At 37.4% G+C, this 69,548-nt stretch overlaps 1 protein-coding gene across 8 annotated transcripts; it reads left to right on the top strand.

Annotated features, from left to right (window-relative positions):
* The first annotated feature begins 13,433 nt into the window (after positions 1-13,433).
* On the top strand, positions 13,434-51,915 carry PPP6R3 (protein phosphatase 6 regulatory subunit 3). Of its 8 annotated transcripts, none has more exons than XM_031055828.1 (24): positions 13,434-13,624; positions 21,301-21,533; positions 22,537-22,723; positions 23,537-23,674; positions 24,205-24,270; positions 25,138-25,250; positions 25,718-25,831; positions 26,489-26,618; positions 27,685-27,837; positions 29,713-29,862; positions 30,362-30,426; positions 32,864-32,979; positions 33,363-33,448; positions 34,642-34,728; positions 36,314-36,411; positions 38,346-38,400; positions 39,076-39,206; positions 39,839-39,957; positions 41,281-41,434; positions 42,491-42,597; positions 43,513-43,663; positions 46,552-46,569; positions 46,894-47,016; positions 48,993-51,915. In XM_031055828.1, the coding sequence occupies exons 2-24, from the start codon at positions 21,307-21,309 to the stop codon at positions 49,042-49,044; spliced, it is 2,640 nt and encodes an 879-aa protein (XP_030911688.1). In that variant the 5' UTR covers positions 13,434-13,624; positions 21,301-21,306; the 3' UTR covers positions 49,045-51,915. The 8 variants fall into 8 exon arrangements, with proteins under 8 accessions (XP_030911688.1, XP_005419553.1, XP_030911689.1 ...); XM_031055829.1 differs by lacking the exon at positions 13,434-13,624 and adding an exon at positions 19,143-19,307 and having other exon boundaries at positions 36,332-36,411; XM_005419494.3 differs by lacking the exon at positions 13,434-13,624 and adding an exon at positions 19,144-19,307.
* The last annotated feature ends 17,633 nt before the right edge of the window (positions 51,916-69,548 follow it).

The raw sequence follows: 69,548 nt of genomic DNA, 5'->3' as shown, positions 1-69,548 counted from the left end.
TGCCCCGGGCTGCCGCGCGGGGCTCTCGCTGGGACCGTGGGGCTGCTCAGCAAGGCGGCTTCTTGGAAGTGTAATGGGTTAGGAGCGTAGCAATGTTTGGGTGAGCTTTAACTGCTGTTAAATGTGTTTGGCAAAATCTCGCTTAGAACCTGCCAGTTTTTCTGGTTTTGTTATTTGTTGGTTGCTAAGAACTTTCCAAAGTGTAAGAGGGAGTTAGTGTTTTAGTCTACTTAATGTCGTACGAGACTATCTTGTATGACATAAGTGCAATTGAGGCTAAAGATGATTTCTGTCAACATAAATTGTTGTTTAAGTCAGAACAGTGGGATACTTGGAATGGGTGTGTTGCTACTTTAAAAAAGTGTTCTGAGTGGAGAGAACTTAGGAGTAGGTGGATAGCTTTTGAAAGGAATCCTTTGAGATGTTGACAACTTAAAAATGAAAGATTGTGTCACTTACTGGTGGTGCTATTACTTAGGTTTTGAATGTCCTTCAGTGGAATGAGTCTTAAGTGTACTCTTAATAGTGCAGTGTGTTTTTGGATTGCACAAATACCTGTTTGGTTTTTTTCTGGGATGCTGAAAGATGGGAAGTGTCTCTGTTTCAGTGTTCCAGAAAGATCGCTGAAGTTATCTATGAACTGAACGGTCTATTTCCAGTGCAACAGACATTCAAATAAGACTCTGATTACTTAGCTCTGTGTTATTTATGTTTTCTGTAGCAAGACATGGACTAATTGAAGCTTGCAAGAGTTTAGTATACAAGTAGAAAATAACACTACAGAATTACCTTTCAGTATGTAAGTTGTTAATGAGACACCATACAAAAGTGATATCCAGTTTACATGTTTTTCTTGACAGTTTGCATTTTGAAGTATGTGTTTAGGTTCACTTGAATTACTTGTTTTGTCCATCTATGATATTATTTGAACATTAGGGATTCTTCTTATTTGCTTTCTGTTTGAAAAGCAGAATGTATAGGCATTGAATCCTGCACTGTCTGGAGCTACTGAAGGAATTTATTTTCTAAAACTACTTGGAAATACTGTTTTGGCCAGAAGAACTGTTGATGAGGTCTGTTTACAATGACCAAGGAAAACATTGAGTGGAGTGAAAGGTGTAGTTTAGAAATTCCAGAAAAGCAACCTGTTTAATAGGAATAACTTTAAATAGGGTAGTGCGTTACAGCTTCTTTACAAGCCAGTTAGATTTTTATGTAAACTGCTGTAAGCATCGCAGCTTTGGATTTTTCGAAAATACAATTCAAGTAGCTGCTATTCCCTCATGGAATTAAAGATACTGAGTAGTTCATGTGTCTCTTCACAATACTGCCTGCAAACTGCTCACTTCTGCTGAGTTGCTGAAGTGAGTAAAAGTGACTTTTTCCTTTGGAATGCTTCTGTCTTGCACTTAAGGGAGGTGATGCTATAGCCGGTGTACCGCTCAGAGAACCAGATCGTGTTCCAAGAGTGGAGTTCAAGTGAATTAGTAGATGGAACCTGAATTTAGCAGTATTAGAGCAGAAATTTGTCTGTAGCTTTAGTATTGACAGATGTTTAGAGAGTGAACTCTTGTTGTTATGGCTCAACATCTTTGCTTATTTATTCAGCTTAAGCTTGACGTGCATGTACTGTGAAATGCTGAAGAGCTGGCTCAAAACCAACCAGTCAGGAGGTTGGGACAGTCAGAAGGGAGAAATGTGTTGAAGAAGTGTCTGGTCCCATCTCCTTTCTGTCCATTAATGTCTTGTTTTGTCCAAGTGCTTAAAAAACCTTGAAGCATGTACTTAACTCCACAGTTAAAGATGGAAGCTAAAAAGTGGGTTATTGCAATATGGTTGCAAAGAGCAGTGTTTCAGCATAGTACACAACATCTTTGTAGGTGGGAGACTTTTGTATTCACTTTTCTTGGGTAACTGAGGCAATTTATGGCCTGTGGAACTATGGTGGAAACCATGGCTTTTGTGCTTGGCCAGAAGAGGTGCTGGTACAAGCACAGGGATCTCTTTCTGTGGTAAGGCAGGATGGCTTCAGCACCTTGTGTGCCCTCTAGATTGGTCTTTTGTAGTAACACCTTCACCTGTGGTCCCTAAACTTGCTGTGTACTCCACTATGTCACATGCCAGGTTTGGGAATACTGTGTTAGCTCAGGTTAGTATCTCACACCCAGATTCTAGAAGACCACGTCTGTTGGGTTGTCCGAAGAGCAAGATGTAGAGCCATTGTTTTTGGCAAAACTTTTCACAGTAATAAAACAAGTATGGGTAAATGAGAAATAATATCTTGCTTGTGTCTTATTTTGGTAAGTTGGAGGAAGAGAGTAAAGAACTTGAGAAACTAGTGATCCTGATATTTTTGGGGTGGGAAGCTAGTCTGAAAGATCAAGGAAAAGACACGCAGAGAACATAAACATCATGTTGAAAGCTCTGCATAGCATGTTTAATTGTTTCTGTAGCATGTCGGGGTGCCAGCATCTGTTTTAGAAACCATATGCTACTAAGCAACTGAAGTAAAGTATTTTTCTACTCTTGGATATTATATGTAGCTGTATAGCTTGTTTGGGACACTTCTCAGGAAGTGGAATAGACTGGCTTGAAAAGGTTGGGAGTACATGTGGTTTAATCTTGCCTGTTTATGAGAATAGCTCTTCACATAATATTGGCAAAAATTTTTTTTATATGAAATACAAGACTTTTCGTGACCCTTGATTATTCAGGAGCTTACGTAACATGCCAAGAAGCATGTTTGAAATGGTGTATGTGATTTGGAATAGGTGAAAAAGTTCCTGCCTCACCCTTTGACTTTTTTTTTCCTTCTTGTTGTTCATACAGTCATCCCTTAATTCTGTTAAATGGAGGTATCTTTTCCTCTTAAACTTGAAATGCTCAGTGTCAAATCTGTGGGATGTGTTGCATGCCAGCTGTGGAAAAGAACAGCCAAAGCACTTTAGCATACAACCTTATGGACCAGTGAAGCTGCAGCACTCCACTGGAGGGGAGATTTATGTTGTTAGGCCTGGAGGCAGAATGGCAGAGAAGAGTGCCTGGGAAATGCAAAGTGGGGATTTGATTAATGAAGGGAAGGAGAGTAAAAAAGGAGAATAAAAAAATATGTGTGCACAAGCAGAAACTTCCCAGTGGTGAGATTTGAGGATGGATTAGTTTCCTTGAAAGATTTTTAAAACTTTATCTGACTTCATTTTGAATGAGATGGTTCCAAACATTTGTACAGTTTAAGTTTTGTGTCTGTGAGGAGGTGGAGTACATGGCCTGGTGGTCTCTCCCCTGTGCCCACAGGCCCTTCTTGAAAATGAGCACATAGGCCATCTCTTGTCACTTGTTCCAAAAGATGCTTTTAAACGTGGAGAAATCTCTAAAGCCCTTTTGGGATGCTCAGGCCTGTCCTAGGTGAGGCTTAAGAGATGGCCATGTGATTTCCAGTTTGGTAGTAAAGCACAGTTAGGATGGAGGATGAAAACTCCAAATTTTTCAGTAAAAAGTAGTTTCTGAGTTAGCATTCTGATTAATTACAGAAGTGAATCGCAGGCTTCCCACCCCTGTTACACAGTGGGAGTTCCCTTCTTGAGTGACTATTGGCAGGATTTCTAACTGGATACCAGTATATAAAATAAGATTTTGTTGTACAGATTTAACTTCTGCTGTGGGTTTTTGAAGGGAATCCCATTATTTCCTAAACTATTCTGTAAATGTACATGATGCTCCTTTAGAAGGGCAAAGCCCAAGACTAATCCTCAGTTGTGTTGCACATTTCTCTCTTGTGGGAGTAGCCTAATTGATAGATTAAAAGCTTCAAGTAGTGCTTTATGCAGTGGCTGTAGGCAGTGCTAGTGCAGGTGTGACTGCATTTTCCATTGTATTGTTTGAGCCTTTGTTAGAGCAGAAAACAAGGGAGTAGTAGATACTCTCAAGGCTTGCCTTGCTACAAGTCGATATTATTTGAGTTCTGTTTGCATTGTGAAAGGTGTGTAAGCCACTGCCTCCGCAGGGTGGATTTCTGCATCTTTGTAGCATAGTGCTTATACAACTAGTGATTCTCATAAAAATGATGAAAATAAAATGCTATTTGCTTTTTTTATAAGTGTAGTGGAAACCAAGTCTAGTGTTTCCAATATTCTTAGTGTAGTATAGGGGGGGAAAAAAGGGGTTTTTTGTGGGGGTTTTGGGGGTTTTTTTGGGTGTGTGGTTTTTGGTGGTGTGGTGGTTTTTTGTTTGTTCTTTTTTTGGGGGGTTTTTTTGTTTGTTTTTTTTTTTCCAATTACTCTTAAGTTTCATTAAGGCAAAAATCATAGGTTAGGTATTGGTAAAAAAACTCATTCTTTCTGTGATTTGCAGAGGTAGGGCTCTCCATATTCTGTTCTTGCTTACCATGTACCTACTGCTCGGACCAGTTACCAGTGTTAAGAGTTCAGTTTTGAATTCAGCTTATTTCTTCTACTGCCGTCTTGACAGACTTGCTGGATGTCCATGTAACTGAAAAGCTAAGTCTTCTAGAAAATAATAAGTAGTAGGTTACATTTGACAACTTCAGCTGTTGTCACCAAACTTCTTGGGAAAGGATGGAAAGTTTAGAGACAGCTAAAACAAAGCTGTGGTGGTGGCAGGAACAGACCTGCTTTTTTAGTAAGGGGCTTCCTACCAGGAATTTAAGGTCCATGTCATGTCAGTGTTGGCCAGTCTAGATGGAAGTGCACATAGAAGTTGCAGCTGCTCAGGGTTTTTGTTCCCATCAGCCATGTTTGTCTTTCTCTGTTCTTTCTGGCTCTTACAAAGGAGGAGTTTGTCACTGCTCATGGCAGCTCCGTGGGGTGATGACATGTAGGAGTCTTTTCCTGTCTGTGAGGGACAGCTGTAGAAGGTACAGTGAGCTGGCTGTGAAGTATCAGTTCTTCCTTTTGGCTGTGACAAGCAAACATCCATCAAAGGATCCTTCTCTGTGTGTACTTGGTGCTGATGGTGGGCTCTTTGTTACAGCTTTAATCCAAATCCAAATAGCAGAAAATTGTTCACTGAACTCTGTTTAGTGAAATCTGTTTGATAAAAGAGATGGTAAAGGTAACATTAATGAGAGATCTGCGTTTCTTAATGATCAACATAAAAAACTAAACGTGTCTTTTCAGCCTGCTTGCCTGTACTCTAAGGGCTAATGCTCTCTTCTAGAGTCACAATATGAAAGTTTATACATTTTTCTGATACGAGTAATATGTGATTGAAGACTGAACTTCTCAACCCATTAATGCTTGATTGCTTTAGTTACTCAGTAGTTGTGCCAGGTGCAGTTGTCTTCGTATGACTTCAGTCATAGATTGGCACATACTTTTTTCCCCTGTGTCTGCCTCATCCAGTATGCCCTCCTACTGTACTTAAATATAACTTCTTTTGAGAACAAAAACCAAAGAACTTTAACATAGCTGAACTGACTATACTTGGCTTTGATGCTCTGCTTCAAAAATGCAAATTTATAATTTGCAAAAATGCAAGTTATAGGTATAAATTAATCCCTAATGCCTTGGTTACTGACTAGTGAATTTAATTTCCCAGATTGGAATTGGAGACATACCATATTGAAGGCAAGAATAATTCAGACAAGAATAATTCAGAATCTTTTATGTATGAGAGTGTCTGTGGAAAAAAGATTCAAAGTCTGAAAAACCCTTGGGATTTATGTATTTACTTATTTATATCTTTTTTTTTTTAATAGGAAACACCTGCAGATGTTTTTCACTATGGGAAGCTGGATGCCTTTTAGGGCATAACAGAAAGCAATGATGTTAATACTTGTACAAGATTTTTTTTTCTTTGAAATGCACTGGTCCAGTCTTCCCCTCTTCTGGAATTTGGGAATTCAGAAGTTTAACTTGTACTTCTAGCTGTAAGGCTGGAGATTAGAATGCAGTGGGGTTGGGTTTTTTTCCCTCCCTTATTGAAGTTGTAGCCCCATGCAGCCAGGAATGAAATTATTTACAGAGACAATAAAAATTTGTAATGTGATGCTGATCTCATCCTCATTAGAAGAAGGCTTTATAGGTTATCCAAATGTGTAATTTAGAAAAAAAAAATTATTGTAGGTAGTGAACATTGGGTGAAGCCACCTAAGAAGTCTTGTTATAGACTTCAAGGCATTTCAAACTAAGTTAATTTCTGTGCCACTTGGCGCAGAAGTCAGTAACTTTACTTTTTGGAATGATAATAAGACTCTCTTGACAAAAGTCGATGTGGAACCCTAAATGTTGTTGAAAAGAATAGAAGACTTAAATTCAGGTCTTAAGTAAATTGATTTCTAAGTCTTTGGCTCAGCAGGGCATTTTTCTTTAGGGCTTTATCATGTAATGCTGTAATAAATACCATTTTAAATTCTGAGCTTGCATTTTAAATAGCTTGGTTTCTTTGAAACTTTATGCTTTAAATCCCTTGAGTAGGCGTAGGCCAGAGAAGTATCACTGTAGTTTCATGTAACTATAACCTATCAGTGCGGTTTTCAGTCTTGCTTTGGGATTAGTTTTAACAGTGTGTGTTCAGTAATTCTTAGTAAAGTAACACTTGGTGAGAGTTGAGGCTCTTGCAGCAGGAGAAAGAAAACTGTTGGCAGATAGATTGGTAGTTAAGAGAAAAAACTTGTAGGAAGGAATGGATGCTGCAAATACCGTGGTGAGTTACTGTGTGGTAGCCCTCTCTTAAAAGGGCACAAAGAAAATGAAAGAGAAAGCAGCAGTTGAAGGAAGGGTCATTTCAGAAGGACACCATGTCCCTTAACTGTGGCATATTGCTTGAATGGGTTTTTTAAACTCTGTTTGCAAGTACATGCTAGTGCCCTTATGGCATTGCTCAGCTGATGATCACTTCAGTGTAAAAATTTAGACTAGTCACCCTTTGGAAACAGTATTATTGAGAACTGCTTCTAAATATTTGAGACAGACTTGCCCCATAGTTGCCACTTGCAACTGCAATAGAATTCTGAAAGGCACTCAAATCTGCTCCTCTCATGTGTTTGAGTCTTAATTCAAGAAGCATTGAAGTAGAATTTAAAAAATACTATTTTGAAGATCACAGAGAAAATACTAGGTTTGCCTCTTTTTTTTATGGAACTTGAGCTTTTTTTTCATTAAACTAGGGTGAGTGTTGCACGTGGAAGAAGGTGTCTTATTCTGTTAGGCAGTCTTGATTTTTGTACTGTTGTCCAACAAAATAGAAGAGTTCTATGGGGAAGGTATTACTTCTGTTCAGTTGAGACACCAGAGGCACCTGTGCCTAAAAAAATGTGTGACTGCTCTATGTGTGTGGTTTGTAAAAGAACAGCATGGCAAAACTCATCTGCTGCAGTCTCCAAAATATAAATTGCCTGTGGGAGTGGGGAATGGGAAAGAAAGATGGCATTAGCTTAGTAGCCACTTCAAGCTCACTGGGAAGGCTTTTTGCACTGAGGTTTCATGATTTTGCTGAGTTTCTAATTTCTTTTATGAAACATATTTTTGCATGTACCTAAGTAAAAATGACAGTAATTCATTAAATTTATGTAGGTGAGAATTGGTGAAATCGTCCCATTCAAAGCATTATTTTCTTAGTTTTCTAAGATGAGTCTCAGAAAAGTCAAGCTGGTGATGCTTTTTTAAAGCTTGTTTAAGTGACAACAGTTACTGGACAGTTGTCTTTGTAGCACTCTGTATTACAGAAGGAGGATATTGAGTCGCTGTTCAGCTGTCTTAGTCTCTGAGTGATAAGTTAATCTGACTGTTCAGCATCAAGTACTTAATTGACATTTCATATGTATGGGAATATTTTTCTTTTCTAAGTACTCACCTTCATCCTCAGGATATCTGCAGAGGTCTTGCGTAGACTGCTTTCCCTGAATATATAGAGGATGTTCTGTGAAGGAAAGTAGTGTTCTTGTTTGGTTAAAGGTAAAATAAAGCTGTAAGATTGGCACCAGGCTGTGGAAGATTCCAGGTGGCACTAAAGCATTTTAGTGAATGCAGATACCAAAATCTAGAGAAGTGAATATGCTAAAGTAGCATCACTCCCCTTGTATTTAGATGCTGCTTCTCTGTTTTATTTCTCTTGCTTGGCATTGGAAGAGCTTTTCTACTAGAAAAGTTTCTTCACTGGAAGAACTTTCTACTAGAAAAGTTCTGCTTGGAAGAACTTTCTACTAGAAAAGTTCTGCTTGGAAGAACTTTTCTACAATCTTAGGGATTGTATTGTTAAACTTGAAAATGCTGCTATTGTAGAAAAAAGCATAGATGGGGCTTAAGCTCTTTGAGAAAGAAAATGCTGCTATTGTAGAAAAAAGCATAGATGAGGCTTAAGCTCTTTGAGAAATCAAGTCAATGTAGTAGTCTTTGCCCATGAGCAAATAAAAATAAAAGATGTTTTAACTTGCTTAAATTAAAGATTAAAAGAAGAAACATCTTCAACTTTTCTGTTCATGATGTTGGATTTGAACTTGAAGAGTGTTAGGGATTCTAACTTTCATTCTGAAAAGCAAAACATGCTTATGATACTGTCATTAAGGGAATATTTAGCTTCTCTGTGTATTTAGGGTGGGTTGAATGGTTCTGTCAATGTTTTCAGGATACGGTAGCATTTCTTGATATCCTAATTAAAAGAACTTGCAGCTGTCAAAACTTACTTTAATGGCTTTGTAAAGCTTAGTATGATGAAAACCAGGGAGATACTTTTGCCCACAGCCTTTAACTAGTGCAGTTCATGTAACTTACAATGAAAATTCAGGTTACCTGAACAGCAGGTCCCAGAAATCTTGAATGAAAGTGAAGAATTAAGCAAGAAGTTACAAATTGCTTTGGACTTAATTTTGAAGTTACTGTCTTCATGCGGGAGTCCACTGCAGTTGTGGCAGCAGCTGTGGCTGACTGGAGCTTCAGGGGACAAAACATTGATGTGCTCCTAGAAGCTGCTAACTTCCATTTCTGGACTGCAGATGGTCTTTAAGTATTCTTTTTAACAGGACTGGGATTTTGCATTAAAAAATAAAGCAAATAATAAACATGAATGCACTGTTTATGCAGAAAGAACACTGGCGTCCTGGTTAGAAGTTGCTGAAGTGGCTTTCTTTTACCTCCATGTATTTTTCATGTGCCTCAGAATCTGATTTATGTCCAACTTTCAAGGCCTAATCCACAAGGGGAATAGGAGGATGAACTTGAAAAAAAAATCCAAACTCATGCTGTCTTTGAACTAATATAGTGAATAAAGTAAAACACATGCTTGTAAAAGAAACCTCTGGTAAAATTCATGCCTTTCAACTTAATGCTGTGTCTTTAAGTTACAGTAGTTGTTTCTAAAATGTTCAAACAAAAAAGTTAAGTTTACTGTTAAAGCAGTGAGTCAGTGTTTTTTGGGGTTTTTTGTATTTCCAGAGTAGCAGTACAGGAATTCAGGACTCATTTACACTTGCACATTATCAGCTGGTTGAGACAACAGTAGAACTGATGCTGAATTGTCCAAATTCAACATCACCCATCTTATTGGATTCAGGAGAGCTTTTACTCTGTCATCCTGAGCAGACTTGAGGTGATATAATTTAGGTCAAAGATGGAAGAGTCAGATCCTGATTGCACTGTCCCTAATGGTGTGTTCCCTCTTCCTTGGCTGTACTGCCCCGGGTGATTGGTAGACACTTCGAGTTGTTCCATCCCATGGACATGGCAGAAAAACTCTTCTCCCTTCTTCTTCTGGCATTTGCCGCTTTTGGAGTAGGTTTTTTCATTTGGAAATGTCTTGGCAGAGGTTTCATCACTGTTGGGGAGCTAACAGAGGGTGACTGCACAGCAAGGGGTAGAACAAAGCTGCTTTGCATAAGCTCTTTTAGCATCCTAAAGCACTCCTGTGAGAGACCATGAGGAATTTCAGTCCTTATCCTCATTCTGAGTGTGGATGGTGACATTTCAGCGTACAAATGTATCCTCCAAGCAAGGTGTTGGGAACTGATAGCCAAAGCATTCAAAGTTTAAGCCCTGACCTAAGTGAAATGCTTCTGTTTAAAAATTATCTTAGTTGTCATGAAGATTTTTCTATAAACTTAATTAGTTCATAGATGAGAGTAGTTCAGATGCACCTATGTCTTGGCCCTTCAGCTCTCACCACTACCAAATTGATAGTTGTGGACAACGCTTTCGGGTCAAGTTTCTTTGAGAACCATCTGTCCAAGGAGTTACTTAAAAGTTTTTGGGAAGAGATGTTCCTGATTGTGTGGTAACACAGGAGTGTTCTAAGGAGGAGTACACATTACTTTGATTTTTCTCACCTGACATCTGGAGAGGTGTGGTAGGGAGCAATGCTGAGTCTTAAATGACAATTTCACAGCACTCTGCTGAAATGTTACATTAAACACTTTTGTGTTGCTAGCCTGTAATTTCACTGGGGGATCTTTGTGGGTCAGTGAGCCAGTGGAAGAAGGGAAAAGATTCTACTGTGTTGTGCTTCAGCTGCTTTTCACATGTATTGCATAAAAGTTCTTGGACATTCTTTGGACTAGAGAGGTGATAGAACTAAACCATCCCATGTTCTGTGCTTCCCTTTATTAATTGTAGTCCAGGCCCTTACATTTGAGAAGAGGTGCTGGTGTTCTGCTAGTGGTTTTGTGAAGCTTATGTAACAACTTTATTTCAGATATATGAAGTTATATAAGTTAATGCATGCAGAGAATTACTGTAAGAGCAGCACTATTCAGGAGCTTGCAGTTCTTGCACTTTTTTACCAGGATGCACAAATGTTACATTGGTTTCTATTTGTAGAGGCACTTGTTTCATTTCAGTGTTTGGGCCAATAGAGATGCATGGGAATAGTTTTAGAAACAGACATGGCCCAGTTAATGCAGTATTAATAAAATTAGTTTAGTCCTCTTCATGGCAACTGGTCACATAGTGGTTAATTTCTCTTCTCTAAAAATGTGTGAATAAAGTTTGTTAGGCAATACTTAAAAGAGAATTTGCCATACTATTGCATTTCACGTGAAGATGGATCCTACCCTGGGTAGTTGTGCCTTGCTTTATTTTCTGGGTATATCACATAAAACATGAACATGGGTGTGGTCCTGGTTGTGACGAGTCTTCTTAGTTCTGTGTTTGAATGTAATCCATCTGTACACATGCCAATACTTCCATCCTGCCTTTGCATGTTACCTCAGGTCTAAGGTTTTAACCTTCCATCATTGGATAGTTCTTCATGACAGAGCTGTATTAACTTGGCTGAGCTATTGCTGAATGTAAGCCATCCCTGAATGTAGGAAAGTCAGATTTAAATAAACTTGAACCTCATCCAGTCACGTGATTCTTTTTTGAAATTGTTTTATGGAAAGAACTCCTGTGGGTTTTGGGGGGTGGGGGTTTGTCCCTTTTTTCATAATGCAGTAACTAATCTGTCTTGCGGAGAGGAACAGTCAGAGTTAATAAACCATATGTACCAGTAACTGTAAGTCAGTCTTTAGACCAGCGTCTATACTCTTGTAGGTTCTGAGGTGGACTGAAAAAGTCCTGATTGACCAGAGCAGGGTTCTGGCGGCACACCCTTTACAGGGTATGCTATAATACACTCACTCCAAGTATCTTGCTAATTTTGATCACAGTGGTGTCTCTAATTTACTGTGTAATCCTACTGTATTGAATTTAGAAGCCAACTGTTCTGGTGCTAGACAAGGATATTTAGAAACTGAAGTCTTCAAACAGAAAGCAGAGTAGAGAAATAACAAAGGTATCCTTGTAAGGGGAGTAATAATAGTGGTTTTCATTTGGATAGTTCCATTAGCAATTGAAATCTTTGGATCTTAATAATGTGTAAACTCTTCTGAAAGTGCATTAAGCTAAGCAGGCCTTTGTTTCCACATAACTGAAGAAGTGATGTTCTCTCCCTTTTTGGAGCTCTGCTTTGGAACATAGGTACACTTTTAAAATGCAGAAACAATAACCTAGAAAACTTCAGTGAAGTGAACTGAGTCCAGAAAATCTGTTTACTTTTTCTGCTCTAGTTCATCACTTGACTCACAGGGTATTGGCAGGTCTGTCAGGCATGGAGACCTGAAGGTCTGCAGGTGAAAAAATGCATTTAAAAGACCTATGAGAGAATTATGGTCAGTGTATTACACTGAGCTTCAGTTCATGTGCATGTTGGTTGCTGAAATAACCTGAGAAGTAATTTTAAGGTACTTTCCAACCCAAGGTATTCTTTGAATCTATGATCTTTAGGTTGACACACACCATCTGTAAAATCACCTGCAAAGATCAAAAGCCAGCTTTGGAGACACAGCTCCTTATCTTTAACATGGAAGGTGTGAAATTAAATCATTCTTCTCTTTGGCAGAATGCTTGAAATGCTATTGAGGTGAATAGTTAGGGTTTTTTAGCTGAAGATGCCAAATACTGGGTAGTCACTGACATGAATTAATAAACATGCCACTATTTTTCTACCCTTCTTAGTTGCTAGTACTTTATTTTCCATAAACAGTATTACCCATGTTCCCAGAAGAAACCAAAGTATTGTGTTGCTTGAAACCTGTGTTAAAAAGCAAAATCAGAAAGCGCCTCAAAGTCGTGGAAGGTGAATTTTTGTTTTAGAAATTCTTCCTGTAACTACTACAAACAGCTAATTGGAAAGAAAAATAAATTAGTAGGGTACTTTTTCTTGTATGTGTGGTGTTGACTAGAGCACAGACAGGTAAGTGTCAGTCTGAAGCCAGTTAAGGATACCTAATAGGACTCATTAATTCTTCCAGTGTAAAGCAAAGTAATATTAAACTATCAAAAGTAGAGATTTTCATAATGGTGACTGAATGCTGTCTTAATTCAGCTTGTTACTTTGGAAGCCTGGATGTGGTCTGTGTTGGTTTTTTTTGAAGATGGCCTGTTTTCAGATTGAAACTAGCTGAATTCTTTATAGGCTTGTGCCAGCATAACCGATATTCTTAATGCTTCTTAGTTTATTTCTGTGCAGGTTTGTGGATAAATGACATTAATATAAGGGAATAGTCATGAAGATAGGAAAAAACCTACTGCAGAAAGCTCTAGTAATGGGAATTTCAGATCTTCCAGGTCTGATGTCCAGATCTGATGTTACTTTATGGGAAATTTCTAATAGTTTGGGGTTTTTTAAAGTCTGGATTTGTGTTGGATTTCAATGAATTGCAGATGATAAAGGCAGTTTCATTTCAGTGAGAGAAAGTTTCTTCCTTTGACTCCCAAAAATGGAGGGAAATGTTAAAATTGGTTTAAAAGTAAATAGGTATTTCAGATGACATGCTGCTTTTCATTTTATTTCCAGTGTATGTTCTGCTGAACTGACACTTTTCTTCCTAGCAAGTTGTTTCTTTCCTCTGTTCATGTGTTATATTTGTTGCAAAACAGTCCTTAGTATTTATGCAGTTGTCAAGCTACTGAATAGAACCTATTAACAATATTAAATTATACAATTTTTTTTTGTCGTTGTAGGAAGAAATCTGCTTCATCTAATTCAGTGCTAATTCAGTCCTGCTAATCTGCTAGTACTGTAGATTGAAAGATTTTTTTTGCTGTTGCCAGGATACCCTGTAATGGGCAAGAAGCCTGAGAGAATACAAAACGTTCTGATTTTTTAACTTTTAAAAACTTTTGTGTTTTAACAGGTAAGAAACGATTAAACTTCACATACAGCAGTAGATTTAGCTTCTTCTGCATCTATAAAGCTTTATCCTAAAGCATTCTGAAACTACTTAAATTTTAAGGTTTTCATATCCTTGATGTCCACTAAAATCACCTGATTTTACAGGTTCACATTTATCACTTTCTAAGCTGCAGTTCCTTCTTCAGTTCAGGCTTTGTGGCCATGCCTTCCCTTTTCTTGCAGCTTTTTTCTGACTGCTTTCTAGCTCTGGCTGATTCTAACTTTGTCTTTTAACCTGCCCTGCTCTTGCACTGTCTTTTTTCACCCTGCTTGGGGGAGAAATCAGTCAGGGGTGTTCCAGACACACAGTTGTGGATATTCTGTTTGTTTTACTGTGTTTTGCTTTTGTGCCAGGAAGTGTGTCTGCTGCCCAACCTTTTTGAAAGAGTTTCAAAGCAAATGTGTTCATGAACTGACATACAGTAGATATGAGTGATGCTTATAGATTATTATACTGAAGTAATACTGTCTTCTGCAACTGAATTTTTTGGTACTAAACTTCATGTTTCAGTGCAAAAGTGTCTTCTGGGTAGCTATGCATTGTTGATCTTGCACTTTATATTTTATGGAATCGTGTGCATTTCTTAGTGCAATAATATCTTTATTTTCATTTTGAAGCTAATTGGAAGAATTCGGAATAGGAAAAATCTAACTGAATTCTGTGACCAGTGCATATTTTAATTTGTAATTGGCAGTTGATGTGAAATGGCTAAAAGAACATTAATCTTCTCTACTTGGGCAGGGGAGATTAGTGTCTTAATTTGTAATTATTGCAGGTAATTAAGATATTTATTAACACTTGTGGTTTGAGATAGTGTAGGAATTGATGAGGATATAGTTGTTGCTTGGTATGAAATTGCTCTTGTAAATTCGCTGCAGAGTGTAGATTTCACCTGATTTTTGTACCTCTGTTGAACAGTTATGACCTCTTCAGTTTTGGGGGATTGGTGTCTTGGAGTAAACTTGAACTAGTTTGGATTTATTTACACACTTTATGTCAAAGCTATAGATTATTGGGGCATTCAGTCATAAGGGGGGTGTATATGCACATGATCTGTGTGTGTGTGTATAGATATAATGAATTAGATAAAAAATGATAGGATGACAGAGTAGTTAGGGTTGGAAGGAACCTCTGGAGATCATCTAGTTCATCCTCCTGCCAAGGCAGGGTCACCTAGAGCAGGTGACACAGGAGCAGAAGCAGGTGGGGTTTGATTGTCTCCAGACCTCCCTGGGCTGCCTGTTCCAGTGCTCTGACACCCTCAATGTAAAGCAGTTCTTCCTTGTCTTGAGGTGGAATTTCTTGTCATTTAGTTTATGGCCATTGCTCCTTATCGTGTTTCTGGGCACCATGGAAATGAGTCCAGCACCATCATCTTGGCACCCAGCTTGGATATTTGTATGCAAGAATGAGATGCCCTCTCAGTCTTTTCTTCTCTGGACTAAAGAAGCCCAGCTCCCACAGGCTCTCCTCATAAGTGATGCTCCAGACCTCAAGTCCATCATTGTGGCCTCTGCTGGACCCCTCTCCAGTAGCTCCTTTTCTTGCTTGAGCTGTGGAGACTAAATTTGCCATAGCACTCCTCTCCAGATATGGCCTCCCTAGGGCTGAATAGAGGGGCAGGATCAGCTCCCTCCACCTGCTGGCCACACTTCCTGATGCACTCTAGGATACCATTGTCCCTCCTGGCCACAAGGGTACACTGCTGACTCATCCACACATGTGTTTTTATAGTTCTCATCTAGATAGGTGTGCAGCTGGGATTGATAAAGAAGGGTAAAAGTGATTTCACTTAACTTCGTAACTGTTTTGTAGCAATAGCAGGCTCCTCCTTCTCATGTCTGATGGGGGAGTGGGAGTCCCTGCTTAATAACTTGCCTCAGTAGGAGGTGGCACGTTGTTCAAGAGCATGTTAGGAGATCACTGTCTTCATCCAGTTTTCTGGCATGTTTTTCTCACAGTCAAGAGACTGCCACATGGCATCTCCTCCATTTCTCTCAAGAGTTACCCTGTGAAGTGTGAAAGTACAGTAGTAATTAGCAGAGGAGCATACCTGCTGTGAATGAGTACAGTGTCTGGAAGGAATCCTGTCCCGACATCAGGAGGCCGCTCAGGCAGCAGTGTATGTGGCCAGCTATGGCTGTCCCGGGAGCTGGGGAGGCTGTGGCCTGAGAGATGTGCTCATGTGGGAGGAGGAGGCTTAGGTAGACTGAGGTCCCTTTCTTGGGGATCACTCCCCTGTTCCTGCTGCTCCTTGGGCACAGGGACTGCCCTAGGCCTCCCCTCTTGTGCTCAAGCTTGAGGCTGCTCTTCATCCTGTGTCTGGGCTCCCCTGCATGAGACAGGGGCAGCAGGAAGGTCAGAGATCCTTGGTACCTCCCACTCTGCATCCCCTGTGCCCAACAGTGGCTGAGAAGAGGGTGAAGCATCCAGAAATCTTGCTGTAAGGAATGAAGTGCAGCCAGCCCGCACGAGATCTCCCAGCCTTCCATGAAGGAGTTGTTGGTTGGTTTTGTTTCGTTTTTAGTATCTCTTCTACTTTGTTACACCCATGGACTAGGAAGGAGTGTGCGTGGTATTAGAAGTATGTGTTAAACTGTTGAGGTAGAGATGTTTCTATTTTCTCTTCTGTTTAATTCCTATAAATTTCAAACCATTTATTCATTCCTTTCTCCACAGAGTTTCTTTGAAACTTCACTAGCTTATAATAAAGTAATGATGTATTTCTTTTCCACTAGGTCTCAGGTTTGTGACGTGAATAGGCTGTTCTGACACTGAAGAAACAGCTGTGTGTTATTTTGTATTCACTCAAAACTTGTATTCTATGTCAAATTGATCTTAAATTTTGTTTAAGAAATGTAGCAAGTGTACCATGAAAGTTTATTACTGCTTTTATTTTTTTTTTGTGATTGCCAGGTGTAATTGTAAAGTACTGTAATTAAATCCAGGGATTTTGAACACCAGCTTACATCTTTCTAGCTAATAGTACTCAGTGAACCTTACTGCTCTGATAGAAAAGAAATTTATTCCAAATAGGTTAGGACAGGCGGTTGTAGACAGCAAGTTTATAATGGGTGATGTTCTGCTGAGTACAACAGGCAGTTTAAAAAATTGCAACTAGTGTCTTCTGTCATTTTTGTTCACTGGTTATTCTCTTCAGCTCTAAATTTTTTTCAGAGATGCATTCATGCTTAGTTTTGTTTTGAACACATGGTTCACTTTCAGTGTCAAAATAAGCACTTTATAAAGGCTGGGATGGTGTCTTATTACTGTCCATTGACTGGAGAAAGGGACCCCTGCCTTAAACTGGAATCTCACTAAACATACCTAGATAGTAACTAGGTGAGGTTAATGTGAAGCTGGCAGAGGGGCATGCTTAGCATTTGAAATAAATTTCTTAATGTGTTTAAAGGTCTTAGAAGATAATCTACCAAAAATTTTCATGATAAAAGCTTAATAAATTATCTTCATTATTACTTTATTCTTCCTTAAACTTACCTACCTATTTAGTTTTTAGGATCAAGGGATTCTTTGCATTGGAAATGCTTTTATCATTAAGAAGTGCAAGACCATCCTAAAATCAAGGACTCCTTTGATGGTTGCTCTCCTTGCATCCAACAACTAGGTTGGCTTTGGCTAGTTGCTGCACAGAAATTATAAATTCTGTTTTGCTGAATTAGGCTGCATCACTTAAGATGTGTTTCAATTGTGGAAATGTTTGTTGGTGCAAAAGTAACTAATTTTCTTTTCCATCTGTGTACTTGAACTCTATAGTAAGAAAATACAGTAGTGCACAAGGAGAAGTGACAAATTCTGAGGTTTTTTTATAATGCAGTAATTGTTACAACTCTACACGTAGCATTTATCAGAATTTCACATGCTACAGACTCTTCAGCTTGACACTGGAAGTTTCTCTTGCTTGAAAAACGAAACTGATCATTGCAGTAAAATCTGTGAAATTCCTACCTGACACTCTGTGTATGTGCCTTTGACATCTATGTAGTTATCAGGTAAGAGCCTTCAGCTGGCTACTGAAATCCTTCTGGTTTTCCTTCTGCACTGGTCTAGATGCCCATGTCTGTTTGGAGCTGCCAATACTCACTTTTATATGGAAATCTGAGGTACTCAGTTGGAAGGAACTCGGTGTAAAACAGCCTTCTCATGTTTATTTAACCTAAGTATGATGCTTAAAAGTTCAGCTCAAAGGAACAGCTTACTTTAGTTTTCTTATTTACTGAAAAGACTTCTGGATGCCTTCAAGACTTGTTAGTCTGTTTTGTAAAAGGTTCAGTTCAGGAGATGTTGTCCAAAATTAAACTGTATGCTTCTCTGACTGGAATTCACATCTTAGTCTGGTAGCTTGAAAACACCAATGTGTCTGTTCAGGAAAGCTGTGTGACAGCTACCATCACTTGAAGCTACAGAGAGACTTTGTGATACAACTGTTACCGACTTTTTTTGATGGAAATGCCACTTTAGCACTTAACCTCCAAAAAGAACCACTCATTAGTTACTGTTAAAAATACTTCTGTGGTTTTCTTTCCCTGTAACAGACAGGAGATTTAATTTTCATTCTTGATCTGAAAGGATTATTTCTAAGCATTATTTCTTCCATTTAGCACATAATAAAAGTGAGAATTTCAGTAACCTGTATGCCAGCAGTTGAAAGCAGGCTTTGTTTGCTTTGTTGAACTTTTTTCCTTTTCATATTTAAATCTTTATTACATGGAATGCTATTCAGCATTCATTCAGAGAAGACTCTGTTAACAATATTAATTAAGAAAACAAAGTAATATTTTTATGGATATTAGATGTTACACAGAATCTTGAATTGTTGTAAGTTGAACGTGCTGATCAAGTTCATGTAAACTTTTGTGAGTACTGTTTAATGAACTGGATGTCAGTCTTGCTTACTGGAAGCTTTCAGAGATTATAGAAAACTAACATGTTACAAAAGACAGTCAAATACATACAGCATCTTTACCAACTTTAACACATTTTGTCTTTCCACATGTGAGTTTTTCATGTCATCTTGGATTGTTTTGCTTCTTGCAGTTTCTAATCTTGAGCATGTCTCGTATTTGGAACTCTTTTCTATCTTGCATTAAGTCCGAACGTCTTTTTCTGCTCTGGCTGAAAGTGACATAACATTGGGAGTAATACAGCCCATTTGATCCATTGAATTTTTTATAAATTTGCAGGTAGTGAAGTTTTGGAAGGAGCACACTTGTGAGTTTTGGACAGAAGGCCTAATGCCAACTCTGTTAATGGCACTGAAATTTGAAAAAGCGTGGTGATGATTCAGAATTAGTAGATTTTGGGAGGGAGGGTAGAACAGTAGGCTTTGAGAAAAATAGCAATCACATATTTGGATTTTAAAACTTCCAGTCAAAACTATGCTAGGCTGATTCTAGATTCCTGTCAGTAATAACACCTGAGAAAATTCTCTTCTCTTCAGGGTTCCTTGACTTTCCCTTTGGCACAGTTTATGTTGTTTATTTTTCCTTATTTCAAAGGACCTGGGCTCCTGTTGAGAAGTGATGGAATAAGCTGTGGCCGGCACCTGAGATATTGAGGGAGCAGCCCCTAAAGGAGCTTGCCTGGGAGACAGTTTGTGAAATAACGCAGTAACATGTTTGCAGTAGTACGCCTCTTTTTTTGTTATTGCTCTTTTCCATTGTTGAATTTCTCTTGAAATAACTGACTGAGAAATACACTGAAGCTACTGAAATGAGCGTTAATCACCTCAGAGGTATTCACATCTCAAATTAGCATTCATAGTGGTTACTTATGAGCATGGTACTTTCACTAATTGGGGCAAGGGGAGGGATTTGATCTACTTTCTAGAGGTTTAAAAATCCCAATCAAAAATTATCCTCTGGCTTTAATAATGCACTGTTTTCACTTCCTTACAGTAAGTTTGTGTGTAGCTTGCATTACCCACAAGCTAGTGTTTTTCACAACTGTGTAAGTTGATTTAAGCTAATTTGTAAGATCAGGTTTGTTAAACTCTGCTTGAAAGTTTACTAATGCTTCTAGTACAAAACAGGTTTTTTTCTGCTTCCTAATCATTTAATACTTGCATGGGATGTTAGATTAGTACCAGTACTGCAGTCAGATAAATCTGTACATTGCCTGATTGGTTTTGTTTGTGCCCCATATCTTTATAAACAGAAAGCTATGTAATCTAGGGCCAGTTATGAATGTTACAACTTCTGAAAAAAGATCAAGCAGAGTAAGGTGATCAGTATGTAGTGGTTAAAGCAACAATTAAAACCCTCAAAGCAATTAAAATGTCTCCATAGTGAATATACCAAGCTTTATAATATTTAGACTGAATACTGAAAATCTTGCTAGTGGAAGGATGGTGCACACAAAGGTTTCGCTAGATCCTTGAGATTGTTTCTGTTTCCAAACTGCTCAATTACTAAATTTGACAGGATGCTGTTCTAAGTAGCTGTAGTGTGCATGCTGAATCAATTTCAACTTGGAAGTAAGTGCTTAAATGCTACCTCTTATTGCAAAAGAATTAGGTATTTCTATTCTATATTTATGGGGTGGTTTGAGTGTATGGCAACAGCATAGTTGGATTATTGCCTTTAAGCTTGCTCCTGTATACAGCCTGTTTACACCAGCGTCCTTGCCAAAATAATATTGTTCACTGAAATTCACTGCCTTAAGTACATGTCCTCACAGCTGATATTGCTAATGCACAGCAGTAACTAATATATTGATTTAATCTTTCACATTTGGAAAATATTTACTAAAGGAGTAAAAGGAGTCTCTTTCTTTCAGTGTGCTGCTCAAAACTACTGCTTTCAATTGTAAGGAAAGGAAAGTTTTTCTTACTGTGTTCTAGTATCTCTTTTTAGTCCAATTAAAATCTGCCTTCATATAAGCCCAGTTAATACTGTGTCAGAGGTCAAATGTCATGTAAAAGCCCTGTTTTCAGGGCTGGAGGGAAATGAAGTGTTTGTAAGAAGCTTAATGAGAGGTGAAAGCAAGAATTTATTGGATATATTGTAGATTGAAATACTCTTTTCTGATAGCACAGTTGTCTCAGTAGCAACTGTTCAAAAGGTGTCTTAGAGAAACAGAATTAATATAGAAGTGATAAAGCATTTTATAGGAAAAGATGAAGTTGTTCATTCTTACAGCTCTGTTACAGCCTCTTAGAGTGTTTCAGTGGCTGGGGCCACTGCCCTTGACATGTTTATACACCATGTAACTCACCTTGGCCTTTGATATTCCTCTCTTGTCAAGTTTGTGGAGGCAGGGACAATTAGTATAGTGTTGAAATTAGCTCCTGCACTCTGAATTGTGCTCCCTGCAAGCTAAAATTCTTTTATTTCCTCTACCTTTGTAGATGTTTTCTTCAGTGGTGGGGGTGGTATTTCAGTGCAGTTTTTCTCTGTCCATTTCATCTTCACCCAGCTTGATTAATTGCTGAGCTAATAGTTCTGAATCTCTGACTCAATGCGTAGATTAAAAACAAGGAAGGGAAAAGCAAATTTAATACCTTTTTCTTTAATGCAAATTAGCATGTTCCTTTCATGTAAGTAAAATCCTGCCTAACTCTTACCTTTGGATGTTTGAATAATGGCTACTGCTGATATACTGCTATTCTTCTTACACAGACCAGCATGTTTTGGAAATTTGATCTCCATTCGTCATCGCACATAGATACACTTCTGGAGAGAGAAGATGTAACACTGAAGGAATTGATGGATGAAGAGGATGTTCTACAGGAGTGCAAGGCTCAGAATCGCAAACTTATAGAGTTTCTGCTGAAGTCAGAATGTTTGGAAGACTTAGTTTCATTTATTATTGAAGAGCCACCTCAAGACATGGATGAAAAAATTCGATATAAGTAGGAAAACTTTTGGGGTTGGGAGATTTGGAAGGTGGAAAGAGGACTAAATAAATCTAGTTAATTTGATGATGTGAATCCGTGTGTGCTGGTGTATAGTACAGTATTGGTGTGTTTTAGATTAAGTATGTTTTCAAGAGGCTTCACGGAACTTCTAAGTAAATCATTCTAATATATGTATAGTTTTCAAATGGAAGCCTCTTACTCACAAATGCTGTCAAAACCAGTTCATGTCCAGAGGAGTTGCTAAAAAAAGATCCAACCAGGACTCACATTAAATTTCCTGTAGTTGTGTTTAAGAAAATAGTTGAATGAAAAACCCTTTTTGGGTAGTATAACTGTGTGGTTAGCTTTGTTTTGTTTATTTGTAAGATGTTTTGAAGATGTCTCTTAGAAGATTTGTCATAATCCTTGGAACACTGTCCTTAGAGTCCCAATGCTGATGTTCTCCTTTCCAGAGTATGGCCATGACTTCTTGCTTGCTGAGAAGGTTCAAGCTCAAAATCCATCTAACAATTTGTAGAAAAGCACTTCTGCTTTTGGCCTATTTTAGTGTCTGTACAGAAAGGTGCTTTTTTCCTTAAAATAGTGTGTTAAAATAATGTGAAATAAGTTACACTGTTAGTTGCAGAACTTCATTATTTCTGAAAAACCAAGTCTCCTGTAAATGTTTCTAGTAGAGTTGGAAATTGAAGCAAATAAGAAGTCAGTACTTGAAGAGATGGATTTAACAATAGATCTTGAAATGAAAGTTTGCTCTTTCCTTTTTCAGCTTCCCTACTGGTGTTCTGTTGCTACTGAAGATTGAAGTAGTGACCTTCTTAAATAAAAACAGAGCTTGCAGGCTGAATGTGCAGTTTTATTACTTTGTGTTAGTTTGCTAATTTAGTATAGACCAACCCTGCTTGAAAATTTAATCAGATGCATTACCAGGTTCTGAATTCAGAGCTGCAGGTATGAGAGTTCCAAAGTATGAGTGATGAATAATTTTTTCTTTCCCCAGATACCCAAACATATCATGTGAGCTGCTTACATCAGATGTCTCACAGATTAATGATAGGTTGGGAGAAGAAGAATCCTTACTCCTGAAACTGTACAGCTTCCTCTTAAATGAATCTCCTCTAAACCCTCTACTGGCCAGTTTCTTCAGCAAGGTGTTAAGTATTCTTATCAGCAGAAAACCAGAACAGGTAACTATTTGCAAACTCACCAGTTTTACAAGTGCTCTGATAAAGCTGTGGTACTCAGCAATTCTGCTTTAAGAGACGCAATTGAGGGATAGCAGCAGAGTCAAAAGAGGGCATTCAGGTTCCACCCTCACTGAAGACACCTTTTCATTATGCACATGATTAAAAAATACAGTTGGATGAGTAGGATGTATTTGATTCAGATTTGCCTGAGCTATTTATGCAATCAGTATGTGAGTGCCTACCTTTTGGCTTAGCTCAGTGTTTTATATGATCATATTTGCATTTATTGCTGTTAAAAGCAAACGTAAATGACTTGAATCAGTGATAGTCATTCTGACTTGGTGTGAAGAATTATTTAGAACAAGGAGAGAAACATTTGGAGTCCTTGTTCAGAAATGCTCTTGTACTCAGTGTATGTGGTTCAATACTGCAAACAGCTGCAATGACTTGACTCTCTAACCTGAGGTACTGTTTGTATTAAGAGTTTTGCTGTGTTGAACTTTGCCCAGTAAGCAGAGATGCGACTGATTCATATCAAAAAGAAAACCTGACTCTGCTTTGGATTATAAGTAGGTTATGGTCAGCAAGTTGGGTTTGAGAGGAGACCCAGGACACGCTACATGTAGTATGGATCTGCCCTGTGCCTGGGTTTTATTTTATCTTGTCTTGTACTGCAGGCTTTAAGTGGCAGAAGTGTTTAAGAAGTTCTCCTCTATTTTGTCACTTTGATAGGAGAGTGAAATGAAAAGTGATTGGTGTAATTTATCATGTGAAATATATGAAGCAAATATAAGCTTACTTTTTCATTTCCAGATTGTAGATTTTTTAAAGAGGAAGCATGATTTTGTAGACCTCATTATTAAGCACATAGGGACCTCTGCTATCATGGACTTGTTGCTCAGGCTACTGACTTGCATAGAACCTCCACAGCCCCGACAAGAAGTGCTAAATGTAAGTAAAATATCACAGAACTTTTGTCTGACATGTGTGAACTCAAAGCTGGCTTAACTTCTGCTGGCTTTACTAAGTTTATTTCTTGAATATGCTGAAATTAGACGTGTGGGGTTTTGTTTATGTTTTTTGTTTGTTCTTGGTTTTGGTTTTTTTCCTGAGCTGCCAGTATTTTTCCAGTGAAACCCCCCTACTGCTGGGGACAACTTAGAACCTGAATGGCTAGTCTCTTCCCCAGTCTTTGGTATCTAACTTACATCTGACAGATGCAATTTTTAAATTGTTTTGAACCTTACCAAACACACTTTGGCATCAAAGTTTGTTGGCATTAACCTAAGATTTTCTTTTTTACTGTGGCTAAGAAATGCCGATTTTACTTTTTCTTTTTTCTGAAGTACTGTTAGTCCTTATTTAGAAGTATTGAATTATGACTTGTGGCAGTTGTCAAAAGGCTGCTTTCAATTTCATGAGTTCATTTAATTAATTCACTTGGGAAAAATTCTTATTAACATCCACAAACATTTTTACAGTGGCTGAATGAGGAGAGAATTATCCAGCGGCTTGTGGAAATCGTACACCCATCTCAAGATGAAGATGTAAGTACTGGTGATGCCTTGGACTGGCTACCTAGAACAGAGGCTAGACAGAATTAGAGAATAGAGTGGGTGTTTATTGAAGGCCTTTCACAGATATACCTTGGGCAGTGCAGGAGCCTCGCAGAGGCTACACCCAAGATGGACAGGAATTTGCTCAGACAGATGTAAGTTTGGTCTATTTGCATATCAGAGGTTAATTGTCCAATTATAGCTTCAGGTAATGAAGTCACATTGCCCTGGTTTGCTTCTCCCCCCAGTTCACTTTTGTTTATACTTTTCAGGCCTGAGGCTGTGATGGTGACCTTGGTTCTCAGGCCTGGAAGGGCTTTGTCTGAACAAACTGTGAAGAGAGCTTACTAACACTCTATATGAAGTTCAGTTATACACTAATGCAGTACAGGATCTGAAAAATATAAAAGCTAAAACTTACAGCATCACTGGCACCCCCCTGGGTCTATCTGTTCAGCTGTACAATATGCTGTTAGAACTTTTAGTTTTACTGTTTTCTGCTTACTTTTTTCAGTAAGCTGATTTCTGTATTAAGTGTGGTTATTTGAGGAAGGCTAAGTGGTTTTGTCCGCCTCCCTGCCCCCTTTTTGAGATCCATATCAAAGCCTTAGGCATACTTGAAGTTGTTGGAAGATTCAGCTCTCATGTTTTGCTACCTTAATGTAGGAAATAGATTCTTGCCTCATGCTTCAAGATTTTTTTTTGTTTTGTTAAGGGTTAATTAGGGCATAAAGCTACTGCCTGAATGGTTTTTGGGAGAGCTCTTGTTCATGTTGAAATTTTCACCTTTTTAAACTGAAGAATTAAAGTCCAGCATGTTATTATTCTTGTAGTTCAAAGTGCTGTTTTCTGTTTCAGAGGCATTCAAATGCATCACAGTCACTCTGTGAAATTATTCGTCTAAGCAGAGACCAGATGCTACAAGTACAGAACAGTTCAGAACCAGATCCACTGCTTGCAAGTTTAGAGAAGTAAGTTGGTTTGAATTTTTTATTTTATTCTCACTTCATAAGAAACTAGTTTTTAACTTTTGACCTTGGAAACCTTCAGAAATGGCAAGCTCTTTTGAGTTAATTTTCTTGACTATCCATCTTTTGTTTGTGTAATGAAAAATAACTTGGCAAGTAAGCAGAGGACAGTTGGAGAATTTTCTAGTGGGGAGTGTAGAAGAGAAGTTGTCTCATTAAATTATTTCTTTTGCTGCCCAATTGAACGGTATCTTATGTGTGGAGGTCAGCTTGATACTGTGCAGACTAAATATGGGAAACTTGAGCTTTGTTCTGTTGCTTGTTTTAAGTTAATCTAACTGTATGTTTCTACCAGAAAAAATTCTCCTGTATTTTATTTTCCCTTTTTTTATGTGGCCAAATGGGAGTTACTTCTGCTGACAGCTGTATCCTGAAGTGGTTTCATCTGTTACCAATGCTTTTCTTTTCAGACAAGAAATCATAGAGCAGCTTCTCTCTAATATTTTTCATAAAGAAAAAAATGAATCTGCAATTGTCAGTGCAATCCAAATACTACTGACCTTACTTGAGACAAGACGACAGACGTAAGTGTTGTTATTTCACTTGGTTTATGCCTGCAGTAGCAAATGCCTTCCTTGTGCTTGTAACCAAACCACTTCTGTGACCTGTTGTAGCTGAAGGAGTAAAAATGCAAATCAGGTGATTGTGATTGGCATTACTACACTTTCACCAAATGACTGGTCTTTCTGCAGCTTTTTCTAGTGTGAGTACCAGTAGACTGATCAGATTAAATACATTTCATCACTTGGTTTCTGGATACAGGGAACAGAGTAAGTAAGTATAGTGCAGTGACTGAATATTGACTTTGCAAAAGTTACTTGTAGCAACTTAATTTGGAGAAACTGCTGAACAGATCTCTCTGGTACATTCAGCTTATGTTGTTTCCAATAGACAAATGAAGCTCTTTATCTGCTTCAATAAAACAAAATTTAATTTTTAATATCAAAACAGTTTTGGGGATTTCAAGCAGAATAAACCTAGCGATACCAGGGCTAGTGTTTGGAAAAATCTCTTGTTCAACCATTATGTGACACTTAATTTTTATGTGTGTGTAACCCTAGGTTTTTACATTTTTTACCTCTTTGTTATTTTCACATCCTTTCAGAACTGTTACATACTTCAGAGATGTTTTACAACTAGTTTTGGTACTCATTATCAAATTGTGCTTATGTGTGTTTTAGATTTGAAGGTCATATAGAGATCTGTCCTCCAGGCATGAGCAATTCCACATATTCTGTCAACAAAAGTGTTTTAGAAGCCATAAAAGCACGACTTTCATCCTTCCATGAGCTCCTACTTGAGCCTCCAAAAGTAAGTGAAATCTTGTATTAACAAATTAATTGAAGCAAAACTTAACCATGTGTCTGTTTTAGGCAGATTAGAATAAACAAAACCCAGTCTGACAACTTTCAGGCAAGCACCCAGGCTACTTCCTAGCCTGTTGTGAGCTTTGGCTCAGGCCAACAGTAATAATGAACAGCAATGCTTTGTGCTTTTCCAGCACAAACTTGGTTTAATTATCAAAGTAACCTTGGAGCAATTACTTCTTCCTAAAAGCAACAAAAAAGATTTGCTCTATATTTTGTGCTTGGTCTGGTTAGGAAATATGGACTATAGATGCTGCAGTTGTTTGGAACTTTGGAATGGTCCACATTAGGCTCATGCAATTCTCTTGACTTTTCCAGGACCCAAGTAGATTAGATCCATGACATATCTCTGCACCCTAGGCATGTTAAATTCCTTGGGCTTTTTAACTGATTTAAGCAACTTACCTCTGTCATGCTCTTGGCAAAGATAAAAAAAATGTATAAATAGGGGGTTTACCTGTGATCCATTTGTATTTTCTACGCACATTTTCACTAGCAGAATTTCAGTTGGAGCAATGCACCCTGAACTGGGTGCTGCAGATTTTAACAGAGAAATGAATGTGAAATTGTTTTTAAATATATGAAGTTAGGGTTGCTGAGGCATTATAATGTATTTATACTGTCCACCTAGCTGTACTGTGTACATTGTAGTAATATAGAATATAGCTGGACTGAATGAGAATTATTTCTGAGGAACTATCTTGTAATTCCTGTCAAGGTTGAATACACTTCATCTACTTTGAGAGCCTGTCTGTAATTAGAAATAATTTTTTTACCAAGTTATAGCTTTCATGTGACTGGTTTTGGTGTTTCCTGTCTGTGGAATTAAAATAAGCTACAGTATTTGGAATTAAAAATAGCAGGTTTTTGCAGGATGAAAGTGAGACAGTTGCTTAAGGACTAAATGTATCTATTTTTAAGCATTACTCATCTTTTGTATGTAGAAATGATAAGCTGAATTTTTAAAAGGTATTTTAAGGGATTTATGTATTAAACTTTTTTTTTTTTAGAAAAGTGTCATGAAGACGACCTGGGGTGTACTGGATCCACCTGTAGGAAACACACGTTTAAATGTGATTAGATTAATATCTAGCCTTTTACAGACAAATACAAGCAGTGTGAATCAGGAGCTTATAGAACTTAACAGCATAGGAGTCATACTGGTAAGAACCTTATGCTGTCTTCATTTTTATGGATTGCTGTTAAGATCTTGTCTGCCTTTTCTGACTCTGTAGATAATTTTCCAGTCTAACTTATTTTCCAGCCTAACTTTTCAGCACCTTTGTGTTGTGATGTCTATTGCTTGGTTTAAGAACTTCTAATACTGGATTTTACTGTTAATCTGTCTGAGGGAAGTGTTTCCTTCTGACCACTTGAATGGTTCTTACTTGCTGCACCTTCATAAATACATGAAGTGGTTTTCTTAATAAGCTTATTTTCAACTGGGTGTTCTTGAGTTTTCAGCCATGTTCAAGGCTTCATTGCTATTTTCATTTTTTCCCTAAGTTGTTCCCTCAAAGCCCCTTTTTCTCACTTAATATATGGCCTACAAAATGGTATCTCAGCAGTGTCCCATAAAGGAACAGTTCTGCTTGGTAGCTTTTACTCCTTCAGACTTCAAAGCAAGGTGGTGTACAACAAACTCAGTTACCTAACTCATTGCTCTTTGCTGATGTGAACATGTGCTTCGAGTATTTCCTACCTCATACTTCCACTATAGCAGATGTATTCTTTGTGTTTCAGTTCACCCAAGAAATCCAAATGTTGGTTGATTAAAAAATAACTTAAATAATGTAGAACTTAAGCTAGTTACTGAATACGAACATGTAAACTTCTAAGTTGGCAGTTGCAAGCCTAAAGTGTGAATACCTTCTCTTCTCTGATTTTAGTCCAAAACCCCTTTTTCCTGTGAGCGATTATTACAGTGTGATTCAAATGTTTTCATCTCAAATTTTCTTCACAATTGGGTTTGCAGACAGGTACTAACTTTTATACAAATAGCTGACTTCACTGTAGCTGCAGTTTTTCCTAGATCCATTGTCTAAGGGAGCATACACGCAATGAATGCTTGCATGTTCTTGTAAATAGATTATTTTGTGAACTGTATTCAGTGAGGTTTGAACACACTTTCCTGTTGCAGGTTTTACAGAAGGAAAAAAGTCATTGTAGCCATGGAAACCTCAGTGCTTCATGCTGTTTGCTGAAACAGCACGTTTCACTGGGCAGACTTGACTTAAGAAAAGTTATAGGTGAATGTCATTAGGACTGAAGAGAGATTGAAGACCTTTAGCTGTACTTTGAATGAGACTAAAATTGTTCAGTACTGTTCCAATCACTGCACATATTTCCAGAACTTACTACATTTTACCAGTGACACCAGTCATTTGAATTTTGCAGTGAGTAGCCTAAAATAGCTAGGCTTGACAAAAATCTTACTTGTGTTTAAGAGAAAAAAATGTGGAGAAGCAGGAACTTGACTAAATGGATGCTGTTTATTGCATTTCAACCTTAGTATTTGTCTTGTACTTTGCTAATAATCTTAAACTCTTTCTAGATTATCTGAGGTGGTGGATGATGGGTTTGAAAGAGGTAGATACAATTTCATAAGGAATCTCACTGAAGTGAGGAGCACATTTATAAAAGGGTATTATAGATACTAGGAAGTTAAGTGAACTCAAAAAGGGACTTCTAAGGTCCTAAATAGCACTTCTGGGCTGCAGTTGGCAGAAGGAATGTAAGTAGGGAGCATTATTTCTTCCTGTCTTCATAGTCTGAAAGTGCATTACTTGTGACCCTTGCAATAAATCCAGTTAGTTGCATTCTTGTTCTGGTCCAGTGTAGTATTCCTTGCATTCAGAAAATGGCAAGCACAAAAGTTACTGGTTTTGTGGGTCACAAACTTTTTCTTGTACAATAATACATAGTGTAAAACTTAAAAGATTTCTTCCAGTGTAGACATTCAAGTGATTAGGTGGGTGAGACTGTTGACTAATGAAAAGGTTTTGGTTTGTGTAAACCTTGGTGAATTTGTTTTTCAGGACATGTTTTTTAAGTATACGTGGAATAACTTTTTGCATACTCAAGTAGAAATCTGTATTGCATTGATTCTTGCAAGTCCTCTTGAAAACACGGAAAATGGCACAATTACAGATCAGGATTCCAGTGGGGACAATCTCTTACTGAAGCATGTAAGTTGTGTTTTGCAAGTCTCCTGAATTTTCCTGTTTTCATGCAGTTAATTTTACATAAAATGCACCCCTTTCTACTTAATGTATAGAATGAAAAAAAGTCTTTCTGGTTTTACTTAAAATGTTAGTTCAGGGTGTTAAACCTGAAACTGCTCATAGAGAAGATTTTTTTGTTGTTGTTGCTCCAAGGTGAGCATGGTGAAGAGCTGGAAGTATTTATTTTCCCTGAAGTTCTTCCCATTTTTAAGGCTTAAAATCACTATTTCAGTAGCTTTATGCTACTACCACAATTCAGCACATAGAAAGAGGAGTAGAATTAATACAGGGTTTAGCTTTTAGATTTCAGGCTGAGATCTGACTGCTGGAGTTTCGACCCTTTAATGAAAAGTATATGTCCTGAACGTGAAATTAAAAGTCTTGCAGACTGCAGTATCAACTGTAAAGTGCATAAATAGTGTTACATTTTACTGCTACTGAGCATATTTTGCTTTTTTGACAGCTCTTCCTTAAGTGCCAATTAATAGAAAGAATACTTGAAGCATGGGAGATGAATGAGAAGAAACAGTGAGTAATTAGTTCCCTGATTTCCTGCAATTGTCTAAATAAGACTTGAGTTGTGAAATTAACTTATAACCAATTCAGAAGTGATCTATCCAGTTCTAAAATCACTTGTATGTTAATATTTGAGTTAAAGCTTTCTCTTTTACTTTTTGGTAGCATTCTAATTCTTTTTCCTGTGGCCATTTGGGAGCACAAGAGTTGTCATGCTTGCCATGTATAAGATATTACTATGATCTTTCAAGTTTGCCCGTGTTCAAGTAAAAAAAATAAACATGCTGTAAGTTTTGAGGGGACAGGAGATACTTTCCCCCAGTAAGCAGTTGGGAGTTACTTGTGAACACATCAAAGCATATCACATACTGGGGAGCATCAGTCTCCTAAATAGTAAAAGTGAATTGCTCAGCAATAGAATACCTTCTAAAATTATGTATTTGAAAGGATGTAAGCTTCAAGTAACTAATATAGTATATTAGAAACTGTTTTTGTAGCAGGAAAAAAATCCTCAGTTGTCACCTGAGGTGGTAAAATGTTCTCATGAAGGCCAAATAATTTTAGCTGTGGAGGTACTGAACAGTAGATGTTAGTTCTGACCTGTCAAAATACTGAATTGACTAGCCAGGGTAGTGCTGCTGGTTTGATGGAGTGTTGAGACTGTACCACTCACAAAAACAGTAATATCTGAAGTGAATCAGAGAGTAAAAATATGGCTAATGTAACTGACCTGGAAATAAGGATGGTGAAGAGGGGGATAATAGAAAAGGGAATGTGCTAAATTTAACTGTAAAAAACATGCTCTCCTGAATGTCTTCCATTTTATATCAGTTCTCCTGAGATTATAGAGAATTACCAACTTCACTGGCAATTAGATTCTCGTAGGAGAGAAATATGAAAAGTTTTCTCTGTAATTCCAACCTAAAACTTAAGTTTTACTTGGATGGCTGTTCTTGATCCAGTGCTTACCACATGAATGATTTAATTAAATATTTAGTCTCATGTTTGGGAATACTAATGAAGAAAATAGTGTTTCAAACCTTAGGTAGTGCTTTTATCTGGAAACAAGCTTATAATTAATTCATCCTTTATCCAGTTTTGTAGAGGTGTGGCTCCAGCTGTAAAAGATAAAGCTTTAAGGGTACTTTTAGCTTAGCTGTTTCAGGAAATGGGTATTTTTTTAGTCGCTTTGTATTCTGTCACTTAATGTTATTTCAAGCAGCTCTAGCAGCTTAAGGGTGACTGCCTTCTGCTGGTAAAAATCTGACATAGTAAAAGTGGTTTGGTTTGCTGGGCGTAATAAGCATTTGCTAACAAAAGATACAGTTGTATTCCAGACTTTCTGGCTAGGCAATGTCAAGTTAGTCTAGTTTGTCAAATAGAAGTGCTCTGTGTAATATCCTGTATTAGAAACTATAACCTTTGCTGTTATCGTGTGCTGCTTATTCTGAATGTGCTTGTTACCTAAGCAAGCTGTAAACACTGTGGTAGTTTATTTGTGATATCTTGCATAGACATAATTTCAGTTACCTCATATGTTAGATGATGATAGTGGAAAATAAAATCATGTGATCTGTGTTTGCATAACATAAGGTATTTCATGAGCTGCTGTCACTTTACAGAGATTTCAGTCATGGGACATTTGTCTAGCTGGGTGAGAGGGTCTTTCTTGGTTCTTGTTTAAAACACAAAACCGTAAATTGATGCAGCAAAAGTTTGATTGGCTTGCAGCCAAATGCTAGAGAATCAGTTCAAGCTGGATCTCTCATGATTGCTATTTGGTCAGATATAGAATGGTTCCAACTGGCAGTAGGTGTTCAGAGCACTACTCTAACATCTGGTAATTCCTGTTTGTGCAGACCAGTACTGTGTGAAATATTTAAATGGCTTTGTAATTTTCGCTTTGGTAAGCATGCAAATGTTGTTCCTAAATTGCAGGAAAGCAATGACCCTAACTTAAATGGGTATGCTAAGAAGCCCTGAAATACTAAAGTATACTTAAGAATGCTTTTTCCCTTTTGATCATAGGCTGAAAGCTTGGAGGGAATATTTGGTGGTTTGGGGTTTTGCAAAATACTCTCAGCAAAAGGAATTTCCTAAAAACTCTGAATCAGTTGCTAATTCTGTCATTATTTTGTTAATGCATTTTGATTATTTTGTGTGCATTTTGCTTTCTACACATACACACAAAAGCAGTACAAACACTTGTATGTGCTTCTTGGTACTTCATGTGCTTGTTAACTCTCCTAAACTGGCTCAGTGAAGTCAAACCAGTTGATCCCTTAAATTCTTAAATATTTTTGTGAACCTGTGGTTTTAGGATGCAAGTCTAACTTAAGAACCCCAGTTTATTGTCTTGTGTACCATCTTGACTCTGGCAGTGTTCTACAACAGCACACGGTATCGGAGTTGCTCTGAGTGCAGCAGATGAACTCTTGGTCTCTTGCAGGGCTGAAGGAGGAAGAAGGCATGGCTACATGGGTCACCTGACAAGGATAGCAAACTGCATTGTGCACAGCACAGATAAGGGGCCAAACAGCACACTAGTCCAGCAGCTCATCAAAGGTATTCATTCATCCTGACTTTATCTTCAGGACTTTCATTATTAAATGCTGAGGATATTAAGCAAACTTAAATTAAAAGGCAGCTGTTGGATTAAATAAGAAAAGAACTGGCTTGCTTCTGAAGTATTGTATTTAAAGCAGTCATCCTTAAACAAATGCTTAAGTATTTTCATTTCAAACAGTTAAAGCTCCCTGAAATAGATACAAAGAGGTACAGACCTGCTTAATTTGGACTTGTTTGCTAGATGGAGTTATATTTATGGATTTAGGAGGATATATATGTTCTTACCAGTATTTTTGGTTTAGCAGAAAAAAATAAGTGATTAAGTGATGCCTCAATGTTGATAGTTTCTGATTGGTTTTGTGTTTTGTTTCCTGTGCTAGAACTTCCAGAGGAGGTGAGAGAGCGATGGGAAACATTCTGCACAAGCTCTTTAGGAGAAACCAACAAGAGGAATACAGTGGATCTGGTAAGTAGTGATGGGTAAGGTATGAAAATGACTGCTGCTTTACTTGGACAGTTTAAGTTTGTCATCAGCACTGTCAGTCTTCCAAAATCTAGTGTACTTTTAAGGAGTCCCTCTAGTTGCTGAGTTATGGAACTGATAATTCTTTAGTTTTCTTTTCAACTAAAGCCATATAATTAATATTTGTGCAGGCATCATGCAGATGATCAGCTTGTAGTAGCTAACTGGCTCATTACCTAGTGTAGCTAATCTCAGGCAATCTGCAAGGATGAGGATTTCTTTGCCTCTTCAAGGTCATGTCCTTGAAAACTCCAGTCTGCTTGAGAGTACAAACGAAAAGTGCAGGAGCTGGCGTTGATTGCTTTCTCTATAGGATGTAAATGACCCAGTACAAGTTTAACAGAAGACTTCTACTTGCATTCTACTGCCTGTGTGACTGACCTTGCTTAAGTAACTTGGCTTACTGTTCTGCACCTGCCACATTTCTTCTGCATGCAGTTGTAGCGATTACACTTTTGGAAAAACACTTAACTCAAGTAGGAGAGGTTTGTGTAATTATGTTAAAAATAGTCTAAGAGCAATCACTTGGAGACTTTAATAAGCAGAGGCAGTTTCCAATGTCAACAGATGAATTAGTGAATTTTTTTTTACCTGACTTCTCCGGGAATGTGTGCTTTGCGTGTGGCTTCATTAACTTCTGGTAGTCTTCTGTTACTTGGACTATAATTAATTATTGAGTTCGCTATTTCAACATAAATATTAACTGGAGCAAGGTGTTAACAGGTGTCAATAGAAGCAATAGGAAATTCATCTGAAACTGTGCAACTTGTGAACAGGACTAAAAGATGTACATAAGGCATTTTTTCTTGAGCCTGTGAAGGCAGAGAGGTATGTAGGGCTTGCAGATGAATGTTGTCTTTGCTCTTGGTAGAAACTATGTTTTGGTCAAGACCAAAAGAATGATCATGTAAAGAGGAAGAATTTTGGGCTTATGAGAAATGGCACTAATTGGCTCTTTAGATACATAATTTTGTGCTTGGAGATACTTGGAGGTACAGTAAAACTTAATTGAAAACTTACCTCCAAACTCTGCAGTTTTCAGTAGAATAGAAAGACAAATCATTAAAACAACTTCTTTTATTTGAAACAAATAAGTGCATTATCTACTATGCCAATGACCCAATTTATTTGTCTAGGTTACTACCTGCCACATTCATTCTTCCAGTGATGATGAAATAGACTTTAAAGAAACTGGGTTCTCACAGGATTCTTCTTTGCAGCAGGTGAGTTGAATTCTTTTAACAGCTTAGGTTGGTCTTTCTTTAAAAGTAAATTAAGTAATTTTTTAAAAAGCAGTGAAACTTTTCTCTCACAAGCAAATATAAATCCAGAAAGTTTAAATTAAAACCTAGACATGTGTGTATGCGCACGACTGTGTCTTACCAGACTCATAAGCGTCTCTTTGAATTCTTTCGCTGGCAGTGAAAGAGTGGCAGCCTTGTGGCACAAGATTGCCAATAGATCACTTAGATGGAATCAGATGCTTTAGATGCATTATTTGTCGGGGTTACTAACCAAAATCTTTCAGATCACACTAACAGCTGTGTAGTAACTACCTAATCTAATATTGGCTCTGGTATTTTATGCATTTTCTATAGTTTTTATAATAAGTAATTGCTTGTCTAAGTTTGAATTGTGGGTGGTGGCTCAATCTTAAAGAATCTGATGCATTTTTATCTGATTAAATGCTTTTGTACCTATAAGGTGCAACTGTACGAAAACTTGATAAGTTGGGTGCTATCTTTAGCAGCTTTAGTGAGAAAGTAAGATCTTCTAATGTCTCTGTGCTTTTCATGCATCCCCTTAGTGACCTGCTGTGCCTAGGCAATCCCAGCAGTTCCAGGTAGTTAATCTGGAGAAATGCAGATGGTCCAGTGCTGCTTCTTTCAAGTTTGTCTTGCTGTATACCTCCTCCTTTTATATATATTTTCTTTTTCCTTCAATTTTCATAATGCCTTAATCTAAACTTGGGGTTTTTTGATCGTTCTTTTGTTTTCTTTCCATTTTCACTTTGTTCAACTTTACCACCATACTGTGTCCCCTCAGCTACCTGGGCAAGAAACCAAGAGTTGAAATGACAGCTTTACTTCCTAGAATATCTTGGCGTTGACTGACTTTACATATGGAAATAACGTTATTAAAAGTCCCTAGAGGATGTGTAGTAATTTATAATTTAATGATAGTCCTGGGAAATAAGAGACAAAAGCTATTGTTAGGGACAGATGATGCCCACATGTACCTTAGTGTATATACTGATCTGCTGGCAGTTGACACTCATCTTTATTTAAAAAACCAGCACAGTTGTGTCAGTGACACTGCACTGAGATGTAAAATGTTCAATGGTTTCATTCTTCTAATATTTAATAGATGCTGCTGGTGTGTGTGCCTGAGACTGATTTTGCTAGTGATACCTGCATAATAAATATGCAACTATGCTTTAGTATCTATATGTAGTTTACTTTTCTGGTTCTTACTATTTATAACTTCATGTTATTTTGAGCAAAGACAGCTTTTTCTTTTATATAGTGTTGTTTCTCTGTTTCTTTGGGGTGCATTTGGAAAGGTGCTGGTTAATGTTAACAGATTTAACTTTACTGAAAGCTGTTAGATTGGCTTTCAAATCAGTAAATGTGAGTAGGGTTGTTATTGATGCTACCTTTCAAAATTCAGAGGTTAAGACAAATCCTTTTCCTGTCCTTATATGTTTAGTTTAGATAGACTTTTATTTCTTTGAAGCAAAATGGGCAAATAGATTTTAGAGTATTAGTAGAATCATTATATCACTGTCGTTGGTCCTGGGGTTGCCAGGCCTTTTCTGATTATCAGATGCAACAAATGACGTCCAATTTTATTGACCAGTTTGGCTTCAACGATGAGAAGTTTGCTGATCAAGATGACATTGGCAAGTGAGTATAACATACACTGAATTTGGCTATAGTCTTGTGAGTTTTCTTTCTGTGTGTTTGGCTGTGGTTTTGCTGGTGATAAGTACAAGCATTTACTGATGTGAAGCAGTTGCCAATCAGTCCTGTCTTTTTGTGCCGTCTGTGTGCATTGATAGATAAGCCTCCCTGAACAGAGGGAAACAGCAGCTTCTCTTCTTTTTCTAATCTTCAGGTTGTGCCAATGTTGAGAACACTGTGCTTGTGAACAAAAAACTGAATTATAATTCTGCTTTTTAACAGTGTTTTTAACAGACAGCTATGACTCTCTGTTGACCTAACATTGTTTGGGTCACTTTCACTTTCTGTCTGACTCAAAGTGGGTTTTTTCCCCTATGATGACCAGATGAATAGCTCTACTTGTGAGTTCTCCTGGAAAGGATGACAGTAACAGCATGTCTCGGAGTGTATTTTTCTGTAGGGGAGAGTAAGGAAGGACATTGTGAATCTACATTTGTTTATAAGGTCGAGGCAATTAAGACTCATTTCTGCAAATAGTGTTAGTGAAAGATGAGGAAATGAGAACAGTCTTGGTCAGGTTAAAAAACCCCAAACTAAACAAATACCAGCACACAACAGAAAACACCCCTCAGAAAAGCTGGTATCTTTCTTTTTAAGTAAATGGATGCATTAAAGAGAAAAAGGGAGAATAAGGGTTCTTGCAGATGGTAGAGTTTATCATTGTTTTTTATAAGATTTTATGGCTTGGGATGCCAGAACATGCAGGTAGGAATAAAAAGCATTACTTCAAGATGCTTTTTAGAAGGGTGTTTTTATAATAATCTCAGTGCTCTGCTATATGTTTAGTAAGTGATGTCTGACTGAAGCTTGTGTCTTCCATCCAAGAAGCATTGCTGCTTTTTTACACCACAGAACCTGCTGGGATTAGAGATTAAGATATGATAGATGAAGTAACACAGGATGCTCCTTAACTTTGTTAGAAGCAGGTGGATTTTGGGAAGGATAGGAATTGGAATTCCTTTAAGTTCGTGCCTTTGGAAGTCTGTTGTCTTGGTAGAAAGGAGATGACTACTTACATAAAGAGGTCTCAGGACTTGTGACAGGTACACTGATGATGTACTCAGGAGTTGAATTAAGTGTAGGTGAAGTTACTTTGAAGTTATGCCTTCTGTGCAAGAATCAGTCACACTCTAAGTTACCTGCATAGCATCATGCAGTAATACAGTCACATTCACAACTTAGGTTCCTTTAGACCACTTACCTTTTTTATTACTTGGGAATGCAACGAATATTAGAGGAGGAGTCATGTGTGCTCTGCTGAATGCACTCATGGCTAGACAAAGAACATATGAACTCTTCTGATATGTAAAGATGTGTCAAGCCTAATAGATAGCATTATGGTCAGGATAATATTTCAGTGATTGGTTAAAAAATATTTGTGGGCTTCTTTTGTTAGGAAACAGAACTTGATACTATTTTTCATTTTGATCCTTCCTGTTGAAAGGGTCCTTTGATAGAAGGATGAAATCAGTTAAAAGATATAAGAACTGCAGATGCAGATATTTGCATGATTTTGAGGTATATCATGGTAGAGCATAGTCAGGTTAGGCATTCTTTAAGTCTAGGTTTTCTCCGGTGCGTAGCTATACAATATTTGAGATTTGGGTATATAATATCAGTTATGCTTGTTTAGACTTGTTGCATACACGTAACTGTAGATGGCAATGTTCTGTATTCTTGTTAAAAATGTTTAATGGTTAAAAAAAATCACAGGAATGCCAGGTCTCCTTGGTGTGTAATTTTGAGTGTTTGTGTTGGAGACTGTCTTTTATCTTCTATTTTTGGATTATTGGAATATAAGAAACTAAACAGAAATTAAATGTCTTCATGTCACAATAGAAAGTCCTGTTTTATTGAGTACATTTTTTTTCTTGTAGTGTTTCTTTTGATCGGGTTTCAGACATCAACTTTACCCTCAATACAAATGAAAGTGTAAGTATGTGTTCCAGTATTATCAGAAAAATTACTGTTTTTTAAGCTTTGGCATGACCTCAGAGTTTTGGCAATGGTTATATTTATTCCTTTTATGTGGAAATCACTGGAAAATAATTACCCTGCTTTATTCTCGTATCGTGAGATTTGCTAAGTGGAAGACACTGTTGTTCTTTCTGACCAGTATTAAGCAGAATTGCTTCTAATTTGTATAACTGGGTTTAAGATTGGGTTTAGACCTGATTTGTGCATATTGTGCACTGGTGTTTTATGAGTAGAAGCTATTTAAATCTTCAGTGAGATTGTAGTGATAGGAAAGTAAGGACAGAGTCACTGAACCTCAATATTATTTGTTGGTTGAGCTAAAAGGACCCCCACTACAGAAAATAAAGCCTGGAGTACTTTGTGCTCTGGTTATCTGGAAAGTTCTTTGGGGTCACTCCCACATCCCATTTGTAAACATGGTGGAAACTCCTAAGTGTTCTTTGGTCCACTCAGCTTGTTACGAGCCAAGTAAAACAAGCAGCACTGTATATTTTCTTGACAAGCTTTAAATTAAAACATTCTGGTTTTCTGCTGCTTTTAGAGAAATGCTTAAAATTCTCTTCGGAATAGTCATGTATTTTCAAGATGTTTACTAATGTAATATGGATTTTATACTTCTGCTGTATTTAGGGCAATATAGCCTTGTTTGAGGCATGCTGTAAGGAGCGGATACAGCAGTTTGATGATGGTGGCTCTGATGAAGAAGACATTTGGGAAGAAAAACATATTGCATTTGCACCGGAGTCGCAGAGGCGTTCCAGGTGAGAAGGGTGTTTCTCATCCAGATAGCAGTGTAGTGAGCCTGCTGTAATACACCTGTCCTCTGGTTCAGTCTGTCTGTTAGTGCAGACCGTCCAGCATAACTAGGTATTTCCATTCTGTGGAGAAATGAGTGGACATGTGGCGCTAGTGATTTGTTTTCCAGCCATAATTTGCAGAAGGTGCACTTTGGCTTTCATAGCTTGTTGGTTTTGGTATTTTTCCCTGCTGTATATTCTTTCCTTCTGCTTTTAAACTGGCCTGGCTGTTCTTGCTTTGGACAAGGCAGCCCAGCTCCACACCTCTATTAGACCTTGCTGTCCTCACTACAGTACCAGTATGGCTGTGAACAAAGGAAAATGCATTGAGTGGAAGGAGCATCTAGGCCCCAAAACTCAGGGCTGCGCAGCCTCGCTCAATACCTACTGAAAGCCTCTTCATGTGATCAAGTGAAAAATCTTAAACCTTGTTTCTTTGAGAGAGGAATGAGGGGAGTACTAAGAGCTAAAAATTATACCTCAAGTACTCTGTTAGAAATAATTGTAATTTACTCTAGCCTGCAACTCTGCAGTATTTTATTGTGCCCAGGGTGTTACACTTAATCCAGAATGTAGACTCTCTCTTTGTATTGTAGCTCGGGCAGTACAGACAGTGAAGAAAGTACAGATTCTGAAGAAGAGGATGGAACTAAACAAGACTTGTTCGAATCCCACACCAATACAGAGGACAAAATGGAAGTAGACTTAAATGAACGTACGTAGCTTTTTTCTGGTGCTTTGGGTTATAGGAAATTGTGAGATCTAGCAGCCTGATTCTGTAGGACTTTCCTTGTTGACTGCTTTTATTCCAACTGTCTTAGTCTTTCCCACTTGCCACAGAGCATGCACATATTGAGAAGTTTGAATTCCTTACATGTCTTAAATTACTTACTCTCTTTAAAATTCATATTTCTACTCTTCAAGAGTTAAAAAAGGAGGAGTAGTCAGAAAGGGGAGGATTAAATGCTCGTTTATTGAGTGCCTACAAAAACTTGATATGTTACTATCCAAACCCAAAAGATGGTATTTTTACTGGAAGCCTTTCAGACCAGCTTTTTGTCTAACAGTGTTCTTTTAGAAGACTTCCCCTCTGAAGATCAGTGAACTTGCATTGTTCTGGTTTCAAATGTGAGTGAAAGATACAAATCAGGAGACTCTTTATGTGGAATCTTAACTGATGTAATAGGTTGAAAAGTTTTCACGTTCAAGTCAGACTAAACTGGCTTTTGTTAAACTGGCAATGTCTGTAGGTAAAAGCCCTGTGTTTATCTAGACTGTAAGGAATTAAATTAGAAGGAAAAGTTAAGGGTTTTCTTTTCTTTTGTCAGATTGGTGTCGTTGGCATCTGTGTGTCAAACAAGTTTTGATCCATGTGGGTCTCCTCCCATATCTGCCTGGGTTGGAATTTCTAATTGCTAGTCAGAGCTTCCTTTTCAGCCTGTTTTTTTGTATGTAAGTGTTAATGAAAAACATGTTTCCCTTGGGTAGGTGAAGTTTTTTGAATTGACCTATCCTAAATTAGATGCTATTCACAGTTGCTCCAAATTTACAGTATCAATAAATATTTTAAGTTGTAAAAAGCCTTAAACTTTTCTGAAATTTAGCAGTGGTCTTAGTGCATGAGAAATTATTTGAAGAAATTGAAAAAGGGATAAAAACTTTTGTGGTTTTCATTATTATAGAAATTAGTTTGAAAAATGCTAACAAATATTGAGGTTAATTTAAAGGATAAAGCAGGATTGTACTTGTGATTGAATATGTTTTATTAGTTTTGTTTTCAGATAAACTTTTTTTTTTTTAGCAGAGTACTCTGAATTACTGATCTTAAAATTCTGCCCTACTAGCAGAATTTTTATTTTAGGGAATACATTAATTTTTTAACAGGATGTACGGGATTTTTCTGCATGTGCTTTCAAGTCTAGTTATGAATCTTGCTTCTCTTTATGAAATGTACATAGAGGGAATCAGTGTTAGGCATATGTGCACTCATATCCTTTATAGAAATTTGTTCCTAATGACCCTGGTGATGGTTTTTCAGCACCTAACTGGTCAGCGAACTTTGATGTACCCATGGAGACTGCACATGGTGCCAGTCTGGATTCTGTTGGCTCTGCTGTATGGAGTACTGAAGCACCTGTGCCAGCTAAAGAAACTGGCTGGGCTTCCTTTTCTGACTTCACATCCTCTTTGAGGTAAGAATGTCAGTTATTCAGGGTGAGTTTGGTTTTCTTGGGGTGTCCTTCTCTGCACAAGCCTGTTTTGCTGGTGTATGTAAAGGGTCTGAAGAGTGTTGTGTGTTCCAGCAGCATGTATCTGTGTGATCTCCCTTTCCAGGTTGGGTGGGTACTAGTGTTTTGGCTTTTTTAAATTTCATACTGTTATGCAGCTGTGATAAATAGGTCAGGTAGTTCTGCATGATTTTGAGAACACACAAGATAATGCTGTTCTTTTTTTGGATTGAACTCTACACTCTAGTGAAGTCTTGTGTATGTACCTAATTACATAGATGTAAATTTTGAGTTGCCAAATTTTGGCAGTCAGGAACTAATTCCTTCTCATATTGGAAGACTTTGCTTTTATACACTTGGGCATTAAAACAGCTCAGATATAAAAGTACGATTTTTTTTTCCAACATAAAATTGTGTTGTTTCATGATTGAGGCAGGTAAATTGATAATCAAATTAAGGACCTAGAAAATGAAGACTTGAAGTTGCCACATTACTGGATAGAAGATACATTCTGTAAATGGTGACATGTTTTTCCAGTGGCCAAATCTTGTCATCTGAGTTCCTTTAAAATGAAAAACTTGTAGCTGTACTGTATATAAAATTAAGTAGTGAAATCACTTTTGTAGTGTTTCATGACTGCACTGGCAGTTTCAACAGAGAGCTATCAAATTGGAAAAATTCATTTAGCAGAACAGTAAAAAATATTTGGAAACATTGCAAGGAGCTGGTGATTACCTGTATGCCTTAGTTACCAGGGACATGTCCACTAGTAGTTGTAATGTAACAAAATCAAGTGAAAATGAGATTACCATCTAACACCCTCAGCTCAGTTCTGGTGCATTTTGCATTACTAAACTTCTATTTAGCATGTCTTTCCAGCACTCTTAGAACAAACTTGCTTAATTCAGTTTCAGTATAGTTCTAGGCCTTACAGCTTTCATAGAGAACTAATACTGCCTTAAGAACACTTCATTTTGCTACTCAGAGATATTTCTGAAGTTTTTTTTATTTTATTTGAAGCTCAAAAGACTCCTTAAGAAGCAATTCTCCTGTGGAAATGGAAACAAATACAGATCCAGGTGATCCATTGAGTGCAAATGCAACTACTCATACAACACAGCTAGAGAGTAAGTAAACTGCACTGCATTTCCAAATGCTAATGGCTTGATCATAGGAGTTGCTCATAAGAAAAATCTCCATGGACTTCAAAATTTAGACTCCTCTCTAGCTCTGCTGCTGTTCTGATGGTTATTAAAAGTGACTTTTCAAACAATTTATAAACTATTTAAATTAGTTTCCAATTTAAAACAAGAGCCAGTGTTACTGATCCCGCTAAAAAGTTTGCACATCATGGACAGAAAAGCATTACAAAGAAACAAAGTTTGTAAGTTTGTTCTGATAGAGAATCTTCTCACTTGTGTCAGCATTTAGCTGAGCTGATGCCCAAAAAGAATGGTAGCCTCCAGTCTTGATCTGTCTGGCAATAGGCCAGTAACCTCAGTGTGTTCAAATTTCTCCTTCCTGCTCATTCCTTTCTAAAGCCACCTTCACTGTGCATGCCCTAATGGTTTGTTCTATGTGTATGAGGTGGTAAAAGGACAAAAATATTTTGATGAGCTTTTTTTGTATTTATTATTACCAGAGAGAGCAAGAAGTGCAGGTGAGAAGTCCAGGCACACTGAACATCCCAAAGATTTGTCAGTACTCAGAAGCTTAAAGTCAAATTTGTGCTGTGTAGACTTGTCATGAATTTGACTGTACAGAAAAATAATTGGTCACCATAATCCTACTAAGGCCTTGTTTAGGCAAAACTGTTGCAGTAACCACTGTCAGTCAAAACTAAAAAAGCTACAGCTGTGGCTTTTCCTTAAACCATCTGTAAGTAATACTCATGCTCTCTGTGCAGGACTTGCAGAAAGGAAGAATTCAAGAAGTGTGCAAAGCTGCAAAAATACCGTTCTTGATATATTGGCTTATGTGCTTGTACATGAAATAGAAACATAACCAGCCATATACTAAATTGCTTCTATTTCTACTTGCAGCCCCCGGAAGTGTTGCTATGGAGGCCAGCTCAGATGGAGAGGATGATGTGGAAAATGCAGACAAGGTAACCGAGACAGTCATGAATGGCAGCATGAAGGAGACACTGAGCCTAACTGTAGATGCTAAAACTGAAACTGCTGTTTTCAAAAGGTAAGGATGCCTGTTTATTGTCTTCCCACCATGTAAATAGAACTCTGTTGATGGAAAACTGTATCATCAAAGAGAGTTTAAGTGATAATTCCTGAGGCATACTAGAAACCTTTCAAAGTAATTGTTTTGAAATTTGACTTCTAGTTAGTTATAACATGTGACTTTACTTATCAAGCCTTAGTTTCAGTGCAAGGTTATTAGCAGAGGACTGACTCAGTTTGTCCCTGATGCACATTATTGTGCGTTTTTCACGTACAGTTCTTTTAACATTGCACATCAAAACTAAGCTTTTAAAATTTTGCACAGAATTCTTAGATTTGGATTGGAGTTGCATTCTTCTCATCCAGGAGGATGGAAGGCAGAAGTTGAAGGCCAGCCAGGCACTGCTTTTGAGTGTAGCTCATCAGACACTTGGGGTGATCGCTGTTGGTGGTATGCACAATGGTGTTAAATCTCTTCTGGACTACAGGTGGCACATGGAATTCTAGAATAACTGGAAGAACAACTTCTTAATTTTGCTGTCTTCTGATACAAAGATTCAGGAATAAGTGTCTTGCAACATGGTCAAATTGAATATTATATCAACACTGAGATCCTTTTATGAGAATAAAGCACATTTCAGTGTTGTCTACTCCATCCCATCTATGAAGATATTGTGATCTCAGATTAATGATCAAGTGCTTTTTGTTTAGTATCAAGAATTTATGTAGTGAAACAGAGGCTACAAACAGTAAAAAATGCAAAAATTTTGCTTTTATTGAAGCTGATGTGTTCTGGCTCCACCCTGATGTTGACAAATTGGAACACACTGCTAGAGCATTTCAACATGCAGCCCTCTTCTTGTTCTTCTAGAACTTTCTAGTACCTGTCCTTATTCTAGTTTTAAATACTAAAAAGAAATTGTCAGTATGTCTTGGAAATTGCTTAAAGAAAAGAACCCTGAGTCAATTCCAGTATAAGAAACTTTTCCATGTTACTCTTACACTGCCTGTTGTTTAAATTAATTTACTTCATTAAAAGTAGTGGGAGATAATTCCTGAACTATCCAAAATGAACAGACCTTGCAAACCAAACAGCTTTCCACCACTCTTGATTCCATCCTTTTGGTTATCTGAGTGATTTAACTTCTGATGGTTTTTCAGCACAGAGGAGAGAGAATTTGTGACTGCACAGTGCTTCTAAATGAAATGGCAGTGATACAGGAGTGAACTACAGCACTTTAGAGAGGTGTTGGGACTCCGTGCACATCGATGTCACATGAAGCCATCCATAGTGCATTGCTGATGTAGTAAATTATGTGTCTGCTCTCCAGTTTGTTGTCTTTTGCACAATGCTTTTACGTGGTCTTCACTCTTAGATGTTCGCAAATTTGGTTTAGTTATCCATTGTGTCTTTAAACTTCTCCTTAAACTAGTTTAGCTCACGTGCACTTTCAGGTTGTGTGACTTGTGATACTGGTGCAAAAACTAACATGAGGAGGCAGCATCTGGTGACAGTTCCTGCCTCCCTTCATGGCATTACCTGCTAGAACTGCAGTTAAAAGGACATAGAGGTGCGAAGGGAGGCAATATCATAGAATTGCCCCAGTCAGAAGGGATCTTGAAAGTTTATCTGGTCCAATCTTTTATGGGAAACAGAGCCCAGATGAGATTACCAGGCACTCTGGCTTATTGTACGTTGAAAACTTCTTGGATCTTGATTTGGAAGGTAAATGTCAAAGGAAGATACAAGGGGGGCTCAAAGATGAGGTCTTAAATGTAGAGACTGTTCTACTCTGATAGACATGTGCAGCTTCATAGTGAGTCAATGCTCAAGTGGCATTTTTTAAAGCCAACTTGCTGGGAAAAGGTCTGAAGTAAGGGACAGTTAGAGCAGTAAGGGGAAGTCCTACTTTGACCTGTTTGCCTTTCAAAGTGGATGCTTCCAGACTCCAGCTTTATCTAGGTTTCTGTCAATAGAAAATCGATGGTGTTAAAGTCAACATAGAGGAGATTTATAAGTGCTGTAGTTAATTTGTGGAAAGCTGCAAAGGACAAAAATTAATGTAATTTCTGAACTTAGTTCAGAGTGGAGAACATGTAGGAAGAATGCCAGCAGAGATTGCCTCTTAAAAAATTTTAAAAAACTATGACATCACTTTTGATGGTGATGGTGACAAGTATTTTATTTGGAAGGAATGCAAAGAGTATCAAGGCAAATGAGATGGGGAGATTAGATGGGGAAAACTTGATGAGAGATTGCAATGCAAAAGACAGTATTTTTGCAGGCTCTGCAGGATAGAAGGAGAAAAGAGAAGGATTCATTGAAATTTAAAGGATCCATGGAAAGGAGAACTGTGAGAATAGGAAGAAAACCAGCAGAGGAGATTGGCACTTCTTGAATAAATAGATTTGTTGCTACAGAGGTATAAGATTGATGTTTGTCTACTTCAGAGCTACTTTATAACTATCTCTTGCAGGTATATATGCTCAAATTTGTACTTTAGTTTGCTCATAATGGTGTGATTGAGGTGGAAGAGGGTGGAATAGTGAGGCAGAAAAGTTTGGGTTTAGAGGCAAACCAGAAGATTTGTTCACTAATGACTTTTGAGGCTGCCTGGTTACATGGTACTGTCTTATATAGTGTGAGTGTACAGCTTTTTCACTGAACTTTGTTTGTTTTTGTCTACAAGAGGAAATTTGTGAAGTAGATTGGGCTGCAGTCTTTGTACCCCATAAACCATCCATAGTATTCACTGTGGAGTTACTAGAGAGTTTATTATGTAAGACAGTGATGAGTTAATGATTTTGCTGGTATGTTTCATGGACAGACTTTATTAAAGCCGGTTTCTGAGGGAATCTTGAATTTCTTTTATACTTTCTTCCATTTTTGCGTTCTTCTGGCTTCAGAGTGTTGAAATCCTATCGGTATGTATAGTAAAGGCTCGTGATTATTACCATTTCAGGCATCACATACATTCCTTTTTTCCTTTCTGATCTTATTTGCAATCACTGTGTTTCCTGCCCTTTTATCCAGTCAAGTTTTAATGGATGTAAGCACCAGTGCATCATTAGGTGTTTGTGAAGTCTAGAGCCGTGTGCTTGATCTTCATATTGCAACCATAACTTAAAATCCATTTGCATGTGAAATATGGACCCGTCTCAGTTTTCTCCTGTTGCCTGAAATTCCCTATAAATAAACTTCAAATACATTAAATAATGACTTGCTTTTGTTCTGTTTTGTTTTTTAAGTGAGGAAGGAAAATTGACTACCTCGCAGGATCCTTCTTGTAAATATGTAGTAGAAGAGAATACAGAGGTTGCAGAAGAGGTCCCTTCAGGTCTTCAGCCTACTAACAGCAGTCCAGAACAGAGGTAACTGTATTCAAGGATGCTTTCAATTCTCTAAATAGCAGTTTGTGTGCTTTTCTAACAGGATTGATCTAAAGACATTGAGTTTAGCTCAGTCTAAAAATGTGCTTGCTTTTATTTTATCAAATTCTCACAGGTTGAATTTTCAATTGTTTCTAAGACTCTTGAGTCATCAAAGGTGTATTTTTTTGCAGGGAGTTGTAAATATCCCCATTCTGTTCTGTGACGATGTTACCAAGTTAGAATAGTGAATTGATGCACAGAACTCTACTGTGTGTTCTGATTGTACTCTAGATAGATTAAAAAGATATAAGCATGTTTGACAAATTTAGATTCTGTTTTTCAAGACTTACTTATGAGCCAGTATTTAACTAGCTCCTTTCTTCTAACTTCCTGCTCTGCATAAATCTCAAACTTGATCAAGAAGGGGATTCTAATTAGAAAAAACATCCCTGTATACTTAAAGTGGGAAACCCAAAAACTCGTTCACAGTGTCTCCTAGAGATGCTGTCTTTATCAAGACAAGAGTATTTTTTAAAATGTTGGTAAGCATTATATTGTAGGGGAAAAACCTAGCACCCAGGGACTATCTTTTCAGTAAAGATGCTTGTCTGAACCAACAGAGGGTTCTCAGAGCTAGCAGTTTGCTAGATTGCCTTTAAGTTGTGGGAAATCTCAAGGAACTCCTTTCACTGAATCCTGCTGGCTTCAGCAGAGCTCAGAACTTTCTCTAAAGGTGGCTGTTGCAGTAGATCCTCATAAGCACAGGATTAATACCAGATAAACCTAATGGTGCTTTTTGGGGCTTCCACTAGTATGTATGACTAGTGGAAGGAGTCCCCTAGGTAGGTCTCTGGCTGGTGGCTAGCAGGAGTAATCTCTACTAGGAGCCCTGTTCTGTCATGGGCTTCTTTCCTGGACAGTTAATAAGTGGGTGATGGTTGTGCAGACTGTCACACTTCCTGTCCATGCAGCATTTGTTTCTTACCTTCCAGGTTTCTCTAAAAAGTGTTTGCTTTTGTCTAGTGCTGTCTGTCTTTTCTCTAATGTATACATATGTTTTTTAAGAAGTGTTTTTAGAGCTTAGCAGCCAAAGACTTAGCTAGGGGGCTTCTGCTGGTCATGTGCATGTAGAGCACGGACCCCAGAGTGGTTTCTCTGTGATGTCCACCATCAGAGAACAGGAGTTACAGGTAACTTTCCTCATCTGTAGTTTCAAGCAGTATTTGCATTCTTTTAGAGAATCTTCAAATGTATTCCACAGACTTGCTCTGAATGGAAGTTGAGATTTTTTTTGCCTCTGTTGCTTGCATATTTTTGAAGTCCTCATGCATTGGTTTGATCTCTTTGTGCCAGTCCAGAGCAACTAAGCCCATGTTTACACTAAACTTTTATCTAGAAATGTATATACTGTTACTGTTTTCACTCTTATAGGTTTGCTCTCCATTTTCCTCCATACTTCATGAACATTTCATCCTAATGGATTGACATTCAAAGTATTTGTGAAAGACTCTTTGTAGATTAGATTGATAACTAAAGGAATTTTTTAAGATGCTGTTGTTTTTTCCTGTTGTGTCTTAGTTGCTGGCTTTCCAGTGTAACCTTAAATACTCCTAGTATCACATTTTGCCTCAGAATAAGATTTGGATAAGTATCAGAAGTGTGCTCCTTAATAGTAATTCTGAATACCACATCTCTGGAGATCGCTTATTAGATCAGTTAATGAAGACCACACATTCTTCAGTGGTGTGCTCAGTTAATTGAGTGCTATGCCTAATTAGAAATTAAGGACTCCAGAAATGCTGGACTGCAGAAGATAATTGGGATGAGCATGTTATTAGCACGTTTCCTTCCTTCACTTCATGGGTTTTGCTGTACAGGATCCAGGGTTCTTACTTTTTGGTTTGGTTTTTATTGCACCTACTTGAATTTGCTTTGATCTTTTTTGTATGCTTACATCTCTTTTTTTGGCCTCTTAGGACTGATCAGCACACCCATTTAGGAGAGGCATCTGTTAATGGCCCTGTATGATACGTGATGTCTACTGCCTTGGCTGAAGAGAAAGAACTGATGTCCAGGTGTTTGAGTATTTCTTGAGGATATCATCTAGACCCTGTTGAAGCCAGTCACTGCTGCACTAATTTCGCAAGGAATCAGGACCAGCAACATTTATATTCTAGATTTTAAGACATTGTACAGAAATTCATAAGTGTAAAAATATTGCACATTGAGAAATACCAATAATTTTTGCGTATGTTTATATTGTATTGTTCTAAATAATGGGGGGCCTGTGAAATAAGATCCTGCTACCCATGTAATGATGACAGTAGTGTTACTATAGTTAAAATGGCTGTAAGAATAGTTTTATAAAAAAGTGAATACAAAAATCTAATGTATTTGAGACATAACTATTTGACGATTAGTGTGACCAAAGTATTTAGCAGTTTTCTTACATTTTTCACCTTGTAAAAAAGAAAAAGAAAATTCATGTTTTTTCTGAAACTGAAATGCCCTATAAATGTTATTTTGGTTGGTTTAGCTTACAAAAGTGATTTAAATAAGAATTTTTTGGTGTTCAACATTTTACAACAGGTTTTTTAATTGGTAATTGTTTTCTGTATTGTTCTAAACAGATCAAAAAATGTAAGTCTATTGGTAGAGATTTTAAGTATTTATTGCAACAGCTTAGTTGACAAATTGATGTTACTGTAAAGCCATATGTTCTGTTAAGTCTAGTATTGAAACAATACCTTCCAGGTGAAACACTAGAATATTTGGAGTGCACATGGCTTGTTGTGTTTAAGTGGTTCACCTGCCTTTAAACAGTTCACCAAGATTTAGTTTAATACCAAGCATTATACAACGGAACATTTCAGAACAATCTGCGTATTTAAAACGCTATAATCCTTTTAGACAAGTCAAGTAAAAGAAATGCTCATGCTGCTAATGTAATTACAGTACCTGCATTTTAAAAGTAAATAGTGTTTTTAATACAAATTTTGGCAGCAGAGCATGTTAATTGGTAATTTCACTGTACTGATCTGTGTGAGGCTTTCATTTGTATGTTCTGAACCAGTTTTTTCACAGCTGGTTTGTGTATATATATAGTGATTATGGAAACTAATTCTGTGTAATTTATAATTTTCTATGTCAGTGTAAAACTCCAACAGCCTTCTCAAACAAACAGAAGCAATATACTGTATATTGCCACATTGTCTGGTGAAAGGGTTAAAATACTTCTGCACTTTTAGACGCAAAACCATTTTTGTTTCTGTAATAGTCATATTCATTTATTTTTTACATCATTTGTTTTCCTGACCAGTATTTAAACCCAAAAGGATATTCTAAACAATGGCCAATGATTTATTTTAGAAGGCGTCCCAAACAACGTGCCTAAACATTACATTGCATACAGAAATAAAAAACCCACATGTATGTCACTGCCCTTATTGCTTTCTCTTTTGCATTTTTGGCAAGGTTCAGTGCACTTGTCCTGGGAAGTTTTTGCAAAGTGATCAGTTGTGTGAAAATGAAGGGGTAAAACCACAATATCATAAGTAGAATTGGTAACTATAATTGCCCTTTTATTTGTACTTTATAAATTATGGAATCCAGTCAGTTTCTAAGTTTTCTTTATCAGTTCAGAATTACTTTCAGATCAGCTTGACCAAAACCATTTTGTGTTAGCTTTAAGGTTGGCAGCTGTCCTCTTGTCACTTTGATCTGTCACCAAGCAAGCAGCTTTGGAAAGAAAACTGCTCATTTTGACACATGAATTGGAGTCAAGTAGAAGTTCCAAATTCAGGCAAACAGCAAGTTGGTTTGCATAAGTTGGTGCTTGTAAGGAGAAAAACTTCTATCCTTTCCAGTGGAACTGTTTGTCCCTTGCTAAAAAGTTGATTTATTTAGCTCTGTAGCCATGAAAACTGGAGAACACAGGAGGTGAATTTGCATCTGGGCCCTGTTGCCTTCAGTTCAGCAGTCTTGTACTTGTCCTTCTGTTCACAAACTGTCATATCAGTCCACTGTTCTGAGGACGTGTAGGGTGTGTTTTACCCACTCACTGTATTACTTGCACAAGGAATCCAGAACTTGAAAGCATTGTAGGTGTGTTTGGGGAGGGGAGAGAGGGTCTGTGGGTGGGTGTAAACACACCTCTTCTGCCATCCTTCGTCAACACTGCTGCTGATCTGCTGCTCACATAGCCTTACAAAGGTTTGAACATACTGCAAGCATCCTGAATGGCTGTTACCCAGCCTGTTTAATCAGATTGGACTTGCATGCAATGGAATTTGAGTCTTCTGTAAGAAAAGGTACTTTAATGCATTTGCAGCATGGACTGAAGTCTAATACCTTTGTACAGGTTTGAATTCCTACAGTGTTTTTAGCAGCAATTAGGATGAAATGAGCTTGCTTTGAGAGGCTTGTCCACTGCCACATCCCACAGTGCTCTTTGAAATGGCTAAAGGCTCAGTCACTTGAAACTGAGGAATAATGATGTTGGTTTATGTCAATGGGCAGTGGATTTACCCCTTAGGATATCTCTGGAAAAGGATTTTTACTCAAGCAAGAGTATGTTTCAAAAGTGGCTAGACCAGTAATATCTGTAGTAGCTCATTACCTCTTCCCATCTGGCAGAGTGCATGAATCATGCCTTCTTGACCAGTGAAACCATTAGTTTTAAGTGTAAGCCCTGAATTAGTTTTATAGCAAGATTGTTCCATTTAAGTAAAAGCATAAGTCATCATCTTGACTAACATTACTATTAATTCACTGAAAAGATAACAGGACAGTGGAAACAATCTCATTATGTCGTTGTACATGGAATCCCGTGTGACCATGCTCTTGAGTGAAGTCTACATTTTTGCACCTATTAAACCTTGTATCTACCTCTTGAAAACAGTGACTTCTGTGTTGTCATCTGCATACTTCTGTGGAAACTTACAGTGTCATTCATTCTTTGTGTGAAATCCATTGAGCAGACCTGTGAGGAAGATGAATCAGATTCTTACTGTCATTTATTATAAGCTTACTTTTCGGTTTAAATTTTAAAGCATTAATTTGCTTGGAGGTTTTGTTTTCTGGCATATGTCTCATACAGTTATATCAGGAAGTACTTACTGTATACAACTGGCTCTATTAATAGACTTAATCACCTCTGACTGTCTCAGAAGAAATAGTGCTTTCTCTAGTGTAGTGTAAGTGCTTTGAGTTTCATTATGAAAGTGTCTGTACTGTTTTCCAAACCAGGATGGAAAATGGCTGTTATTGTGGCAGCAAAATGTCCTTTATTGGTAAAGGTTTTAACATCTGTATTTTAGCTTCTGCATCTTACTTGCTAGCAAGGTAAGGATTTGGCATCTTCCTATTCCATTATTGTTTGAGTATGTAAGGTTACAGCATGAAAGGAGATTAAGGTAATAAAATGGAAATAAAAATATTCTTACTGTAAAGATAGATTCATTTTTCTGTCTCCTTTAGATAGGACAGTTCATGACATTTTTTGGACTTGCTCAGACTTCTGTTACTTGTTTCAAATTGTGATTTGCCCTGTGTTTAGTCTTGGTTAATGACTTGGATGTAATCACACTTCTAACGATATCCAAGGGAAATCTGTGTACTTCTTACTCTGCTGCCACAAGCTCAAGCACGGAGACCCAAATTTACCTTGTGTTTTGCTCATAGCATCTTTCAGAACTTCTCTTTTAGATGAGTATGGGCTTAGTGTTTGCCTATTTTTTGTTGGAGAGGGGAACTTTTTCTGTATTTGTCTTCTCTAAGTCACTAAGTACCTTGCAAAATGAGGGGGGATTCCCTTAAGCTTTCTGGCCATAGCTTAAATACTGTAATTCTGATTCTTGGGCCTCATTCTGGATTTGAGTTGTGTATGGTGTGGGTGCTTTCCTGTGATTTGTGTTTTTTGTCTTAATCATGATTCTGAAGACTATGATCTTGCGATACAGCCATCCAGACTAAGAAAGCTGCACCTTGCCTAGCTGTGGTTGTGTAGATTTTGGTGCTCATGTCCCATGAGATAGAATGCTTGCCCATTTGCACAGAGAAAGTTTATCTGGTTGTCTCACTACTTTGATCTGTAGCTGATATTTAGGTAAATGGATGTTTGGTTCTCAAGGATCTAATAGACATCATTTTTTCAGATGGAACCTGGACCTGTTAGGAATCAGTTAGGTCTGCTTTTAAACTTCACAATATGCCACACTTATGTCTTTCTTACCTGGGAATGGTTCTTCTGTTCTCCTTATCTACACCAATTATCTGTCAGAGGTTGTCACAGTTTCACCTTGGGTAATGCACTAGCCTGCCTCTTTTGCAAGAGCACTGAAACTGACTGCAGATGATGCAAATAAAAGCTGCTTTTCCTTACACCAAACAATTGAATGTTTGGGAAATCCCTCTGCTATTTTTTCAAATGAAAAAAAAATGCTGACTGTCTTTCACTGATTCTCATATCAGACAAGATTGCTAAACTAAGCTCAGACTGCTAAAACTCAAGTGACCTTGTTTCTGTTGTTGGGAGTTCTCCAAAGCACCTTTCCTCCTATATCTTCAATGAAACGCTTGTTAATGCTCTACTTGTTAAGATGGGTTGTTTTTGTTTAGTCACTGCTAAACCTACAGTTCTGAGATGTGCTTACAGATGAGAAGTGCTCTACTTTGGAGTGAGCCATGGAGGACTGTGCATATTGACAGACAAGGTAGTAACAAAGACTTGTGAGATATTCGTGGGACTGTGGGGCCCTGTTGTTTCTCTTTAGTCCCTTCAGAATAAAATAGCTTGAAAAGATAAAAGGGCTGACAAAATGTGCCACTTTTTAATGCTAGTACTTTGCTTGTCTAGTTTGAACTACTTCAAAGACAAATCTCTGAACTTGGAAAGTGGTGGGTGACTTCCTGGTAAGTAAATTGTTTCAAGCTTTAGTTACACCATTCACGTGGAATTCACACTTATTTTTATGTACAAGCACTGAAGATAATTTTTAACTGAACTATTTAAATAAATCTCTCTAGATTCACACCTGTGTGCATGCACATCAGTATGTAGGACACATTCTCGTAACATGGCTGGTGCAGTGCTCATGGTGCATTTCCAGAGTGTGCAGAACTGTAGAATACCAGAAAGAATGAAGTGCACAGGTTCCAGCCCATTTTAAAGCATTTCAGGCTTGTGTCTGCATGGGTAGACATTGTCAGTGGTCTCTGGCCAGCCTGAAGGTCTCTTGATGGGAGGAGGAGCTGATGCCTCTGGTGTCAGGCAAGCCTCACTTTTGTCAGATGATTTCTCTGATGCTCTATTAGTCCAGCTACTTGATATATTTGAGCCTGTGGTAAGGCAGATCCAACCGGGAGTCTCTTAAAATCTCAATGACAATCTAGAATGGAGTAACTCAGGACTTGGATGGTAAAACTGAGTGCAGGGCAAGGATTATGTTAGCATGAGTTTGTACACGTGCATGCTTGGTGCTCTTCCATCTGAGCTGTTCTCCAGTATCCTTTTTGGTCATATGAGAAGGTATGGACCATGTGTTAAATGACTAACCGGTTCCTTCAGTGAGAGGAGTAGATGCAACTTCTGGGTACATTTTTGTGCCAAATGTCTGAAAAGGAATCAAGAAAGAGGTGGTGGTGTAGTGTGACACTTGTACAGAAACCAGATCATCTAGCCACCCTAAACATTTATTGGGAGCCAGAAGTCTTTGTGTTCACAAATGTGCAAAAAGGCTATAGGTAGGCAACACTCAAATGGAAAGGTAATTGCTTTCAAGTATCAAGATACTGGCTTGAAAGAAAAAGCAGGGAACTACAAAGCTTTGATTGCAGGGGAAGGCTGTTTGAAGTCCTTAATCTCAGCAAGGCCTCGTTTCACTTTTTGGTCATTGCAGCACTTCAGTGAGCTAGAAGAACATGAAATCTTTCAGGCTGGCTGTCTTCCTGTGGAAAATGGATTGCTCTAAACAAGAATCCTCAAATGGCCTTGGGTTCCTGGGAGGATTCTTTTTCATAGTTCATGACAGCGATGCCAGTGGCACGTTATTCATGAAAGGAAAAGACTGAAGTTGTGAGTTGCAGTGGGAGAAGAAGATACACACTAATGAAATCCTCTGAATAAGTTGTGTAATGAAGTCAGAATTGATACTCATGGTGTGGCTGTGTGTTGTGTAGTGACATCTGGCCCTCTGGAATGTGAAGATTCAGAAACTTGAATGGTTGCTGCTGCTATAGAAACTTTTTGCAACTTAGAAAGTTATTCCGAATCGCTAATACATAGCTCTATTGTTCTATTCCTCACGTCTTCGCTACAGCTTAACAAGATGCATCAGCAATATCCATAACTCTGCTGCACTGAAGCCTGTCTGTTTTCACACAAACCTGAAACACTCTATAGATTCCTACACCTTGTAAAACCTTTCTCTGTCTAAACCTGCTGAGAGAAATGTGAATTTATTCTTCATTTACTTATAAAAGATATGACTGATAATATGGCATGTTTGAAAGAGTAACTAGTTAATTTTTAAGATTATTTTTGTGACTATTGTAATGTCCAGCCATATGCGTCATCAAGGTATTCCAGAGGCACTTATGTGACTGTAGGACTTTGTATGGCCTCTGGACTTATGATTTGCTCCAGCTTTGACACAAAGCAGTATTTCACTGCTTGAATACTGCTGATTCTGACAATCTTCATTATATGTTTTTATGACAAAAATGCTTTCTCAGAGCAGAAAGGCTAATGGAGCAAGAATGACTTGTTTATTAGCAGTCTATGGTCTTGATGTGCGCTACAAACCTCCAAGAATGTCTTAGAAACTCAAAATTAAGTATAAACATTTCTGTTAGCTACAGCTTTTCAGTTGAGGAGAAATAAAGGTAATGAGGCTGACTGCTAAGCTGACAAGCATTTATTAGGTGTTCAGTTTACTGAATGTGTCTGAGAGTCACTCTCTGCTGCTGCCATAGCAGCTTCTGTGGTGGCTGAGGGTGGAATGGATTAAATCCTACAGTAATAATATTTGAACCTTGAAACTGCTCATAGTCTAAGAAGCAAAGGTGAGAGCAGAATCCATGTCAGTATTTCCCAGTGCTTTTCACTAGAAGAGGTTTGTATCCTTTTTCTCCAAATGCTATATCAGGATAATTTCTTAGAGAAATAAAGGAAAAGGAACCAGTGCTAGTTTTTTTGGTTTGGTTTTGGTGTTTTGTGTTTGGGGTTTTTTTGTTTGTTTGTTTTTGGTTTTTTAACAGTCAAATTATGAAAATAACAAATAGGGCGACAGATAAATGTTTGCAGGTTTTGAATTATTTACAGAAAGCTCTTCCTTACTTTCCATTAAAAATCCTGGCAGTATTACATTTGTCATTCTTTTTTGCCTGATGTCTCATGGAAGATTTCACAGAACTATTTGGGATTGTGGGAAGATAGAATGAACTGTTATCAGAAGTGCAAAAATCACATACTAGAGACATGGGTGTTCATGAAGTAAAAGTTCTTTTTTCATAGATGTTACAAGTTAAATAGATGTGATGGCTGTTAAGTAAAAGCTGAAAGAGGTAATTTAAAATACAAATCTTTGTAACAAAGACTAGAATTTCACTTCATTCTAGATCAGCTTGAACTCTGGGTCTGTCATATGCTCTGTAGAACGCTCAGTTGACTTCATACAGCATAATTAAGGTCACTGATGCTTAAATTCTTACTCTATTTTTCCTCCCTGCCCTCACTAACTTCTTGAGAAATGACAAAATGCTAGAAATCCAAATAGGATGTATTTTTCCTCTATGGGAGACTGAAAATAAGTAAAACTTACCAAAATTATAGTTACTGGGATGCTGGAATCAGGGAAGAACATGAAACTAAGAGACAGGAGAAAAAATTGAAGAAATCCAGTGCTAAAAAAAGAATAAAAAATTCTGAAGCAAAGAAATCAATAAAATGCAGTGGGATGACATGAAGTTCAGTGAGGTTTTGTACAGTTCAAATTGCTTAGATAGTAATAGCCAATTCTTCAAAACCTTCTGAGATGCACAGCCAAATTGCCATACAATGAGAAGGGAAACATGACCACTCATCCCACCCTTGGCATTTTTTTCTCCATGATGTATTTCTACACACATTATAAGGATTTAAGAGATTCTAGATCAGTTTCTGTAATATATTTTACTACTGTCAGTATCTTTAAAGGAAGGCATTTGTTTAGTTAAAAGATCCAAACTTATTTGTAATAGGTTAGTGCTGTTAAATAAAAATATGAAAGCTTAAATGTTTTTGAGATCAAAGCTTTTGTTACTTTCATCAAGTTTTAGAGCTATTTACAACTTGAGATAATCAGTAGTAGTGTTATGTTCTCCAACAGCTGTTAATGTGATATTGAAAGACACAGCCATCCTTCCAAAACCAGGAAAGAGAAGAAAATGGCCCCTTTTCAAAATTTGAGCACACACAGTAAACAGCATAGTAAAACTCCTCAATTGCACATCACGCAGCAGTTGCTAATATAAATCTGACTGTTGTGGCTGTGAAAGTACAAGGAAGAAAAAGATGAACATATTTTGTCTTACAATAATTTTTAAAAAATTCTTAATGAAATATACCAGAATAATCTTACTAACTCCATAATTAAAAGAAAACAAAAACTCAGCAGGCTGGGCTGTAGTACTGAAGTACTGCCAGGGAATTTATAATGCTCCCCATATATTAAAATTTAAAAAATCTGACAAGTCATTAAACTGAGATTTGGTCAGAACTGGGCATTTCTGTATTGGTGAAAAATTTTCTGCAGAAAACATTTGAACAATGACCAGGATAACACTCTGTGAATGATTGATGTGTTGCTGGCATCAGCAAATATTGTTAGTTGGTGTAAGATTAACATCTAAAACCTCGATTGCCTATATTCATCTGTTAATACCCTGTCACATTTATTTAGACTGAGAGAAGTGACTTCACTGATTTTTATGTTTGAGAAGGCAGCATTCCTGAGCTTCACAAAGTAGATCCTGAGTGATCCTCTAGAGGAACCTGTTTCTGCAATGGCTATCGGGAAAGCCTAGGGAAATATGTGTCATGTGTAGTGATGTAATTATATTAACTAAGACTGGGTGATACAGACAGTCCTTTCTGTAACTCAAACACTTTGAGTTTTCTCTCCCTAGAATGTTCTTTACTCCCATTCCTCCAAATAGATTGATTTCATGTTGAGGAGGGCAAGAGAAAGACCTTCATAATTATATTTTCAAATTTCCTGCTTCCTAGTCACCAGAACATTAGGTACAAATAAAATGTAAGTGATATTCTTTAGCACTGAACAGCACTTACATAAGAAGCAGTGTGCTGCATTTCCCTCTCAGGTAGGTTAACTTGCCCCTTACTGCTCTACTTACCTGTTAGGCTGGTGGCTAACTTTGTAGAATGTGAAATCCAAAGTGAGGGTAAGAACCTTAAAGCTTTCAAACTGAGAAGGGTAACAAGATGAATCAGTGACTAGAAAAGTTTAAAAGAATTAAGTAACTATCCCATGACACCTCAAAGTAGCACCAGAAAAATAAATTGCCTCAGATGCATATGAATTCTGATCAGTAATTTAAAAAAAATGAATTTAAATCTATGTTTTGTTTCCATTGTTAGGATTAGCTTTGAAGGTCACAACCCCATTTGTAATACTGAATCTCACAGTTGTGAGGCACAACTTCCTTTAACTTTCCATATTTGCCAAAAAGATTGCCTTCATCTGCTTATTTTCTAATTTTCTTCCTTATTACAATTTATGCTTACTAGTTATTAGCTTAGTCTCCTTAATGGCCCATAAAAATAGGACCTATTTTATGGTTTTCCACTCCTCTAGTACAAAGTAGTATTTGTCAACCAAAACCAGTTACTCTGTATTCTGCCCTTGACAGGCAGCACTGATGCCAGAGGAGTTTTGACCCTCTTGAGGGCAGATTACAGCAAATACATCACTAGATTAACCAATGCAGGGTATCCACCCAAACCCCCTGAAAGCAAACATGAGAAACTTAAACCTTTTCCTGTCATTGCAGTGTCTCCTTTGCTTACAGACTAAGTAGTTTCTCTTAATAATCAGTCTCAACATCAGTTATTTTTGTGGTTGCATCATATTTGATCATGTGCACTCTCTTTGTCTTTTCAATCCTAGTAAACTTCTGTAACAGAGAGCATCTGAACTTGGGTCCTGAAGTCTTCAGTCATAAAACATTCTCACTAACCACCTGTGCCCTGTCCCTCACAAGACCAGGAGTCCTGGCTGTGCTCCCTTGACAGTGTTTGTAAGTAACTGAGTTCACCATATTGGATAGAAGGAGTGAACTGGTGTTTAGTGGTGCTGATGAGCCCAAAAAACAAATGCTGAGTACTCTTGGGTATACATGGGTAAAACCTTGCAGTTTTTTATAGATATTTCCCAGAGGTGGATTACTGATTTTGTGTGCCCAAGCAAACAGGATTACTGTTTCCCAAAATACAAGTACTGCTGTCATTACAAAGGCTCTGGGAGTTTGCAAAGTTATCCAAGCTGTCAAAAATAAAAAAAACTGCAGTCATTGGACTTGTCATGGCTTAACCCCAGCCAGCAACTAAATAACCATGCAGCTGCTCACTCACATAGGTAAAAGTGAGCCATATGATAACTGTCCTCTGAGCTCACAAACAAGTTGCTTAAATAATTTAAAAAAGATATAATGAAGTTGATGTTGTCATCTGATAAAATGAAAGTTAATACCTGCAGTTCTAGCTGTCATTTCAAATGTGTATTCTTGCTTCTTGTGGGATCTGTCAAAAACCCAACAAAATGAAACCATTTGTGGTTTATGTAAGCAAAAACAATCCAAGAAATTGAAGCTCATTCAAAACTGGATGTTTAAAAGATTTACCTTTTAACAATTAAGTGATATTGTGAAACTTAAGATTCTTCTATGGAAGAGTGCTGGTCCTATCATCTCATTAACCACAGAGTCGGCTCACAGTGATGCATATGAGTGTAATCATGTCAAATTCCAAACTTATGAGGATTTTTATGAGTACATCTGAAACTTAGTCTTAGAAAATGAAAAATTATGAAAAAAGTCATGAGCTGATCATACTCTAAAATGGGATAAAAAAAGAAATTGCGATCAGCTGGGTAACATTCTGAATAATGGACATAGCACTGAAATCTGAAGTGGAAAAAGTCAGGTAAATTTCTGTAAAAAACAAGAAAAAAAGGGGTCACTAGGACTGTTCATAGAGTACATATTCTCTTTACTTTCCTTGAGGTGCCTCTCTGTGTAAGTTGGGGTGGGTTGCTTTGCTTTTGCTGATCCTGGGGTGACAAGATAGCTCTGCATCCTTATGTGTGAGCCATAACGTTGAACATCAACTAAACATAGATCAATACATCCAAGCAGCTGGACAAAAGCAAACTAAGAACTGTAGCAAACAGATTAATGCATGAAATATTCATTCAGCACAGGAAAAAACCTCAGCTAGAGAATTGGAGAAACACTTCTGTGTTTCTAGAAAAATGTACCCATTTGGACAGAGAACTTAGAAAGCTATGCAAGTTGGAGACGTCTAGTAAATGTAACTTGTGAAAAACACTTGTATGAGTTCTTGGATACTTTTGGTCTCTCAAACTCCATTTTCAGCCCCCTGATTCTTGATAATTTAATATTTACCTTTTTGGATAGACACAGCAAATAATTATTGTTCTATTTATAGCTAAGAGTTACTGTATGGTGCAAAAGGTTGTCTTCTTGATAATGATTGCTTGCTAATTTCCACAGCAAATACAAAATGGATCTTTTGACTCATCCATTTTATGGGAAATACAGTGTCAAGTCTAAATTGAGAAAATGAATGTTCTGTTGCAAACAATCTATGTTCTGTTGAAGGGAGTATCTGACTATATGCAAAAGAAGGAAAATGCAGATTTGCTAATGTAACTGAAATCAAGCACTTATTTCAGAATAAATTACTTTAGGCTGAAGGCTTCATATCTTATTCTCTACTATGCAGTTCTTTCTTTGAAAAAAGAAAATAAACTTTTTATCATCTATTGTAGTAAAAGAATCTCTGATTTAATATTGGAAAGAACACCAATGCAGGCAACAGACAAGTGATTTAAAACAGATGTGAAATTCCCTCTGTGTAGAAAATTATAGGCACTGCTGATGACATTAGATGCATATGACTAATCACAGTTAATGCTTGCTGTTGCCAATTAGCTTTATTAGCACAAGCAATTTGAGCACAGCATGACATTACTTTAATTACTGTAAGCAGCTTGTTCATTTATTGAGCAGTATGCATTTAGAAAAGGGGTATTCTATCTGCAAATTAATCATAACCCTCTTTGTCATTAGAATTTCAGGAACACTGAGGAATAAGTCTTTACCATGCAAACAGAAAAAATAGGTGATGAAAGTCTGGCAGTCATTTTAGTATTTTACTACTATTCTACTTTTTTATAAAAAGACAAAAGCTATTGTGTGATTTCTGTCTGAAAGCTGGACATGAGTGAGACAAAATTACTGCCATTAGAGTTAAGACAAGACATTATGACCATTAGGTGGTAGCAATGCAAAAAATATCTTTCAAAAGTGTACTGGAAAAATAAGGCTAAAGATATCTTGGACAGAAAACCCCCAATCCGTACTCCAAGCAGCACAACAAGCTTATTTTCTCCTTTTCATATCATATGAAGATACATTTGTTATCTGTGACATAGGTAAAAATTTGCATATCAGAATACAGTCTTCAGAGGGTGGAGGATGCATAATTTCATTAGGAAAATGCAAAGAGTCATTGTGCAATTATGTTCTCAAAATTGCTGTAGCAAATAAAACAGAGCTGCATTATGAGCTGACTGCATTGGCACCACCCCACTGGCTCATAAAACTATTGCAGAAATGAAAATCATGATATTGTGGAAGCAAGAATTCAAAATAAGATTTTTTTTTTCTTTGTAGTTTCTCCTAAGACTTTAGAATATCTCGCAAATTTATATTTCTTAATTCAAAAAATAACAGATTCAAGAGATAGAACATACCTCTCCTATATTTTATGTCTGTAAACATTTGGAACTTGGATCAGGCATCATATTCTCTATGTTTTACAATACTTACTTGCAATCTTTCTTTTAATCCTCCTGTCTCAAATCTTGTTTTGGACAAGATATTCACTGTTCAAAAATTAATGTAGAAAGGTCTTAAAGAGAGTCCTTATCAGTTGTTGGCTTTTGTGCTGCTGTTACTCTTGTGTTCATCCCCAGGTCTTGCAGAAGCAGTACTGCTAGAGGAGCTAACGAGTCAGTGGCTTGTGCTGTGTGGAAGAGGTTGTGCTGAGATGTGCAAGTGTCAGGCTGGATGGAGCTTTGAGCTCCATCTGATCTATTGGAAGGTGTCCATGCTCACAACAGGGGGTTGGAGCATTAAAGGTCCTTTCCAAACCATTCTGTGAGTTACAGGCTCATTCTACAGTGGTGTGAAGGAGCTCCTTGGGACCCACTGTCTCCTTTTGCATAAATGTCAGCCCATTTTGGTTTACAAAGTGCAGGAAATCAGGTAGAAATGAAATAGGGTTCAGTACCGGTGCCAAGGATTGTTGACTTTTACATCCCAAGGTATTGGTTAAAAAAGGTATTTCTCAATGTGTACAAACAACATTTTAATTTCCTAAGATTTAGACCACCTGGAGGGGATCTGGATCTAAATCCTTACTTATTCAATACAGAGTAAAGATGAACCTCTATGACGGGAATATGCCTGTGACAGAACAGGCAAAGTTTGAAAACATATATAGGTAATGGAAAAGCCCCCAAACAAAGGAATAAATGAAAAATTATAGAAAGGGAAATACATCCAGCAAAAAATGAAAAGTGTAGAATAAGGGCAGTTTTAAGGGAAAGGCTGCCATAGAGCTTGGAGGGAAGTCAAGACCATATAATTTGCACAACATCTGCAGTCAAGTACATGGAGAGATTCATACCTGGCACCCACTGCAAGGCAGAAAGCTGCAGCTTGACTGCCTGCTGGGGCTGTGCTCAGCACTGGGCACACACTGGGAGAGGAGGAGCTCCTGTGGCTGGGTTCCCAAATGAGCTGTTCTCTGTGCCTGCACTCATTAGCATCTCATAATATTCATTGCATGAATGCACCACAGATTTCTGTGCTGTGTTCAAAGGCCAGTCTGGGTAATTATAGCTTATCTCCATTTTCCTGTTTTCACTCAGATGTGGTTGTTGGTAGCTGAACAAAGATGTACATGAAATTATGTGCTTTTATTCATATACTGCGTCACAGTGAATGTCATGGTTGGAAAAGCAACACCAGTGAATGCAATTTATTAACAGTATTGTTAAGGCTGGAAAAGACCCCTAAGATGATCATGTCCAGCTGTTCACTCAGCACCACTAAAGCAGGTCCCCAAGTGCCACCTTCACATATTTTTTGAATGTTTCCAGGAGACATGTTTCTACTACTTCCCTGGGTAGCTGTGGGTAAAAAACAAAGTTCAGTAAGAGGGCATTTTTGTGTTGGCTGTGGTTCACCAGGGACAAACTGTCTGCACACCTTAGGAGCAGAAACACAGAGGGAGCTTTGTGTACCATGACAAGGGAGGTGTGGAACAGGGGATGGAGTGGCACTGAGGTGTTGTGGTCACGCTCTGTTGAAAACAATGTAGCAAATGGGAACTAAGCCGCAGGAATGATCCCAACAGTAACTGAAACTGGAAAATACATATTCATTTTCATGACCTTATATATGCTAATAACTAAAGACTTATTTGTCTTTAAAATCTCCTAAGGAGGGGAAAGTGAGGATGAATGGGAGATTGTTATGATGGATGTCATTCCAAAGTAAAATTTAGGGGAGGAACAGTAATCTTATGGTTTTTTTTTTTTCTTAAATCTGACTGTAGCAGTTTTAAATTGCATGAATTATAAATGCTTGATGAGTGTTAAAAGGTAAAGCTACTTGGAGATACTTCCTAAATAAGGTTGGATATAGTTTGGACTTTTTTAGTCCCATCTCAACTAAATGTGGAGCTGCAAAGAATAAGCATCACAAATTTACAAAAACATAGTATTTCATGCAAGTAGATGCAAAGAAGCTAATTAGAATTCACAGGTAATCAAATAATATATTAAGGTATCCTAATACAGAGTTAGAACCTTAAATTTAGGGATTTATTTTTTGTAAATGTATTTAAACATGGCTTAATAAGGAAGTTTGGAGGTTAACACCTCCCCATTTGCTGTAAAGGCAAGGCTTATTTAAAAAGAACTGATTGATATATGACTGGGGCAAGAGTTCTGCACCCCAAGGAGTGTTAATACAGTCTTCAGCCAAGGCCTGAAGCTTTGTGAGTGGTTTCATTGCCAGGGTGGGGTTGCAGAGTGGGGAGGGAGAACTTCAGAACAAACAGAAGGCAAACAAAAAGGCAAAGGAGGAAAACTCAATATGAAGAGTGTCCAATGAATCAGACTGAGCAATAAGGCAGTGTCCAGAAAACAGTGATCAGGATGCATGGAAGTGCAGAACAACAAATGTAATTCACATTGCTTACATTTACTTATTTTGCAAATGAGAGGGCTATTTTGCTATTTAGTATTTTCTGAATATTCTATGAATTAGTACTTTGTTTTAAAAATGCTGTCTTGAGAAAAGATTAATCTGCTTCTTAATAGCCCAGAATGACTCACAAGGCTTCATGGTTGACACCAATTGCATTTTAAAGGTCTTAGTTTACAAAAGTCTAATAAAAAATATTCTAGACCACTCTAAATATTTTGAAATGTCTTTCAAAGCATTAAAATTTCCCTAAATATCACATATATTTTTCAAATAGGAGTTAATGCAGGAATAAAATGCTAATAAAATAAGCAAGCTAACCATAAATATATACAGAATGAGTAAATTTCATTTATATAAACCATGAATGTCATTTTCTAACTGTAGGCCACACAGTGAAAACTGACAGAAAAATGTGATGCTCTTTAAAGAAACCAAGAGGAAGATCTCTGTGATGACAGAAATCATAGAAGAGAAAATTCTCTAGCTATTTCTAATATCTGTGGTTCATATGAGAAAAAAACAGAACTGCCATCTCAAAGGGTAAGCTTTTTCTTAGTCTTCAAAAATGATGGTAAATATATTTAAAAAGTATTATGCACACAGTATCTATAGGACTTTTGCAATAGAAGAAACTAGCTCTAATATGTGTTGTGCTCTTTTATGCACAATCTTTCAGCATTTTTTTTCATTAACTGACTTTTTCTTACCTGGGTTACAAGTGAAAAAGGAAAAGCACATTTTAACTAGCACAGCTTGAAATTTGGAGCCACATTTATGAATAGAAAAAATAAAATGAATTTTTCAACTTAATGGTTAGGGGGTTTATTTTATTAACAAACCAGTTTTCTTCATGTTGAAGTCTGTAACTGAAAAAGGATTCATCAAAAGTAATACTCTTCAGAATCACTTGGCAAAGGTATGATTATTTTTGTGTTTTCAGTTCACTTGCATGATAAAGAATTGAGATAGGGAAATCATGTCCTTTTGATTGGTGTCTAATCAAAGACACTGTGCCATTTAACAGATGGGACAGTGATCCTTCTTCCATTCTGTTCTTCCTCTTGAAGCATTTATTTTTCCCAGTGGAAATCTGGAATGACCTAATTCAAAGCTGAGGCATCTTGGTTTATGTGAGAGGAGCAAAGGAAGTGGGGGTGTGTCATTTTCCCCTGTGGGAAGGTGAAGGGAAGTTCTCCAATCACTCAGATGTCTGCTGTGAAATAAGGCAGAGAAGACACTTTTTTCATTTCCCCACAGCACACAGAGAAATCTTGCAGCCACTGATGCTTCAAGTTTAGCTCCTAAAATACAAACAGCAACTCTTTACCAGCTGTTTGTCTGTGGGACTCTAGATATTGTTTTAATGTTAGCACAAAAAACTTGAAAGATTATAAGCTAAATTGTGACAACATTCTTTTCAAATTTATTACTTCATCTTATTTCTCCACATTCAGCTGAAGCCCAATTTCAGCTCAGTGTTGAATTCATGTGAGGATAAATGCCTGCTCACAAAACATGCAGAATGTAGCTCCTGTCACAGCTGGCTGCTGTACTGATCCTGCTGACAAGGGCCCAGAATACCAGCACAAAGTTTTGAAAGGAGGCTACATTTACATGACATAAACAAATTTGCTGACAAAGTCAGTGAGGAACCCAGAGCCAGACAGGCTGCCACACCAATCAGATACTAAAAATATTGATATAGATTGAACATATAAAGGGACTGGAATCCCAGCTGGGCCCTCTCCTGGCTTCTTGTACACTCCCATGGAAGCAGAGAAAGCCTTGGTGCTGTGCAGGCTGTTCAGCAATAGCTGAAACACTGGTGTGCTTTCAAACAAATGAACTGCTGTGAAGGAAATTAAATCTATCCCAGCCCAAACCAGTGCACCTGCAAAGGTAAAGTCAGAACACACAACCTAAAGCTGCTGGAGCACAAAAATCCTCCCCTTACAAACAAGCATGGTATTCTCATTTTCCATAAAGTAACTATAATTGGCATTGGCTAAGTAAATAACTTTCCATGTCTACCCTGCAGGGTATTTGCATAAGAAATTGCTGTTCAAGGTGGCATATTTGAAAGACAACAAGCCAGTGGAGTTCAGAAAATGAAGCATCTCATCCTGAAGCACACAGTTATCTTGAGATGGATTTGCACTCCAAGTTCCAGTGTTGAAGCAGTCTCTGTAGTGGAGCTGACCAGCTCAGCATAGCTGCCTACAGGTAGGTGGGCAAAATGAATTTTAGTCATGTTTAAATGTATTTTTCTGTAGCCTAGAGAGATATTTGCAAGTAAAAAGACAACTTTATCCATTCTTACCCTGCCCCAATCCACCTTTCTTCACCTACCTGTTGTTCCTAATTCAAAATACCAGATACAACCTTTAAAATTCTCAGTATTTTAAAACTTTCTATTGGCAAAATACTCTTCTTGCCACAGAATATCATCTTGCACCTTAGTTGTCTGTAAAAATGTGTAGTTGTTCAACATTAGGGCTTTGATTATGAAACATTTCCTTATAACCTTCACCAGAGTGTGTATTTACTAACTCCCAAAGACTAGAAAAAGCCATTTTGGTTAGCCAAAGACAGATGGAAAAGCAAAAGCCTGTTTTTTGCATGTGTGCATATCTTACCCAACACTGGAGACAAAGCTTTAGACCACCCATCTTCATTTATTTTTTAACACGTGGGTCATGCCAGACTCTGCAGCTACTGATATTAATTCTTTTTGCAATGATATATTAATGACACCCAGGACACAGAAAAAACCAACTGCAAGAAGAATAAGCATAATTATTCCTGGTTTTATCATACTGGGAAAGTCTACATAGATACAAATTTTCATTACAGAAACCTTTATGAAATTTCCGTAGATTTATAATGAAGAACTGGTAAACTATTTTCACAGTTCATAATACTTTCTGTTTTTTCAGTGTCTACGAAGTTTGGTTGGTAAATATTATTAAATTATTCAAGAAAACTAGTAAGGTACCTGCCTGACAGGCATATTTCTGATTTTTTTTAATTTAATTTGCTTTATTCAGTTGTTTAGGGAAAATTGAGCTTGTAAATTTTCAGTAATAATTGAAACTGCTGTGCTGAAAGAAGGAAAGAGATAAAGAAAAAAAACAAACACACAGAAGTAATCTAAAAAAAACTACCCTTTTTTAACCTCAGCATTTGTACATTTGGAGAATTAAATTTTGAGGTGAATAATTAACTATTACTATTTGTAAAAGGGGAAGAAGTATAATCTTTCAGTGAAAATTGACTTATAAAGTCAGGCATTGGTGGCTGAAGTTCTGAAGAACAAACCTTTAATCTGTACTTAAAGGCTTTTAGGTAATACAGGCAAGTGCGATTTTTGTTTTTTTACTAAAGAGGCATTTTACATCATCAATCTTTAGAATCTAACCAAGACTCTCAATACAAGTTCTTAGCTGCTTGTGTTTTCAGAAGAGAAAGAAATTGCTAACAAATACTCAGAATCCCTTTCTTGAGATGTCACTGATCCCTAATTTAGGTACTTCTACACCAGAACTGCAATATTGTCTTCATGAACCTATAAATAGTTTGAAATAGTAGTCCCAAAAGAGGTATGAAGAATTCTTATTTTAGGGGTTTTTTTTGCAAATTAATGTAATATCATTGACTAAGATGATAATAATTTTACTCTGAGTTGCAACATACAAAAGTATTCCAGTGGGGGTGACTTGGTAAGTACTAAATTCAATATTTTTGCCTTATATATGTTTATATGTATAAGCAAAAGAAATTAAAAATTAACTGCTGGGTCAAACTTTGTAAAAACAATCCCAAAACCTTCTGATGGCCTTCTTACACTGATAATAAAGAAGTGAAAGTTGATTAAAATACACCCATAGAACAGTACTTCTAAACTTCACAATCCTTCTGAAGTAATGATTCAACAAAGTAATGATTTTCTGTACTTGAAAAATAAAATAAATATTTCTTTCCCTCATGTAAAAACAAAATATCCCCAGGTAACTCTTAGGAAACACAGAATGAAGACAACAACCAGAAATAAGGTAACATGTTCCTCTGGTAAGTGTTTCACATTTATTCCTTTTTATCCATAAAAAAAGACATTAAAGAATTAAATGGGTGTGGATGGGGAAAATAGAAAGAATAAAATGCAGGTTTTATCTGGATTTACTTGGTAATACATAATAAACTTGTGTGGTACTTCCAAAGATGGCAATCCAAAGGACTCAATGAGATATTGCTTTTGTTTTTTTTTTTTTCCTTGAGGAGCTTGCAACTATTTTCTAGTAGTTATAGAAATCTCTAACTTTCACTGAAAACAAATGAGTCACCTTCTTCTGGAAGTTCAAGTCCTTTGAAGTAATTTTGGAGAAGATTATATATAGTAAACGTATCTTTTCCTTGCATAGAAATGGGAGGAAACACTCAATTTGAAGCCTGCAAATTCATGTTTGGCTACTTCATGTTTTTGCAAATTTGCAAATTCATGTTTTGCAGCAACAGATAGTTTTGAAAATGGTCTAGGATCAAGATGCTCATATATCACAGCAGTGCTGATTCACTAGGATAAAGCTCTAACATTGCTCCAATACCTGAGAAATTTTCCACTTTATAAATATGCAAAATTCAGAGCATACAGGCCAAGTAGCTCTGCAAGCAGCCAGATTAAGCCTCTCCTTGATCAAATATTGTATCAGGTCCATCCACATCTAGGATATCCTGTGCTTTGTCTTTTGAGAGGATAGGTAGAACAAAATCAATTCCTGCATTTGTCTTGCAAACCAGGCCATTGAGTGGAGGCTTGTTACTTTTTTAAAACTTACTTTCTTTTTTATGTGTATTGAGGAGTCTCCAAAGTGGTTTTTATTGGAGTGTTTTGGCAGCAGTATCAACTACCTCTCTGAAATGCCTGTACACCAACACACAGCACAGGGAAAAAC

This window comes from Geospiza fortis, unplaced genomic scaffold (assembly GCF_000277835.1).
Source record: "Geospiza fortis unplaced genomic scaffold, GeoFor_1.0 scaffold66, whole genome shotgun sequence".
Classification (NCBI taxonomy): Eukaryota; Metazoa; Chordata; class Aves; order Passeriformes; family Thraupidae; genus Geospiza; species Geospiza fortis.
Note: the sequence above shows the minus strand (reverse complement) of the source record. Positions and strands in the feature narration are given on the sequence as shown.

Bases quoted from the DNA above. Each gene is read 5' to 3' on its own strand.
- PPP6R3 (XM_005419494.3), top strand. The intron at 21,534-22,536 runs GTAGGAAAACTT...TTCTTTCCCCAG, and splicing joins GATGAAAAAATTCGATATAA to ATACCCAAACATATCATGTG. The intron at 29,863-30,361 runs GTAAGTTGTGTT...CTTTTTTGACAG, and splicing joins ACAATCTCTTACTGAAGCAT to CTCTTCCTTAAGTGCCAATT.